This window comes from Coregonus clupeaformis, chromosome 27 (genome assembly GCF_020615455.1).
Source record: "Coregonus clupeaformis isolate EN_2021a chromosome 27, ASM2061545v1, whole genome shotgun sequence".
Classification (NCBI taxonomy): domain Eukaryota; kingdom Metazoa; phylum Chordata; class Actinopteri; order Salmoniformes; family Salmonidae; genus Coregonus; species Coregonus clupeaformis.
Window position 1 is genome coordinate 36,359,802 of NC_059218.1, and position 60,948 is coordinate 36,420,749.

Consider the following 60,948-nt stretch of genomic DNA (forward strand, 5'->3'; position numbering starts at 1 on the left):
TGTGTTATAATTTCGTTAGTTTCCCAAGACCTTTAATAAAATCCTTGTTTTGGTTGAACCTGGTCTCCTTGCACTACTTGAGCAATCCCGCTGAAAGCTGTGTAGCCTCTCGTGACATCACAGTATGCAGGTATGTGAATTGTGAATCATAAAAAAGCATGAGGGCCAAAAAACTCAAATATTTCAAGGCACTCTCAGCAGACCATTTAAAACCCCTTCATTCATAGGCTACTTGGCTAATGTATGGCCAGGATAAAAATATGTACCTATGCGAAGTGCTAAACCAGCCTTGATTAATTAAGGGGAAGGTAGGCTATGCTTGGTTTTTAATCAAATTAAATTAAATGGGGGGAAACCAATCGTTTTTTATGTTTCTTAATACCAGATCAACTGGCACAAATGGCACATCTCTCCTTCCATGGGCACTGTGCTTCATTCCTGGATAGGCTGCGCTTCTGCTCTCATAATCCATGCCATTATCAACTGCTTTACATGAAGACCTGCTTTTTGGTGGGACTTAACATTTCTTAAAGGTGGACTGCTAATTTGTAATCTCATATTCATTATCTCCAGCACCACACCAGTGTCTTCATATACATTGAGTACAAAATCTTGTAGAGTCCATGCCCGTTGAATTTAGGCTGTTTTGAGGGCAAAAGGGGGGGTGCAACTCAATATTAGGAAGGTGAAAACAGCAATAAAGGATGCGGTTAAAAAACTGTGAGGCGTACCTTTATAATTTCTTCTCAGAACAGGCCGTGGGTGTAAGATTATCTGAAAATCTTGAGAGTTTGAAAATAATTCGAGTTTTTCACCCATTTGGGTCGCAACCACATACTACCCCACATCCGTATTGATAGGATTTATGTTTCCATGACAATATATTTAAGTGACATCACAGCATTGAGCAGTTATTGAGGTCTTCTGAGAGTCTCAGCTCTCCAATCTTATAGAAGACTTCAGCAACGAACTTCAGAGTGAACGAATCTGCTGAGCGAGACACAGTTAGGGATACAGCATTTTGATGGGCATGGATATTGTGGATATCGTGGAAATGGTGGAGGTTGTGGGCATTGCCCTGGGAGTCATAGGATTAATACTTACCATCGTGATCTGTGCACTCCCCACCTGGATAGAGACAACCTTCATAGCAGCTAACTTTACCACCACAGAGGTGCACTTGCTTGGCCTGTGGATGAGTTGTGTGACCCAAAGCCCGGGACAGACACAGTGTAAAGTGCACAACTTCATCAGGAATTGGCCCCCCATTATGGAGTATGCTGGAGCCATGATCCTCACTGCCATCATCCTGGGGGTTCTGGGGGTCACGGTCTCCATGGTTGGAGCCAAGTGCACCAAATGCATCAAAGAAGAAATGTCTCAAGCCAAGTTGATAATTATCTCTGGAATACTTTTCATCCTGGCCGGAACTCTCATCCTCATCCCTGTTTCCATGGTAGCCAGATCAATCATCAGTGACTCCTCCAAGTGGATCGGAGGGAAGACTGAGCTGGGGGCCTCGCTGTAGTTAGGCTGGGGGGCGGCCGCCTTGCTCCTGATTGGAGGGGTCATACTGTGCATCACTGGGGGAGTCTTTGGATGGATGATGGGAGTCATTGGATGGACAGTCTCCCTAGTGCCCTGTGCTATCTCTATATTGTGCCTATCCCATTAGTCTCATGTATACCCCTATAGGGACATATGGATGGATCTGAAGAAGATCACCTCCATCTACACCATCCTGGGAGCTCTAGGAGTGATGGGGTCCATCTACAGGTCCCGTGTAGCTCAGTTGGTAGAGCATGGCACTTGCAACGCCAGGGTTGTGGGTTCGTTAAAAAACATTATTTCAATGTGGAAGGAGATGGTGGGCATTGCTTTGAGAGTCATAGTATTGGTCATCTCCAAAGTGGTGTGTGTTTTCTAGTTTGCATAGTGACTGCTTCCATCGGAGCCAACATCGTTACCTCGCATATAACCTGGGAAGTGTTATAGAGAGGCTCTGTGGTCCATAGCATGGGCCAGATGCAATGTAAGGTCTTCGACTCCATGCTGGCCTTACCCCAGGACCAGCAGGCCGTCAGAGCCATGACCATCATCGCCATCACCTTCTGGGTTCTGGGAGTCTCCATCGTCGGGGCCAAGTGAACCAACTGCATCAAGAACAAAAAGTCCAAAGCAAAAGTGATGATCATCTCCAGAATGTTCTTCCTCCTGGCTGTAATCCTGGTCCTTGTTCCTGTCTCCTGGACAGCCAGCACCATTTGGGGGAGTGTGGGGCCTCGCTCTACATCGGCTGGGAGGCAGGGGCCCTGCTCCTGGTTGTGGGGGTTATTCTGTGCAGCTCCTGTCCCCCTAGTGAGATTGAAGTCATGTATCTAGGAGCCGTTGGATGGACAGTCTCCCTAGTGCACTGTGTTTTCTATAGAGTCGTTTCTTATGGACCCCCCAGTGGGGTCATGTGGGCTCTGATGACGATCACCTTCATCTCCACCATCCTGGGATCTCTGGGAGTGATGGGGTCCCTCTTTGGGACCAAGTGCTGTAACTGCATCTACAGTAACAGGACCAGGGTCAAGGCCAGGGTTATCCTTGGAACATTCTTTATCCTGTCTGGAATCCTCCAGCTATCCACTGTCTTCTTGGTTGCCCATTACATGATACAGAATATCCCATACCTGCTGGATCACGTGGGTGTTTTGGGTTACTTGGCTCAATTCAATAGGTGGTCCGCCTCCATGCTCCTGATAGGAGGGACCATACGTTGCTGCTGCATCTTCAAGAGGAACCAGACAGACTCAACAACGACTCAATCAACCTCTCGCTAACAGCTCTGTCTGCAAAAGGTCATAGAGGAGTTTATGTCATATTGTGGTTGGGACCATAGTCTGGTGCAGCTGCTGCTGCTACTGCTTTAAGAGAGACATTCCCAACTTCACAACTCACTTAAATTCCATCACTGGTATCTTATATGATCTTACGTTACCATATCACAGTGTTTCTCAATAGAAGTGCACAGAATTTGTCTTCAAAATGTCTTAGGGGAGCTTGTGCAATATTGCCATATTGCTTACTTCTGACAGGACAACGGCAAAACAGTTGGCGTAGAAACATGCTCACTAGTTTCTCACACAGGGTAACGACCACACACTTCACCAAATCTGTACAGGTTCTGTTCCCACGGCAGCAGATGACGTCAAGCGCCCTTGGGCTTCTGACTGGCCGGGCTCTCTAGTATCACAGAAGAACTCTGCAACAAACGTCTGTGAGAAAATAACGTTGAAGAATCTGCTGTTTTAGAACTTTGCTTGCAAAGAATGAAGCTGTAGAACTGTAGAATCCAGGATCTTCTCTAGAAGTATAACATCTCCACTGTTCTGGAATCTCTTTGTTGAGTCACATCCTTGTTCTTCCAGGAAGTGCATGTTGATGGGCATGGAGATCGTGGGCATCACAATGGGAGTCATAGGATGGATTGTCTCCATAGTGGCCTGTGCTTTATTTACATCGGGATTGATGGACTTTCCACAGTACAGAGAGGTCAGACTAACTCAGATCATCACCTACTTCTCCATTATTCTAGGGTTGCTAGGGATGATACTCTCCATCTCAGCTACAGTGCACCAACTGTACCCAGATAAATATGAATATGTCTAAAGTTGAAGTGATAATCTTTGGCGGAATATTCTTCATCCTGGCTGGTCTCATCCACCTGATCTTGATCTTCTTGGTTGCCCTTGACTTGACACTAAACTCGGACCATGAGAACTTCCTGCGGAGTAATAACCTGATGTTCTCAGCTGAATTTAATAGGTGGGCCGCTTCACTGCTTCTGATAGGAGGGACCATAGTCTGCTGCTGCTTCATGAGAAAAGCCTGAGTTGACAACTGACTCTGATTCCCTAAATCGTGTCTTACACAACCTTAATTTACCTGAGCCATTCTACCACTCTAAGCAATAGGTTGTAAGCAATACATACAGTATAGTTGTCAGCAATATGATTATTGATAATGGCTACACTTTTAAATGTTAGTCTTCAATGCAGACTTTGATCAGTTGAATCAGGTGTGTTATTGCCTGGCTGGAACAAAAGCCTGCACCCACACGGGTACTTTCAGGGACTGATATTGTTCTTTGAATCAGTAACACTTACTAAAAATGGCCACATAAAAAATATTGCCATGTGTTGAATCAGTGATACACAGGATAGACTCACAGCTACCACTGAGGGAAGAGTGTTTTATCCCTGAGGGAAGAGTGTTTTATCCCTGAGGGAATGGTCCTTTATCCCAGAGGGAAGAGTGTTTTATCCCTGAGGGAAGGGTCCTTTATCCCTGAGGGAAGGATCCTTTCACTATGCCTGAGGGAAGGGTCCTTTATTTATCCCTGAGGGAAGTATCCTTTATCCCCAAGGAAAGTGTCCTTTATCCCTGAGGGAAGAGTGCTTTATCCCTGAGAAAAGGGTCCTTTATCCCATTGGGGGAACGGTCCTTTATCCCTGAGGGAAGGGTCCTTTATCCCATTGGGGGAACGGTCCTTTATCCCAGTGGGAAGAGTGTTTTATCCCTGAGGGGAGGGTCCTTCATCCCTGAGGGAAGGGTCCTTGCAAAAGTCCCGCCTTTTTATTTTATTTTTATTTTAATTTTTTTAGGGGGTAGATCAGCTTTAATATTGTAGATAGATTGTAACTTCCATCAATGTCATTGTCTGCAATCCCCATATGTTTTTTTCTTGCAATATATATATATATATATATATATATATATATATATATATATATATATATATATATATATATATATATATATATATATACAGTGGGGGAAAAAAGTATTTAGTCAGCCACCAATTGTGCAAGTTCTCCCACTTAAAAAGATGAGAGGCCTGTAATTTTCATCATCGGTACACGTCAACTATGACAGACAAATTGAGAAAAAATCCAGAAAATCACATTGTAGGATTTTTTATGAATTTATTTGCAAAGTATGGTGGAAAATAAGTATTTGGTCACCTACAAACAAGCAAGATTTCTGGCACTCACAGACCTGTAACTTCTTCTTTAAGAGGCTCCTCTGTCCTCCACTCGTTACCTGTATTAATGGCACCTGTTTGAACTTGTTATCAGTATAAAAGACACCTGTCCACAACCTCAAACAGTCACACTCCAAACTCCACTATGGCCAAGACCAAAGAGCTGTCAAAGGACACCAGAAACAAAATTGTAGACCTGCACCAGGCTGGGAAGACTGAATCTGCAATAGGTAAGCAGCTTGGTTTGAAGAAATCAACTGTGGGAGCAATTATTAGGAAATGGAAGACATACAAGACCACTGATAATCTCCCTCGATTTGGGGCTCCACGCAAGATCTCACCCCGTGGGGTCAAAATGATCACAAGAACGGTGAGCAAAAATCCCAGAACCACACGGGGGGACCTAGTGAATGACCTGCAGAGAGCTGGGACCAAAGTAACAAAGCCTACCATCAGTAACACACTACGCCGCCAGGGACTCAAATCCTGCAGTGCCAGATGTGTCCCCCTGCTTAAGCCAGTACATGTCCAGGCCCGTCTGTAGTTTGCTAGAGTGCATTTGGATGATCCAGAAGAGGACTGGGAGAATGTCATATGGTCAGATGAAACCAAAATAGAACTTTTTGGTAAAAACTAAACTTGTCGTGTTTGGAGGACAAAGAATGCTGAGTTGCATCCAAAGAACACCATACCTACTGTGGAGCATGGGGGTGGAAACATCATGCTTTGGGGCTGTTTTTCTGCAAACGGACCAGGACGACTGATCCGTGTAAAGGAAAAAATGAATGGGGCCATGTATCGTGAGATTTTGAGTGAAAACCTCCTTCCATCAGCAATGGCATTGAAGATGAAACGTGGCTGGGTCTTTCAGCATGACAATGATCCCAAACACACCGCCCGGGCAACGAAGGAGTGGCTTCGTAAGAAGCATTTCAAGGTCCTGGAGTGGCCTAGCCAGTCTCCAGATCTCAACCCTATAGAAAATCTTTGGAGGGAGTTGAAAGTCTGTGTTGCCCAGCGACAGCCCCAAAACATCACTGCTCTAGAGGAGATCTGCATGGAGGAATGGGCCAAAATACCAGCAACAGTGTGTGAAAACCTTGTGAAGACTTACAGAAAACGTTTGACCTGTCTCATTGCCAACAAAGGGTATATAACAAAGTATTGAGAAACTTTTGTTATTGACCAAATCCTTATTTTCCACCATAATTTGCAAATAAAACCTACAATGTGATTTTTCTGGATTTTTTTTCTCATTTTGTCTGTCATAGTTGACGCGTACCTATGATGAAAATTACAGGCCTCTCTCATCTTTTTAAGTGGGAGAACATGCACAATTGGTGGCTGACTAAATACTTTTTTCCCCCACTGTATACATACACTTACATGCATACATACATACATACATACAGTGAGGGAAAAAAGTATTTGATCCCCGGCTGATTTTTTACGTTTGCCCACTGACAAAGAAATTATAAGTCTATAATTTTAATCGTAGGTTTATTTGAACAATGAGAGACAGAATAACAACAAAAAAATCCTGAAAAATGCATGTAAAAAATGTTAGAAATTGATTTGCATTTTAATGAGGGATATAAGTATTTGACCCCCTCTTAATCAGAAAGATTTCTGGCTCCCAGGTGTCTTTTATACAGGTAACGAGCTGAGATTAGGAGCACACTCTTAAAGGGAGTATAAAAGACACTTGTCCACAGAAGCAATCAATCAATCAGATTCCAAACTCTCCACCATGGCCAAGACCAAAGAGTTCTCCAAGGATGTCAGGGACAAGATTGTAGACATACACAAGGCTGGAATGGGCTACAAGACCATCGCCATGCAACTTGGTGAGAAGGTGACAACAGTTGGTGTGATTATTCGCAAATGGAAGAAACACAAAAGAACTGTCAATCTCCTTCGTTCTGGGGCTCCATGCAAGATCTCACCTCATTAAGTTGCAATGATCATGAGAATGGTGAGTAATCAGCCCAGAACTACACGGGAGGATCTTGTCAATGATCTCAAGGCAGCTGGGACCATAGTCACCAAGAAAACAATTGGTAACACACTACGCCGTGAAGGACTGAAATCCTGCAGCGCCCGCAAGGTCCCTCTGCTCAAGAAAGCACATATACAGGCCCGTCTGAAGTTTGCCAATGAACCACTGAATGATTCAGAGGAGATCTGGGTGAAAGTGTTGTGGTCAGATGAGACCAAAATCGAGCTCTTTGGCATCAACTCAACTCGCTGTGTTTGGAGGAGGAGGAATGCTGCCTATGACCCCAAGAACAACATCCCCACGTCAAACATGGAGGTGGAAACATTATGCTTTGGGGGTGTTTTTCTGCTAAGGGGACAGGACAACTTCACCGCATCAAAGGGACGATGGACGGGGCCATGTACTGTCAAATCTTGGGTGAGAACCTCCTTCCCTCAGCCAGGGCATTGAAAATGGGTAGTGGATGGTATTCCAGCATGACAATGACCCAAAACACACGGGCAAGGGAACAAAGGAGTGGCTCAAGAAGAAGCACATTAAGGTCCTGGAGGGAGCTGAAGGTTCGAGTTGCCAAACGTCAGCCTCGAAACCGTAATGACTTGGAGAAGATCTGCAAAGAGGAGTGGAACAAATCCCTCCTGAGATGTGTGCAAACCTGGTGGCCAACTACAAGAAACGTCTGACCTCTGTGATTGCCAACAAGGGTTTTGCCACCAAGTACTAAGTCATGTTTTGCAGAGGGGTCAAATACTTATTTCCCTCATTAAAATGCATATCAATTTCTAACATTTTTTACATGCGTTTTTCTGGATTTTTTTGTTGTTATTCTGTCTCTCACTGTTCAAATAAACCTACCATTAAAATTATAGACTTATCATGTCTTTGTCATTGGGCAAACGTACAAAATCAGCAGGGGATCAAATACTTTTTTCCGTCACTGTACTTACTATATACATTTTATGGACACAGTCAATTTTACAATAATTATATTTTGCTTGTTTTTTCTCCTGAACTTCTTATACTCTCAACCTTTCTGATCATTTTCATGATGTCCATCCGGTTTGCTTCTATATGCCATATCTTTCTAACTGTGCTCCTTCACAAAAGCTCCCAACCTACAACCTTTATACTTATTATGGACACAGTATGCTTACATTATTAGTTATCTTGTTATTAGTTGTTGTTAGTTGTTATTAGTCCTCTGTAGCTCAGCTGGTAGAGCACGGCGCTTGTAACGCCAAGGAAGTGGGTTCGATCCCCGGGATCACCCATACACAAAAATGTATGCACGCATGACTGTAATTTGCTTTGGAAAAAAGTGTCTGCTAAATGGCATATTATATTATATTATATCCTTCAACTCCAATCAACACCACCCATCTATCTCTTAAAACCATCCATATAGGATTTCTATTTGCCATATATTTTTCAACTGTACTGTTTTACAAAAGTTCTGAACCTTTCTATTCTCATTGTTTCTACAGATTGTAAATTGAAAATAAACATTTTTGTTAAAAGTATTATTATATTATTGATTGACTATGACTTTTCAGATCACCCAGTAATGCTATCTGCAAGGTTAGCTCCAGGTAAATATTGCAATCCTTTAGCCATTCCTGGACCTGTGTCCAAAAACAAGCTATAAATGGACAGTACCAAAACAAATGATCTAATGATTCTATCTCTTCGCAGCATAATCTACAGAGCTGGGAAGATTGTATCCCCCATATAAATAACATTGTATTGGTATGTCAAGTTCGTTCATAGACGGGTCAGACCAAGGCGCAGCGTGATATGCATACATGTTTATTTAAACTTAATAAACACTCGACAAAACAATAAACGAAACGAAAAGTCCAAGGTAGACACAAACAACATACCTCACACGGAGCAAGATCCCACAACTCAATAGTGCCAATAGGCTGCCTAAGTATGTTCCCCAATCAGAGACAACGAGCGACAGCTGCCTCTGATTGGGAACCACCACCGGCCAACATAGAAATCCCCATACGAGATAGAAAACATAGAACTACACAACATAGAATATACAGACCCTGATTCAACATATAAGCGTCCCCTGAGTCAGGGCGTGACATGGTATCAAGAATTTCATATAATAATTTAAATTGAAAGATTCTAAGTTTTGAATCCGGTGTCGTTTTGCGTATCAGTTCATAAACACTGTGCCATGGGATCGGTACGTCAAAAATCTCTTCCCAACTATTTTGCAATCTTTATGGGACAGCTGTCAATCCTTTCGTCCTTAAATGAAACTGGTATACTTTTTTATTTATCACAGTTTTCTTTAACCAATTATGTTCTTTAATGCAAGGCCGACAGACAAGTTCCTTACTTTCTCCCCCTTCCACTTTCCTCTTCCATTTTTGCGGTAAGGCTGCAATTATTTGGTTGTAATTTTGGGTAGCGCAGACATTTCCATATGTTTTTGTTAGCTTCAAATGTGACATAACTCCACCAGTCCTAGCGATGATATAATTTACGAAGATTATAGCTTTTTTAAACATTTTGTCCAAAAAAAGTTTTTTTGTCAATTAGTGTATTTGAGTTGAACCATAATATTTGTTGCATTATTTGTTCTGTCGTTTCTGGAGGATTCAATTGAAATTGCAACCAACTTTCTATGGCTTGTTTTAGAAATAGTAATATTTGGGAGATGATTTCCTTTTCAAATAACTGAAAGTGAGAGGTTGTAATCTGAATTATGGAAAAAATACCATTCTTGAACAATGGGTGAGACAATCTTACTAATTTGCTAGAGAACCAGTTCGGATTTAAGTATAACTTTTGTATGACTGAAGCTTTTAGTGATAGGTCTAATGCTTTAATATTTAATCATATCTGTCCTCCCAATTCATATTCATTATATAAATAGGCCCGTTTAATTTTGTCTGGCTTGCCGTTCCAAATAAAGTTGAATATTTTTTCCTCATAGAATTTAAAAAAAACTGTTCGCTAGGCGTAGGCAAGACCAAAAGCAAATAGGTAAACTGGGATAATACTAAAGAGTTAATCAGGGTGATTTTTCCACAAATTGACAGGTATTTACCTTTCCATGGTATCAAGATCTTATCTATTTTTGCTAACTTTGCTAAAATGTATTGGAGTGAGATCATTTATTTCCTTTGGGATATGTATTCCGAGTATATCCACATCACCATCAGAACATTTTATTGGTAAACTACATGATAATGTAAATTTTTTATTTTTTTAGTGATCCAATACGTAATATAGTACATTTGTCATAATGTATCTAGATCCTCTATGAGGCTGTGGAGGGATCTAGTTGTGGATTTAAAAGAAAACATGAATCATCAGTGTACAATGACACCTTTGTTTTTTGGATTTCTAATCCCTTGATATTATTGTTGGATCTGATTTGAAGAGCTAACATCTCGATGGCGATAATAAATAGATATGCCGATAGTGGACAACCTTGTTTCAACCTTGTTTTACTATACATGATTTTGACCCATTTTATAATAGATTCTCCAAAATTGAAATGCTCAGGCATTTATATATAAACCCCAGTTGTACTTTATCAAATGCCTTTTCGAAGTCTGCTATGAATAGCAGGCCTGGTTTCCCTGATTTTCCATAGTGTTCTATTGTTTCCAGTACTTGCCTTATATTATCTCCAATGTATCTTCCATGTAAAAAACCTGTCTGATTAGAATGAATAATGTCCGACAATACCTTTTTAATTCTATGCGCTACACATTTTGATATAATTTTTGCATCACAACACTGAACTGTAAGGGGCCTCCAATTTTTTACCTGTCTCTTTCTTACCTGTGTTCAATACTCACCTATCTTTCTCTATCTTACCTGTGTTCAATACTCACCTACCTGTCTCTATCTTACCTGTGTTCAATACTGACCTACCTGTCTCTATCTTACCTGTGTTCAATACTCACCTACCTGTCTCTATCTTACCTGTGTTCAATACTCACCTACCTGTCTCTCTCTTACCTTTGTTCAATACTCACCTTCCTGTTTCTTTCTTACCTGTGTGCAACAATAATGGCATTCATAAACTCCTGTGAGATTAATAGAGACATTAACACAGAGGAGAAAAAGCCCCTCCAACGCTAAGTGATGTCACTCTTCTAGAACCACCCAGAGCTGTAGTATGAATACCAAGTAGATATCTGGTAGTTCAGAGGGTCCTCTTCTAAGGTTCCTTTTATTTCACAGACTGAGAGAACGAGTGGGTTATTTTTCCCACAGGCAGTCACACACACACACACACACACACACACACACACACACACACACACACACACACACACACACACACACACACATTTGTTTTACTATCCATGTTGGGACCAATCAATTGATTCCCATTGAAAATCCTACTTTTCCCCTAAACCCTAACCCTAACCCTTAACCTAACCCTAACCTTAGGACGTTGAAGAGTGGTTATTCTCAAAGTATGCTCTCTCTTCTCTCCTTCTCTCTCTCTCTCTCTCTCTCTCTCTCTCTCTTCTCTCTCTCTCTCTCTCTTTCTCTCTCTCTCTCTCTCTCTCTCTCTCTCTCTCTCTCTCTCTCTCTCTCTCTCTCTCTCTCTCTCTCTCTTCTCTCTCTCTCTCTCTCTCTCTCTCTCTCTCTCCTCCTCTCTCTCTCTCTCTCTCTCTCTCTCTCCCCCCCCTCCCCTCCTCTCTCTCTCTCTCTCTCTCTCTCCCCTCTCTCTCCCCTCTCTCTCTCTCTCTCTCTCTCTCTCTCTCTCTCTCCTCCTCTCTCTCTCTCTCTCTCTCTCTCTCTCTCTCTCTCTCTCTCTCTCTCTCTCTCTCTCTCTCTCTCTCTCTCTCTCTCTCTCTCTCTCTCTCTCTCTCTCTCTCTATATTTCAATTCGATTTCAATTTAAGGGCTTTATTGGCATGGGAAACATATGTTAACATTGCCAAAGCAAGTGAAGTAGATAATAAACAAAAGTGAAATAAACAATAAAAATTAACAGTAAACATTACACTCACAAAAGTTCAAAAGGAATAAAGACATTTCAAAAATCATATTATGTGCAAATTGTTAAAGTACAAAAGGGAAAATAAATAAACACACTACCAGTCAAAAGTTTTAGAACACCTACTCATTCAAGGGTTTTTCTTTATTTGTACTATTTTCTACATTGTAGAATAATAGTGAAGACATCAAAACTATGAAATATCACATATGGAATCATGTAGTAAACAAAAAAGTGTTAAACAAATCAAAATATATTTTATATTTGAGATTGTTTAAATAGCCACCCTTTGCCTTGATGACAGCTTTGCACACTCTTGGGATTCTCACAACCAGCTTCATGGGGTAGTCACCTGGAATGCATTTAAATTAACAGGTGTGCCTTGTTAAAAGTTAATTTGTGGAATTTCTTTCCTTCTTAATGCATTTGAGCCAATCAGTTGTGTTGTGACAAGTTAGGGGGGGTATACAGAAGATAGCCTTATTTGGTAAAACACCAAGTCCATATTATGGCAAGAACAGCTCAAATAAGCAAAGAGAAACGACAGTCCATCATTACTTTAAGACATGAAGGTCAGTCAATACAGAACATTTCAAGAACTTTGAAAGTTTCTTCAAGTGCAGTCGCAAAAACCATCAAGTGCTATGATGAAACTGGCTCTCATGAGGACCGCCACAGGAATGGAAGACCCAGAGTTACCTCTACTGCAGAGGACAGCCTCAGAAATTCCAGCAAAAATAAATGCTTCACAGAGTTTAAGTAACAGACACATCTCAACATCAACTGTTCAGAGGAGACTGTGTGAATCAGGCCTTCATGGTCGAATTCCTTTGTCCAAAAATTTGAGATTTTTGGTTCCAACCGCCTTGTCTTTGTGAGAGTGTTGGTGAACGGATGATCTCCGCATGTGTATTTCCCACCGTAAAGCATCGAGGCGGAGGTGCTTTGTTGGTGACACTGTCTGTGATTTATTTAGAATTCAAGGCACACTTAACCAGCATTCTGCAGCAATACGCTATCACATCTGGTTTGGGCTTAGTAGGATTATCATTTGTTTTTCAACAGGACAATGACCCAACACACCTCCAGGCTGTGTAAGGCCTATTTTACCAAGAAGGAGAGTGATGGAGTGCTGCGTCAGATGACCTGGCCTCCACAATCACCCGACCTCAACCAAATTGAGATGGTTTGGGATGATTCGAACCGCAGAGTGAAGGAAAAGCTGTTGGAAAAGCATTCCAGGTGAAGCTGATTGAGAGAATGCCATGAGTGTGCAAAGCTGTCATCAAGGCAAAGTGTGGCTATTTGAAGAATCTCAAATATATATTTAACACTTTTTTGGTTACTACGTGATTCCATATGTGTTATTTCATAGTTGTGATGTCTTCACTATTATTCTACTATGTAGAAAATAGCAAAAATAAAGACAAACTCTTGAATGAGTAGGTGTTCTAAAACTTTTGACCGGTAGTGTAAATATGGGTTGAATTTACAATGGTGTTTGTTCTTTACTAGTTGCCCTTTTCTTGTGGCAACAGGTCACAAATATTGCTGCTGTGATGGCACACTGTGGTATTTCACCCAATAGATATGGGAGTTTATCAAAATTGGGTTTGTTTTCAAATTCTTTGTGGATCTGTGTAATCTGAGGGAAATATGTGTCTCTAATATGGTCATACATTTGGCAGGTTAGGAAGTGCAGCTCAGTTTCCATCTCATTTTGTGGGCAGTGTGCACATAGCCTGTCTTCTCTTGAGAGCCAGGTCTGCCTACGGCTGCCTTTCTCAATAGCAAGGCTATGCTCACTGAGTCTGTACGTAGTCAAAGACGCTGTGTACACTGTTTACGGCCAAATAGCATTCTAGTTTGCTCTGTTTTTTTGTTGATTCTTTCCAATATGTCAAGTAATTCTATTTTTGTTTTCTCATGATTTGATTGGGTCTAATTGTGTTCCTTTCCTGGGGCTTTGTGGGGTCTGTTTTTGTTTGTGAACAGAGCCCAAGGACCAGCTTGCTTAGGGGACTCTCCTCCAGGTTAATCTCTCTGTAGGTGATGGCTTTGTTATGGAAGGTTTGGGAATCGCTTCCTTTTAGGTGGTTGTAGAATTTAACGGCTCTTTTCTGGATTTTGATAATTAGCGGGTATCTGCCTAATTCTGCTCTGCATGCATTATTTGGTGATCTACGTTGTACACTGAGGATATTTTTTGCAGAATTCTGCATGCAGAGTCTCAATTTGGTGTTTGTCCAATTTTGTGAATTCTGGGTTGGTGAGTGGACCGCAGACCTTACAACCGTAAAGGGCAATAGGGTTCTGTAACTGATTGAAGTATTTTTAGCCAGATCCTAATTGGTATGTCAAATTTTATGTTCCGTTTGATGGCATAGAAGGCCCTTATTGCCTTGTCTCTCAGATCATTCACAGCTTTGTGGAAGTTAACTGTGGCATTGATGTTTAGGCCGGCGAGGTTTGTATAGTTTTTTGTGTGCTGTAGGGCAACGGTGTCTAGATGGAATTTGTATTTGTGGTCCTGGCCACTGGACCTTTTTTGGAACACCGTTATTTTAGTCTTACTGAGATTTACTTTCATGGCCCAAGTCTGACAGAATCTGTGCAGAAGATCTAGGTATTGCTGTAGGCCCTCCTTGGTTGAGGACAGAAGCACCAGATCAGCAAACAGTAGACATTTGACTTCAGATTCTAGTAGGGTGAGGCCGGGTGCTGCAGACTGTTCTAGTGCTCTCGCCAATTCGTTGATATATATGTTGAAGAAGGTGGGGCTTTGTTTTTTGCCAATTTTTACCTCACACTTGTTTGTGTACATGGATTTTATAATGTCATATGTTTTTCCCCCAACACCACATTCCATCAATCTGTATAGCAGACCCTCATGCCAAATTGAGTCAAAAGCTTTTTTGAAATCAACAAAGCATGAGAAGACTTTGCCTTTGTTTTGGTTTGTTTGTTTGTCAATTAGGGTGTGCAGGGTGAATACGTAGTCTGTCGTACGTTAATTTGGTAGAAAGCCAATTTTACATTTGCTCAGTACATTATTTTAAGTCTGCTGTTAATGATAATGCAGAGGATTTTCCCAAGCTTGCTGTTGGCGCATATTCCACGGTAGTTATTTGGGTCAAATGTGTCTCCACTTTTGTGGATTGGGGTGATCAGTCCTTGGTTCCAAATATTGGAGAAGATGTCAGAGCTAAGGATGATGTTAAAGTGTTTAAGTATAGCCAATTGGAATTTGTGGTCTGTATATTTTATCATTTCATTGAGGATACCATCAACACATCAGGCCTTTTTGGTTTGGAGGGTTTGTATTTTGTCCTGTAGTTCATTCAATGTAATTGGAGAATCCAGTGGGGTCTTCTAGTCTTTAATAGTTTATTCTAAGATTTGTACTTGTTCAAGTATATGTTTTTGCTGTTTGTTCTTTGTTATAGGGCCAAAAATATTGGAAAAGTGGTTTACCCATTCATCTCCGTTTTGGATAGATAACTCTTCGTGTTGTTGTTTGTTTAGTGTTTTCCAATTTTCCCAGAAGTGGTTAGAGTCTATGGATTCTTCACTTACATTGAACTGATTTCTGACGCACTGTCCCTTCTTTTCCGTAGTGTATTTCTGTATTGTTTTAGTGATTCACCATAGTGAAGGCGTACGCTCAGGTTTTCTGGGTCTCTATGTTTTTGGTTGGATAGTTTTCTCAATTTCTTTCTCAGGTTTTTGCATTCTTCATCGAACCATTTGTCATCGTTGTTAATTTTCTTCGGTTTTCTGTTTGACATTTTTTAGATTTGATAGGGAAGCTGAGAGGTCAAATATACTGTTTAGGTTTTCTACTGCCAAGTTTACACCTTCTCTATTACAGTGAAACGTTTTGTTTAGGAAGTTGTCTATAAGGGCTTGAATTTGTTGTTGCCTAATTGTTTTTTGATAGGTTTCTACACTACTTTCCTTCTATATATAGCATTTCTTAATATTATTAAGTTATGTTGCTTTGATGCCTCATGATTAAATATTGCTCTGTTCAGGTAGACTGTGATTTTGCTGTGATCTGATAGGGGTGTCAGTGGGCTGACTGTAAACGCTCTAAGAGACTCTGGATTACGGTCAGTGATAAAGTAGTCTACAGGACTACTGCCTAGAGATGAGCTATAGGTGTACGTAACGTAGGAGTCCCCTTGACGCCTACCATTGACTGTGTACATACCCAGCGTGCGACAGAGCTGCAGGAGTTGTGACCCGTTTTTGTTGGTTATGTTTTCGTAGTTGTGCCTAGGGGGCATATGGGGGAGGGAATGCTGTCACCTCCAGGTATGTGTTTGTCCCCCTGTGTGCTGAGGGTGTCAGGTTCTTGTCCAATTCTGGCATTTAGATCACAACAGACTAGTACATGTCCCTGGGCCTGGAAATTATTGATTTCCCCCTCCAGGATGTAGAAGCTGTCTTCATTAAAGTATGGGGATTCTAGTGGGGGGATATAGTTAGCACACAGGAGGGCATTTTTCTCTGTTGAGATCATATCCTTTTTAATTTCTAGCCAAATGTAAAATGTTCATGTTTTGATTAATTGACTGGAGTGAGTTAGGTCTGCTCTATACCAAATTAACATACCCCCTGAGTCCATTCCCTGTATCACACCTGGTGGTTTGGTGGATGGGACTACCAGCTCTCTGAAACCTAGAGGGCAACCAGTGGGTCCATCTCCTCTATACTATGTTTCTTGTAGGATGACAATGTCTGTATTTCTGATTTATTTAATGAAGTCCAGGTTCCTTCTCTTTAGGCCAAAGGCAGATGACGTCAGGCCTTGGATATTCCAGGATGAGATAGTGAAGGCTTTGTCTTCCATAAAGTGTCCAGTGTTGTTAGTCGTGTGGTTTGGCCTCAGACCAGTAAGTGTGAGCAGAGCCTGCTGAACATCTGGTGCATGCCATGCTTGGACTAGTGTAAGAGTGGGCCTGTGTGCCTGATCACAGCCTGGGCGTATGTGTGACTTTCATGTTGCGGCCCTCTTTGCGGGAGTGGGGGGCATGGGGTGGGCAGACGGGGCATAGGTCTGATCTGAGGGGGGCTAAATGGGTTGTGGGCATGGTTGATAGGGGGGGGGGTTGATTGGTTGGGGTGGGGGTATGGATGTGGCTGGTGGTGCTGTGGTCTGGATGTAGGTAATCTCGGCGTGGGTCCTCTATGTGTAGGTCTCTCTCTCTCTCTCTCTCTCTCTCTCTCTCTCTCTCTCTCTCTCTCTCTCTCTCTCTCTCTCTCTCTCTCTCTCTCTGTCTCTCTCTCTCTCTCTCTCTCTCTCTCTGTCTCTCTCTGCTCTCTCTCTCTCTCTCTCTCTCTCTCTCTCTCTCTCTCTCTCTCTCTCTCTCTCTCTCTCTCTCTCTCTCTCTCTCTCTCTCTCTCTCTCTCTCTCTCTCTCTCTCTCTCTCTCTCTCTCTCTCTCTCTCTCTCTCTCTCTCTCTCTCTCTCTCTCTCTCTCTCTCTCTCTCTCTCTCTCTGTCTCTCTCTCTCTCTCTCTCTGTCTCTCTCTGTCTCTGTCTCTGTCTCTCTCTGTCTCTGTCTCTGTCTCTGTCTCTGTCTCTCTCTGTCTCTCTCTCTCTCTCTGTCTCTCTCTCTCTCTCTGTGGTTGTGTTCATGAAAATAGTACATTTAGTGGGTAGGCTAATTACTAGTGGAATATTTGAAGGGATGCGTTGTTGCCGATTTCTCTTCTATTCGACTCCTTTGACAAGATTGGTAGTTGCGAATCTGCCTCCGTTTATTACGGATGATCAAATCCGGAAAGAGCTTAGTCGTTTTGGTAAGTTTGCTAGCGGGTTTCGTGTACTGTCGGCAGGTTTTCAGGCAGATGCCGTTAAGCATGTTGTTTCGTTCCGGAGGCAAGTGTTCATGTTTCTGAACAACATTGAGCAACAGTTAAATGTGCATTTTAAAGTGAGGCATGGGGAGGGGCTCTACGCAGGGTTTGCAAGCACAGATAGTCTGTGGTGCTTTGATTGTGGGGATTTGGGGCATAAAAGCTTTGCGTGCCCACATAAAGGCCATAGACAAGGTGAGGGTACAAGTGCCAATGGGGGAAATCGAGGTCAACGTGCAGGGGGCCATGAGACGCAGGCAGCATAGGCTGGGCCTAGTCATGCTATTGATGGTGGTGTAGATGAGGCTGGGTCTAGTCATGCTATTGATGGTGGTGTAGATGAGGCTGGGCCTAGTCATGTTAGAGATGGTGGTGTAGATGAGGCTGGGTCTAGTCAGGCTAGAGATGGTGGTGTAGATGAGGCTGGGCCTAGTCCGATTATGCTAGTGGATAAGGAGAGTATAGTGGGGAAGGGTGACTAAGGGGGGTGGAGGAGGGTGTAAAGCAGAAGAGGAATAAGGGGGAGAATAAAGGAGGTGGGAGGGGAGAGGCTGGTGTGGTGAAAGGCACCAAGGAACCTTTGCCTGGTGCTGGCGGGGAGGCCCCGACTAGAGAGAAAGGGCAGGTGGTTAGGATGGAGATGAGGAGGAGGATGGTGAGTCTGAGGAAGAGGACGATGAGGAGGCTTTCTTTTCAGACTCCTCCTCTATGGGTCCAGAGCTGACAGCCAGTCAGGCAGAGGGGTCAAAGTACACGGTGAGGGAACTGTGAAGGTTTCTGAATGAGACTAAAGGGAAAAAGATTAATCTTGAAGCTTTTTTTTTGCGATCCGGGAAAGTTTGTAAGATCAGTACAACACGCTATGAAAACTTATTTTATGTGTTGCGTGAGTGCGTCGGGGTAGGAGAGTTTCCAATGAGCTGTCGTCGGTCGGCTCTGACTCTGCTGCCCAAAAAAGGGGACTTGTGTGAACTTAAGAACTGAAGGCCTGTGGCATTGCTCTGTGCGGACTACAATATATTTTGTTACGGTCCTCGATAACAGACTGAAGTCCCATCTGGACTCTATAGTACACAAGGACCAGACATATTGTGTACCGGGTCGCTCAGTCACGGACAACTAGGACTTGTCAAGAGTTTCTAATGTGAATTTTGGACTGGTCTATTTAGACCAAGAGAAGGCTTTTGATAGAGTGGACCATGAATATCTGTTTAATCTGATGTCTGTATTTGGGTTTGGGGAAAGGTTTTTGGCCAGTGTGAAGATGTTGTATGCTGGGGCGTCATGTATGGTCAAGGTGGGAGGGGGGCTCAGTAGGCCAGTCGGTGTGAGGCGGGGCAATAGACAAGGATGCCCTCTGTCGGGGCAGTTATATACACTAGCCATTGTGCCTTTTTTGGGCCTGCTACGCAGGAGTGTGCTGAACAGGTATGGGTGTGTTGACAGGCATAGCAGTGTCGGTGTATGCAGATGCCATCACTGATTCCTGGTGGAACTGGAGAGCAGGGTGGCTGCATTCCGACTAAAGGCAGCGCAGAGACTGCTGTACCATACTGATGTCGGATGGAGGGAACCAGCATGTGCACTGCTGAGGATAGCTGGCGGATTAGGGTTGAACCGGCAGCTGTTCCTCATTAGGCTGGAGAGGCTGTGTACAGCAGATCTCTCTGATTTTTACTCTGCGGTGCTAAGGGCCTGGCAGCTGCTAAGGCCCACACGAAAAGGGGGTGTGGAGCCTGGGTTGTGGGTGCGGGAGGAGCCTATTTTCCACAACCCAGCCATCCTTTTGAGAACACTCCGAGCCTGGGGACGTTTGAGGGGGTGGGAGGTAAAGCCCTCTACAACCTCTGCATTAAGTTAAATAACATTAGGAGCCTAATGTGAAGGCATATTAGTGGCAGGGGGTATGTGGGGCGTAATGTATGGTGGATTTTAGATGGAGGGGGCTCTACAAACTCCCAGTACCAAAGAGGTCAGGGGACCTCCAGTAGAGGGTTCTACATGGAGCCCTGGCCACTAACAACTGGTTGGCACGGGTCGACCCGGGAGTCGGACAGGGGTGTCCATTCTGTGTCATGAGTGAAACTGTGATTCACGTGTTTTCTGTGTACGTCAGGTCAATTCCATTAATGTCTCTGTTGGAATGTCTGTGTGAGAGGTTGGGGGTGGAGTTTACTGTCGGGATTTGTATAATGGGGTACAGGTGTTCGAATAAGGAAACGGCCAAATGTGTGTTGTTGAATTTTCTGTTTGCTCAGGCAAAGTTGGCTATTTGGGTAACAATTAGGAACAGGGTCAAAGGTGGGGGGATAACAGACCCTTTACTATTATTTAATGGGATGGTCTCTGCGCGCCTTAGGGTGGAATTTGAGTTCTATAAAATGATAAAAAGTGTGGAGATGTTTCAGGAGATATGATGTGTCTGTGGGGGCCATCTGTACATCTGGGGAATATGGGTTGGATATACGGTTGTAAAAGTGGTGAGGTTTTCATTATTGTGATGTGTGGCGTTGTTTTGTATCGTGGGGTAGAGGGCAAGGTGAGTATGCAGTACAGGGGTGAGGCTTTAATGAAATGAGGATGTATCATTAAAGAAAGACATGAAGTCAAAGTCCCTCAGTCTCTACCTCTCTCTCTCTCTCTCTCTCTCTCTCTCTCTACCTCTCCCTCAGTCTCCCCCCTCTCTCTCTCTCTCTCTACCTCTCTCTTTCTCTACCTCTCCCTCAGTCTCCCCCCCCTCTCGCTCTCTACTTCTCCCTCAGTCTCTCTCTCTCTCCCTCAGTCTCTCTCTACCTCTCTCTCTCTCTCTACATCTCACTCAGTATCTCTACCCTCTCTCTCTCTCTCTCTCTCTCTCTCTCTCTCTCTCTCTCTCTCTCTCTCTCTCTCTCTCTCTCTCTCTCTCTCTCTCTCTCTCTCTCTCTCTCTCCCTCAGTATCTTTCTTCTTTCATCTCCTCTTTCTTTACCACTTACTCTTTCCTTCTCTCCCCCCTTTCTCCCCCCTCTGCTTGGTGTATACTATGAGGCCCAGTCTTCCATGCCTGGAATTACAACAGACTGGAAAAGTGTGGATCTGAGATACAGTTTCTGGACATTCTTAATTTAATAGATTGTATTTTATTCATACTCTCAAAGTGTCTTAAGTGTCAATTTCCTCTGTGCGTTTTTCCAGATCGCCAATAGGCTCCTTCTGTAATTCGGCCTTATAAGTAAAAACAACATGAAAACTGATTGGGTTATGGTGGTTGGCTTGAAAAAAATACAGACACCAAATTGGTTGATGATTGGCAGTGAGTTCTTTGAATAAGATCAAGGCTGGAAAATAGGACCCCACTTCTGCTTAAGTTACCTCCCGTTCACAGATTTGATAGGAATGGATAGGTGAAAGCAATATGGCAGAATCGAGGTGGGGTTGTCCATCAATCACACTCTAGGCACATCACTGAGATGAGCATAAAGTAGCTTCACCTTGCCATCTCATATAGGTATGGAAGTACACGCACACACCTCTCTCTCTCTCTCTCTCTCTCTCTCTCTCTCTCTCTCTCTCTCTCTCTCTCTCTCTCTCTCTCTACCTTGCCCCCTCTCTCGCTCACTCTCCCTCTCTTCCTCCTTTCATTCTCTCTCCTTTCTATTAACCCTTTCATGACAACAGTGAACAGGTCTTTCTTTCTTTACATATCCTAGTGCTCTATTAAAAACACCAATAGTAAATCTTAGTGAATGCATTGGGCAGGTTATGCTTAGCCTTCATTGAGGAGGTTATGCTTGGTTTTTAATCAAATTAATTGAAAAACAAGCAATCTAATTTTTAAAACAACAACAATATTTCTAAATAGGATGGAGTCAGAAGCAAGATTTCAATAATCTAATTTCTCTCGTTCCATGGCATTTTGTGCACTCGTAAGCCTAAATGTCTTTATGCAAAACATTTACACTAATATACAAAATTCTAGGCTCCTGTCAATTATATTGTTGCATATGTCCGAGACACATTGTCAAAACAATCTGCCATTAATATGGCATTATAGGAGGACTGAATAGTTTGGAGGAGCGGGTCTTTGGTAATCGGACGAGGGGCGCTCTTTGAAAATGGGGATGGATAGCCTACTTGAACAATCAAAATTAAGTATGCAGGTATGTGAATTGTGAATCATAAAAAAGCATGATTGCAAAAAAACTCAAATATTTCAAGGCACTCTCAGCAGACCATTTAAAACCGCTTAATTCATAGGCTACTTGGCTAATGTATGGCCAGGATAAAAAAATATGTACCTATGCGAAGCTGCTAAACCAGCCTTGATTAATTAAGGGGACGGTACGCTATGCTTGGTTTTTAATCAAATTAAATGAAATGGGGGGAAACCAATAGTTTTTTATGTTTCTTAATACGAGATCAACTGGCACAAATGGCAAATCTCTCCTTCCATGGGCACTGTGCTTCATTGCTGGATAGGCTGCGCTTCTGCTCTCATAATCCATGCCATTATCAACTGCTTTACATGTAGACCTGCTTTTTGGTGGGACTGCTTATTTGTAAAATCATATTCATTATCTCCAGCACCACAACAGTGTCTTCATATACATTGAGTACAAAATCTTGTATACTCCATGCCCGTTGAATTTAGGCTGTTTTGAGGGCAAAAGGGGGGGTGCAACTCAATATTAGGAAGGTGAAAACAGCAATAAAGGATGCGGTTAAAAAACTGTGAGGCGTACCTTTATAATTTCTTCTCAGAACAGGCCGTGGGTGTAAGATTATCTGAAAATCTTGAGAGTTTGAAAGTAAGTAGAGTTTTTCACACATTTGGGTCGCAACCACATACTACCCCACACCCGTATTGATAGGATTTATGTTTCCATGACAAAATATTTAAGTGACATCACAGCATTGAGCAGTTATAGAGGTTTTCTGAGTGGCTCAGCTCTCCAATCTTATAGAAGACCTCAGCAACGAACATCAGAGTGAACGAATCTGCTGAGCGAGACGCAGTCAGGGATAAAGCATTTTGATGGGCATGGATATCGTGGATATTGTGGAAATGGTGGAGGTCATGGGCATTGCCCTGGGAGTCATAGGATTAATACTTACCATCGTGATCTGTGCACTCCCCACCTGGATAGAGACAACCTTCATAGCAGCTAACGTTACCACCACAGAGGTGTACTTGCGCGGCCTGTGGATGAGTTGTGTGACCCAAAGCACGGGATTGACACAGTGTAATGTGCACAACTTAAGGGGGAACAGGCCCCCCAGTATGGAGTATGCCGGAGCCATGATCATCACTTCCATCATCCTGGGGGTTCTGGGGGTCACGGTCTCCATGGTTGGAGCCAAGTGCACCAACTGCATCAAAGAACAAACGTCTCAGGCCAAGTTGATAATTATCTCTGGAATACTTTTCTTGCTGGCCGGAATTCTCATCCTCATCCCTGTTTCCATGGTAGCCAGATTAATCAACAGTGACTACTTCAAGTGGATCGGAGGGAAGAATGAGCTGGGGGGCCTCGCTGTACTTCGGCTGGGGCGCCGCCATGCTCCTGATTGGAGGTTTCATACTGTGCATCACTGTGGGAGTCTTTGGATGGATGATGGGAATCTGTGGATGGGTAGTCTCCCTAGTGCCCTGTTATATGACTATATTGGGCCCATATTGGGACATACGGATGGATATGCTGAAGATCACCTCCATCTCCACCATCCTGGGAGCTCTAGGAGTGATGGGGTCCATCTTTGGGACCAAGTGCTGTAACTGCATCAAGAGTAACAGGACCAGGGTCAAGGCCAGGTTCATCGTTGGAATATTCTTCATCCTGGCTGGTACACTGCAACTCACCACTGTCTTCTTGGTCTATTTCTTGACACAGAATATTTCAAAATACCGGTGGGAGGTTTTGTTCTTTTTTGCTGAATTCTGTAGATGGTCCCCCTCCATGCTCCTGATAGGAGGGACCATACTCTGCTGCAGCACCTTGAAGAGGAAGAACCCAGACTCAACAACGACTACATCAGCCTCCCACTAATGTCTCTGTCAAGAAGCTGTACTTTCTTGTTATAAAAACCATAGGGGATCCAAGAATTGTGATTCTATATGTAATTATATGATGAAAAATGGCCTCTATTCTATCTGTTCAATGTTAGAATATCAGAAGGGACTAGATAGGTGTGAAAGCAACATAGTTATTATTCCACCTTCTCTTAAACAGGTCAAAAGGGAGTTTATGACATATTGTGTTCAAACATTCAGTTAATTTAGACTGTGAGAAGTTGTTCCTTAGGAGACTACAATGAAGGGAAGTATTCTCACTGTTACCTCTCTGATTTCCGATGCCCATATAGATACTTCTCTTGATGTTTCTTTAAAATGGGATGAATGTAAGTGGAGAAAGAGTTGAATCAGAAGTTGATTGTTTAACTCTGTTAAAGATGTTCAAATAAAAAACTTATCTGACTGCAAAGCGTTTCCTGGTTGTTGCCGTGCATTTCCTGTTTATGTTCACCACGTTAACCACAAGCTACAGTCAGTGACTGGGACCTTCTGACTGAAACATATATCCTAGTGTAGAATTATATCAAGCCATGTCCATGAAACTGTTATCATTAATCTATTTAGTCTATTGTATAGTTCATTTCAGTCCATCAATCCAACCTTACGATTATGTATTTCACACTCAAGGGTTTTTCAGCATGTAGTTTCAATCTAACTCTGAATATCACCAGTATCTCCCTCAAGCAGGTCTGAACCACATACTGCCCAACATCTGAATGAATAGGTTGTTTTCATGACAATATATTTAAGTGACATCCTAGCATCACGTAGATGTAGTGGCCTTGTGACTAACCCAGATCTCCAGTTACAGTAGAATCAGAAGGTGAGAACATGTGGAAGATAATGTTATGTTGTTAAAGAACTTTGTTGGTAAATCCTGGGGGTTTTGGGGGTCAAGGTCTACGTGATCGGAACCAAGTGCACCAACTGCATCAAAGAATAAACTTCTCAGGCCAAGTTGATAATCATCTCTGGAAAACTTTTCATCCTGGCCGGAATTTTCATTCTCATCCCTGTTTCCATGGTAGCCATTTCAATCATCAGTGATTCCTCCACTAGGATTGGAGGAAAGACTGAGCTGGAGGCCTTGCTGTACTTCGGCTGGGGGCGGCCGCCCTGCTCTCTTCTCTCTCTCTCTCTGTCTCTTTGTTGAGTCACATCCTTGTTCTTGAAAGCAATATGATGATTGATACTGGCTACACTTAAAATGTTAGTCTTCAATGCAGACTTTGATCAGTTGAATCAGGTGTGTTACTGCCTGGCTGGAACAACTGGCACTTTCAGGGACTGATATTGTTCTTTGAATCAGTAACCCTTACTATAAATGGCCACATAAAATATATTGCCATGTGTTGAATCAGTGATGCACAGAATCGATTCACAGTTACCACTTCCTTTTAAAACCACTTGAGAGGGAGATGTAAGCATGCTGTCTAAGGGCTGGGGTTGAAGAGGAATGTTTCTATAGGTGGTGGAAATACCACCAAATTAAACAACTTTTCCATTATTATTTACAATAAAATGCAACTCTTATTAAATTGCAACTCTTGTGCTGTCTCTTGACTTCATTTGGTGGAACCTCGTTCTTCTTCCTACCCCGTGGTCTGAGTTGATAACCAGAAGTTAGTGTGTCAAAAGTACGATTCCATCATCGCCAATGTAAGCTAGGGTGGACTTAGCGATTTGGGAGCCCATATCAAAATGCCTTTGAGGGGACCCCCTACCCACCAAAATGGACATTTCCCCTATAAATGAACCGCTAAAATTATTAAAGTGCGTTAATTTCTTATTTATTTCAGGCAATTATGAAATGTAAACACCCTATAAAGCTGTGGCTAACACATTTGGGTAAAAACAACTGTCAGAATCAGTCGGTAAGGGACCCATGACAGCTGTGTGCAAGTTACTTGCTGTTTTCACACCCATCACTTCCTCTCTGTTTCTGTCCTGCCAACCCTAGGCCAAGTTTTCACCTGACATCTCTTATCGAACGCAGACATCAGCCTGACCTATTTACCATAAACGCTGTCACGGTCGTCTAAGGAGGAGCACCAAAGCGCAGCGTTGAGGGTGAACACATTTATTAATAATAATAATGATCAACCGATCAAAACAACAGACGACAACGTGATGTCTAAGGTTTACACAAACCAAATAAGAACAAAAACCCACAACCACAAAGGGAAAGACACAGTTTAAATATGGCTCCCAATCAGAGACACCCAGCACCAGCTGACACTCGTTGCCTCTGATTGGGAGTCACTCAGGCCAATATAGAAATACAAACATAGAATGAACACACCCTGGCTCAACATCATGAGTCCCGGAGCCAGGGTGTGACAAACGCTCAACTTCACGTCTGCTTCATTAATTTCTCACTATGGTTTCCTGTAAAAGGGCAAAAGAAATTGGTCTATCTTTTCATATCAACTGATTTAGATTTAAACCTAACTGTGTTTTCCCCATTTGGTCACAGCTGCAGACGTAATTATGACTTCTTCCTAATATTTGATAGTAATTCTGAAGTTGAGTTGATATCACCAGGCTCCCCATTTCTACCTAGTTCCTTATTGTTGTCTGTGTCTGAGTAGTGAGGAACTACAAGGACATAGTTTTGATCTGGTTCTGTTCGTAAAGTCATTTTCAGTAGAAATGAAAAAGTCAGGGATGAACGGCATACAGTGTTGTATTTTTGTTTACAGCTCCTTTATTGCTGTAGGGTCACCCAGGGATCTTATGAAATATATTGTGTTGGTGTGTGTTGGGTCTCATATTCCTCAGCACGATCCAAGGGGTTTAAGGAAATGTATTTGGCTATACACTGACTCTTTGTTTTGATCTGCCCTTTACAGATCTCCCCATAGAGTGTCAACAACTGTTCTATTTCTACTGACCTTCTGTGTATAGTGGGGAAAAAAGTATTTAGTCAGCCACCAATTGTGCAAGTTCTCCCACTTAAAAAGATAAGAGAGGCCTGTAATTTTCATCATAGGTACACGTAAACTATGACAGACAAATTGAGAGAAAACAAATCCAGAAAATCACATTGCAGGATTTTTAATGAATTTATTTGCAAATTATGGTGGAAAATAAGTATTTGGTCACCTACAAACAAGCAAGATTTCTGGCTCTCACAGACCTGTAACTTGTTCTTTAAGAGGCTCCTCTGTCCTCCACTCATTACCTGTATTAATGGCACCTGTTTGAACTTGTTATCAGTATAAAAGTCACCTTACCTCAAACAGTCACACTCCAAACTCCACTATGGCCAAGACCAAAGAGCTGTCAAAGGACACCAGAAACAAAATTGTAGACCTGCACCAGGCTGGGAAGACTGAATCTGCAATAGGTAAGCAGCTTGATTTGAAGAAATCAACTGTGGGAGCAATTGTTAGGAAATGGAAGACATACAAGACCACTGATAATCTCCCTCGATCTGGGGCTCTACGCAAGATCTCACCCAGTGGGGTCAAAACGATCACAAGAACGGTGAGCAAAAATCCCAGCACCACACGGGGGGACCTAGTGAATGACCTGCAGAGAGCTGGGACCAAAGTAACAAAGCCTACCATCAGTAACACACTACGCCGCCAGGGACTCAAATCCGGCAGTGCCAGACGTGTCCCCCTGCTTAAGCCAGTACATGTCCAGGCCCGTCTGAAGTTTGCTAGAGTGCATTTGGATGATCCAGAAGAGGATTGGGAGAATGTCATATGGTCAGATGAAAGTCTGTGTTGCCCAGCGACAGCCCCAAAACATCACTGCTCTAGAGGAGATCTGTATGGAGGAATGGGCCAAAATTCCAGCAAGAGTGTGTGAAAACCTTGTGAAGACTTACAGAAAACGTTTGACCTGTGTCATTGCCAACAAAGGGTATATAACAAAGTATTGAGAAACTTTTGTTATTGACCAAATACTTATTTTCCACCATAACTTGCAAATAAATTCATAAAAAATCCTACAATGTGACTTTCTGGAATTTCTTTTCTCATTTTGTCTGTCATAGTTGACGTGTACCTATGATGAAAATTACAGGCCTCTCTCATCTTTTTAAGTGGGAGAACTTGCACAATTGGTGGCTGACTAAATACTTTTTTCCCCCACTGTATGTAGACAGACAGGCAGGCAGACAGACAGACAGACAAAGAAAGGCAGTGTATAGCCAATATACATGTATGTCCCTGAACTCAGCCAATCCTTTATGAAGAATATGAACTCGTCTACTTGATGCTGCTTTGATTTGAGTCATTACTTTGTGTTCCTGTGAACACCTGTCCTTGAGTGCGCCACAAATGGAACCCTATTCCCTACATAGTAAACTACTTTTGACTAGAGCCCTATGTTTGGGTCCTTCACCTTGTCCTTTATCCCTGAGTGAAGGGTCATTCATCCTTAAGGGAAGGGTCCTATATCCCAGAGGGAAAAGTGTTTTATCCCTGAGGAAAGGTCCTATATCCCAGAGGGAAGAGTGTTTTATCCCTGAGGAAAGGGTCCTTTATTTATCCCTGGGGGAAGGGTCATTTATCTCTGAGGGAAGAGTACTTTATCCCTGAGGGAAGAGTCCTTTATCCCAGAGGGAAGGGTCCTTTATCCCAGAGGGAAGAGTGTTTTATCAATGAGGGAAGGGTCCTTTATCTCTCCTTGAGTGAAGGGTCCTTTATTTATTCCTGGGGGAAGGGTCCTTTATCTCTGAGGGAAGGGTACATTATCCCTGAGGGAAGGGTGTTTCATCTCTGAGGGTAGAGTTCTTCATCCTTGACGGAAGTGTCCTTTATCCCTGAGGGAAGAGTGTTTTATCCCTGAGAGAAGTGACCTTTATCTCTGAGGGAACGGTCTTTTAATTATCCCTGAGGGAAGGGTTCTTTCTCCCTGAGTGAAGGGTATTGTCACGCCCTGGCTCTGGGGACTCTTAAATGTTGAGCCAGGGTGTGGATTTTCATTGTTTAGTTTTCTATGTTTTTCGTTCTAGATCGTGTATATCTATGTTGGCCAGGTTGGTTCCCAATCAGAGACAGCTGTAGCTCGTTGTCTCTGATTGGGGCCAATCCTTAGGCAGCCTTTTTGCATTTTAGTTTTGTGGGATCTTGTTCTGTTTGGTTTGTTGTATGACCTAGGACTTCACGTATCGTTTTGTTGTTTTGGTTCGTGTTGTGTACACTAAATAAAGTATGTACGCCTATCACGCTGCGCCTTGGTCCGCTTCTCATAACGATCGTGACAGGTATTTTAATTATCCCTGAGGGAAGGGTTGTTTATCCCAGAGGAAAGAGTCCTTTATCTCTGAGGGAAGGGTACTTTATCCTTATTTATACTATAAGAGGATATGAAACCCAGACTTTGTCTGTCTTGTTAGACCAATATACACTGCATTCGGAAGGTATTCAGACACCTTGAACTTTTAAACATTTTGTTACGTTACAGCCTTATTTTATAATGTATTAAATCGTTTTTTCCCCTCATCAATATACACACAATACATCATAATGACAAAGCAAAAACACTACACTACAACTATGAAACTACAAGCTTGGCACACCTGTATTTGGGGAGTTTTTCCCATTTTCCTCTGCAGATCCTCTCAAGCTCTGTAAGGTTGGATGGGGAGCGTCGCTACACAACTATTCTCAGGTCTCTCCAGAGATGTTAGACCGGGTTCACATTTACATTTACATTTTAGTCATTTAGCAGACGCTCTTGTCCAGAGCGACTTACAGGAGCAATTAGGGTTAAGTGCCTTGCTCAAGGGCACATTTACATCATTTAGCAGACGCTCTTATCCAGAGCGACTTACAAATTGGTGCATTCACCCTATAGCCAGTGGGATAACCACTTTCCAATTATTATTATTATTATTTAATTTTTTTATTTTTTTGGGGGGGGTAGAAGGATTACTTTATCCTATCCCAGGTATTCCTTAAAGAGGTGGGGTTTCAAATGTCTCCGGAAGGTGGTGAGTGACTCCGCTGTCCTGGCGTCGTGAGGGAGCCTGTTCCACCATTGGGGTGCCAGAGCAGCGAACAGTTTTGACTGGGCTGAGCGGGAACTATGCTTCCGCAGAGGAAGGGGAGCCAGCAGGCCAGAGGTGGATGAACGCAATGCCCTCGTTTGGGTGTAGGGACTGATCAGAGCCTGAAGGTACGGAGGTGCCGTTCCCCTCACTGCTCCATAGGCAAGCACCATGGTCTTGTAACGGATGCGATTTTCAACTGGAAGCCAGTGGAGTGTGCGGAGGAGCTGGGTGACGTGAGAGAACTTGGGAAGGTTGAACACCAGACGGGCTGCGGCATTCTGGATGAGGTGTAGGGGTTTAATGGCACAGGCAGGGAGCCCAGCCAACAGCGAGTTGCAGTAATCCAGACGGGAGAACCCAGAGCCTGGGTTCAAGTCCAGGCTCTGGCTGTGCCACTCAGGAACATTCATAGACTTGTCCTGAAGCCACTCCTGCGTTGTCTTGGCTGTGTGCTTAGGGTCGTTGTTCTGTTGGAAGGTGAACCTTCGCCCCAGTCTGGGGTCCTGAGCGCTCTGGAGCAGGTTTTAATCAAGGATCTCTCTGTACTTTGCTCCATTCATTTTTCCCTCGATCCCGACTAGTCTCCCAGTCCCTGCCGCTGAAAAACATGTTGCCACCACCATGCTTCATTCAGGCCCAAGAGTTAAATCTTGGATTAATCAGACCAGAGAATCTTGTTTCTCCTGGTCTGAGAGTCTTTAGGTGCCTTTTTTGGAAAACTCCAAGCGGGCTGTCATATGCCTTTTGCTGAGGAGTGGCTTCCGTCTGGCCACTCTACCTTAAAGGCCTGATTGGTGGAGTGGTGCAGAGATGGTTGCCCTTCTGGAAGGTTCTCCCATCTCCACAGAGGAACTGTGGAGCTCTGTCAAAGTGACAATCGAGATCTTGGTCACCTCCCTGACCAAGGCCCTTCTCCCCTATTTGCTCAGTTTGGCAGGGCAGCCAGCTCTAGGAAGAGTCTTGGTGGTTCCAAACTTCTTCCATTTAACAATGATGGAGGCCACTGTGTTCTTGGGGACCTTCAATGCTGCAGACATTTTTTGGTACCCTTCCCAAGATCTGTGCCTCGACACAATCCTATCTCTGAGTTCTAAGGACAATTCCTTCGACCTCATGGCTTGTGTTTTGCTCTGACATGCACTGTCAGCTGTGGGACCTTATATAGACAGGTGTGTGCCTTTCCAAATCATGTTGAATCAATAGAATTTACCACAGGTGGACTCCAATCAAGTTGTAGAAACATCTCAAGGATGATCAATGGAAACAAGATGCACCCGAGCTCAATTTGGAGTCTTGTAGCAAAGGGTCTGAATACTTATGTAAACAAGGTATGTTTTTTTTTTATTTATTTTTTTACAAATTTGGTAAAATCTCAAAATAATTGTTTTTTCTTAGTCATTATGGGGTATTGTGTGTAGATTGATGAGGGAAAAAAACAATTTAATCAATTTTAGAACAAGTAGGTAATGTAACAAAATGTGGAAAAAGTCAAGGGGTCTGAATACTTTCTGAATGCACTGTAAATGGCCAAGTGGGTAACAGCAAGGCCATGGTCTTTAGTGATGTCTCAGCACTGACTGACTGACCGACTGACCATTAGCTGTCTGTCAACGACACTGGGATTTACACAGAACAACATGAACTGCTTTAGTGCCACTGCACCAGTTGTATAACGCTCATAAACACTTAGCCCACCTACCTGTCTCGTTCTGACCTGTGTTCAATACTCACCTACCTGTCTCTTTCTTACCTGTGTTCAATACTCACCTACCTGTCTCTATCTTACCTGTGTTCAATACTCACCTACCTGTCTCTTTCTGACCTGTGTTCAATACTCACCTACCTGTCTCTTTCTGACATGTGTTCAATACTCACCTACCTGTCTCTATCTGACCTGTGTTCAACACTCACTTACCTTTCTCTATCTTACCTGTGTTCAATACTCACCTGTCTTTCTCTATTTTACCTCTGTTCAATACTCACCTACCTGTCTCTATCTTACCTGTGTTCAACACTCACCTACCTGCCTCTTTCTTACCTGTGTTCAGTACTCACCTACCTGTCTCTCTCTTCCCTGTGTTCAATACTCACCTACCTGTCTATATCTTACCTGTGTTCAACACTCACCTACCTGCCTCTTTCTGACCTGTGTTCAATACTCACCTACCTGTCTCTATCTTACCTGTGTTCAATACTCACCTACCTGTCTCTATCTTACCTGTGTTCAATACTCACCTACCTGTCTCTATCTTACCTGTGTTCAATACTCACCTACCTGTCTCTATCTTACCTGTGTTCAATACTCACCTACCTGTCTCTTTCTGACCTGTGTGCAACAATAATGGTGTTCATAAACTCCTGTGAGATTTATAGAGACATAAACACCGAGGAGAAAAAGCCCATCCAACGCTAAGTGATGTCACTGTTCTAGAACCACCCAGAGCTGTAGTATGCATACCAAGTAGATATCTGGTAGTTCAGAGGGTCACTCTTCTAGAACCACCCAGAGCTGTAGTATATTTGTTTTACTCTCCTTGTTGGGATCAAACAATTGATTTCCTGTTCAAAATCCTTTTTTCCCTAAACCCTAACACTTAACCTAACCCTAACCTTAACTCCCCCACCAACTTCCCACTTGCTGACTGCTAGCTCTAAGTGCACTCCACTGGACAACACTCTGTCTGTCTTCCATGCCTGGTATTACAACAGACTGGACATGTGTGGTCTATAGAGTGGATCTGAGATACAGTTTCTGGCCATTCATAATTTAATAGTTTGTATTTCATTCATCCTCTCAAAGTCCCCCGTGCGTTTTTCCAGATTGCCAATAGGCTCCTGCTGAAAATTCTGCCTTCATAAGGAAAAACATGAAGACTGATTGGGTTATGGTGGTTGGCTTGAAAAAAATACAGACACCCGATTGGTTGATGCTTGGCAGTGAGTTCTTTGTATAAGATCAAGGCTGGAAAATAGGACCCCCCCTTCTGCTTAAGTTACCTCCCGTTCACAGATCTGATAGGAATGGATAGGTGAATGCAATATGGCAGAATCGAGGGGGGGTTGTCCATCAATCACACTCTAGGCACATCATGTGAGTCTCTCTCTCTCTCTCCCCCTCTCTCTCTCTCTCTCTCTCTCTCTCTGTCTCTCTCTCTCTCTCTCTCCCCCCCTCTCTCTCTCTCTCTCTCTCTCTCTCTCTCTCTCTCTCTCTCTCTCTCTCTCTCTCTGTCTCTCTCTCTGTCTCTCTCTCTTTCTCTCTCTCTCGCTCTCTTGCTCTCTCGCTCTCTCTCTCTCTCTGACCTAATATCTTTAAACCAACCCCTGCAGTGGTTTCATTCACCAGTCAGGTGTCTAGAGTCCTGGCACGCCAGGCTGTGAAGCAACCCCTAACATCAGACATGCATGTGGTAGTATATGACTAAGTAAGTACTGGTGCTGTTTGAATCATTTCATCTGGGCAGTTTATAAATGTGAATAAATGTATAAACCCAAACACCTGTAGGCCAAGGACCAGGTCAGACTGGTTCAGCTGTACACAGGTGTTGTATCTCCCATTGAAGTACGAAGGCAGCATGCAGCGCTCCATACTCCATTACTTTAAAATCACTATCTAATTGCTGTTATGTTTTATATCTGTTGCCTTCGTACTTCAATGAAACTAGTTTATAAAATTGAACCTGCAACATGATTCAGTGTTTTTTAAAACATTCCTATTTGTAGTTTAAGAACATATAACAAAGCTACTTGTCCATGGCTGCAGACATGTCAGGCATTTCTATTAACCCTTTCATGTCAACAGTGAACCGTTCTTTCTTTCTTTACATATCCTAGGGCTGGTATTCTGGTATTCTGTTGTGTTGATTTCTATGTTTTGCCTGAGTGACTCCCAATCAGAGGCAACGAGTGTCAGCTGTTGGCTGGTTGTCTCTGATTGGGAGCCATATTTAAACTCTACGTTTTTCCCTTTGGGTTTGTGGGTTTTTGTTCCGTGTTCGGTCATTGATACTGTGGACGTCACGAGTCGTTTCTTGTTTTGTATTCATGTTTAAACTTTAACTAATTAAAGTATGTTTGTTCATCACGCTGCGCCTTGGTCTACTCCTTACCTCGATCGTGACAAATATTTCTAAATAGGATGGGGTCAGAAGCAAGATTTCAATAATCTAATTTCTCTCGTTCCCTGGCATTGTGTGCACTCGTAAGCCTAAATGTCTTTATGCAAAACATTTACACTAATATACAAAACACTAGGCTCCTGTCAATTATATTGTTGTCTATGTGCAAGACACATTGTCAAAACAATCTGCCATTAATATGACATTATAGGAGGACTGAATAGTTTGGAGGAGCGGGTCTTTGGTAATCGGACGAGGGGCGCTCTTTGAAAATGGGGATGGATAGCCTACTTGAACAATCAAAATTAAGTATGCGGGTATGTGAATTGTGAATCATAAAAAAGCATGAGGGCAAAAAAACTCAAATATTTCAAGGCACTCTCAGCAGACCATTTAAAACCCCTTCATTCATAGGCTACTTGGATAATGTATGGCCAGGATAAAAATATGTACCTATGCGAAGTGCTAAACCAGCCTTGATTAATTAAGGGGAAGGTAGGCTATGCTTGGTTTTTAATCAAATTAAATTAAATGGGGGGAAACCAATCGTTTTTTATGTTTCTTAATACGAGATCAACTGGCACAAATGGCAAATCTCTCCTTCCATGGGCGCTGTGCTTCATTGCTGGATAGGCTGCGCTTCCGCTCTCATAATCCATGCCATTATCAACTGCTTTACAGTAGCCATTGCTAGCTAGCCAACACGACCAGCTAACTGTACTGTAGCAGCTAATTACAATATATTTGTGCTAGCTAGCCAACGTTTAATTTTTGCTGCGTTATGAAAGGAACTAGACACAGACACGAATTACCTGTTTAGTGTGTTAACACACTATTGGTAGTTTGTTGTAACCAAGTATTGGTGCTAAACTGTGTGTTATTGGATGCTAGCATGCTAGTTAGCTATGGTGTCATATTTAGCTAGCTGAATAAAGTAAGTTGAGTCTATTCCTTGAAACATTGAACCGCTGTAGTTCACAACAATTCTAATTTCTAAAGTGGAAGTTGGGAGAGTTTTTTATTCGGGTGGTTCAGTGAAACAATTATAGTTTCTGAGTTGGAAGTTTTGGTGAGGGAGGCCCTACTCTCTCCTTTCCCTGATGTTTAGTTCATTTCATTCCGATCTCCTCTGCATTATTGTAGCCATTTGCTACAGCCTGTCAACTATGCCTCTGCCTATCCCTGTTCTCTCCTCTCCGCACAGGCTACACAAACGCCTCACACCGCGTGGCTGCTGCCTCTCTAACCTGGTGGTCCCTGCATGCACCCCACACCTGGAGTTCCAGGTCTCAGGCAGCCTCTGGAACTGCCGTTCTGCTGCCAACAAAGCTGACTTCATCCCAGCCTATGCTAACCTCCATTCCCTTGACTTCCTGGCGCTGACGGAAACATGGATTACCACAGAAAACACTGCTACTCCTACTGCTCTCTCTTCGTCTGACCATGTGTTCTCGCATACCCCGAGAGCATCTGGTCAGAGGGGTGGTGGCACAGGAATCCTCATCTCTCCCAAGTGGACATTCTGAATTTTTCCCCTAGACCATCTGTTTATCTCCTCATTTGAATTCCATGCTGTCACAGTCACTAGCCCATTTAAGCTTAATATCCTTGTCATCTATCGCCCTCCAGGTTCCCTTGGAGAGTTCATCAATGAGCTTGACGCCTTGATAAGCTCCTTTCCTGAGGATGGCTCACCCCTCACAGTTTTGGGGGATTTCAACCTCCCTACGTCTACATTTGACTCATTTCTCTCTGCCTCCTTCTTTCCACTCCTCTCCTCTTTTGACCTCACCCTCTCACCGTCCCCCCCAACTCACAAGGCAGGCAATACGTTTGACCTCATCTTTACTAGATGCTGCTCTTCTACTAATCTCACTGCAACTCCCCTCCATGTCTCCGACCACTACTTTGTTTCCTTTTCTCTCTCGCTCTCCTCCAACACTACTCACTCTGCCCCTACACAGATGGTAATGCACCGCCGCAACCTTCGCTCTCTCTCTCCCACTACTCTCTCCTCTTCCATCCTATCATCTCTTCCCTCTGCTCAATCGTTCTCCCTCCAATCTCCTGATTCTGCCTCCTCAACCCTCCTCTCCTCCCTTTCTGCATCCTTTGACTCTCTGTGTCCCCTATCCTCCCGGCCGGTTCGGTCCTCCCCTCCAGCTCCGTGGCTTGATGACTCATTGCGAGCTCACAGAACAGAGCTCCGGGCAGCGGAGCGGAAATGGAAGAAAACTAAACTCCCTGCCGACCTGGCATCTTTTCACTCCCTCCTCTCTACATTTTCTTCATCTGTTTCTGCTGCTAAGGCCACCTTCTACCACTCTAAATTCCAAGCATCTGCCTCTAACCCTAGGAAGCTCTTTGCCACATTCTCCTCCCTGCTGAATCCCCCCCCCCCCCTCCTCTCTCTCTGTGGATGACTTCGTCAACCACTTTGAGAAGAAGGTTGACGACATCCGATCCTCATTTGTTAAGTCTAATGACACTGCTGGTCCTACTCACATTGCCCTACCCTATGCTTTGACTTCTTTCTCCCCTCTCTCTCCAGATAAAATCCTGCGACTTGTGACTGCAGGCTGCCCAACAACCTGCCCGTTTGACCCCATCCCCTCCTCTCTTCTCCAGACCATCTCCGGTGACCTTCTCCCCTACCTCACCTTGCTGATCAACTCATCCTTGACCGCTGGCTATGTCCCTTCCGTCTTCAAGAGAGCGAGAGTTGCACCCCTTCTCAAAAAACCAACACTCGATCCCACTGATGTCAACAACTACAGACCAGTATCCCTTCTTTCTTTTCTGTCCAAAACTATTGAGCGTGCCGTCTTTAGCCAACTCTCTTGCTATCTCTCCCAGAATGACCTTCTTGATCCAAACCAGTCAGGTTTCAGGACTGGTCATTCAACTGAGACTGCTCTTCTCTGTGTCACGGAGGCTCTCCGCACTGCTAAAGCTAACTCTCTCTCCTCTGCTCTTGTCCTTCTAGACCTGTCTGCTGCCTTTGACACTGTGAACCATCAGATCCTCCTCTCCACCCTCTCCGAGCTGGGCATCTCCGTCGCGGCTCACTCCTGGATTGCGTCCTACCTGACCGGTCGCTCCTACCAAGTGGCGTGGCGAGAAGCTGTCTCCGCAACACGTGCTCTCACCACTGGTGTCCCCCAGGGCTCAGTTCTAGGCCCTCTCCTATTCTCCTTATACACCAAGTCACTTGGCTCTGTCATATCCTCACATGGCCTCTCCTATCATTGCTACGCTGACGATACACAACTAATCTTCTCCTTTCCCCCTTCTGATAACCAGGCGGTGAATCGCATCTCTCCATGTCTGGCAGACATATCAGTATGGATGACGGATCACCACCTCAAGCTGAACCCTGGCAAGACGGAGCTGCTCTTCCTCCCGGGGAAGGACTGCCCGTTCCATGATCTCGCCATCACGGTTGACAACTCCGTTGTGTCCTCCTCCCAGAGTGCGAAGAGCCTTGGCGTGACCCTGGACAACACCCTGTCGTTCTCCGCTAACATCAAAGGCGGTGACCCGATCCTGCAGGTTCATGCTCTACAACATTCGGAGAGTACGACCCTGCCTTACACAGGAAGCGGCACAGGTCCTAATCCAGGGACTTGTCATCTCCCGTCTGGATTACTGCAACTCGCTGTTGGCTGGGCTCCCTGCCTGTGCCATTAAACCCCTACAACTCATCCAGAATACCGCAGCCCGTCTGGTGTTCAACCTTCCCAAGTTCTCTCACGTCACCCCCCTCCTCCGCACACTCCACTGGCTTCAAGTTGAAGCTCGCATCCGTTACAAGACCATGGTGCTTGCCTATGGAGCAGTGAGGGGAACGGCACCTCCGTACCTTCAGGCTCTGATCAGTCCTTACACCAAAACGAGGGCATTGCGTTCATCCACCTCTGGCCTGCTGGCTCCCCTTCCTCTGCGGAAGCATAGCTCCCGCTCAGCCCAGTCAAAACTGTTCGCTGCTCTGGCACCCCAATGGTGGAACAAGCTCCCTCACGACGCCAGGACAGCGGAGTCACTCACCACCTTCCGGAGACATTTGAAACCCCACCTCTTTAAGGAATACCTGGGATAGGATAAAGTACTCCTTCTACCCCCCAAAAAAAAATTAATTTATAAATTAATTTAAAAAAAAACAATTGTAAAGTGGTTATCCCACTGGCTATAGGGTGAATGCACCAATTTGTAAGTCGCTCTGGATAAGAGCGTCTGCTAAATGACGTAAATGTGCCCTTGAGCAAGGCACTTAACCCTAATTGCTCCTGTAAGTCGCTCTGGATAAGAGCGTCTGCTAAATGACTAAAATGTAATACCTGCTTTTTGGTGGGACTTTACATTTCTTAAAAATTGACTGCTTATTTGTAAAATAATATTCATTATCTCCAGCACCACACCAGTGTCTTCATATACATTGAGTACAAAATCTTGTATACTCCATGCCCGTTGAATTTAGGCTGTTTTGAGGGCAAAAGGGGGGGTGCAACTCAATATTAGGAAGGTGAAAACAGCAATAAGGGATGCGGTTAAAAAACTGTGAGGCGTACCTTTATAATTTCTTCTCAGAACAGGCCGTGGGTGTAAGATTATCTGAAAATCTTGAGAGTTTGAAAATAAGTCGAGTTTTTCACACATTTGGGTCGCAACCACATACTACCCCACACCCGTATTGATAGGATTTATGTTTCCATGACAATATATTTAAGTGACATCACAGCATTGAGCAGTTATAGAGGTTTTCTGAGTGGCTCAGCTCTCCAATCTTATAGAATACCTCAGCAACGAACATCAGAGTGAACGAATCTGCTGAGCGAGACACAGTCAGTGATAAAGCATTTTGATGGGCATGGATATCGTGGATATTGTGGAAATGGTGGAGGTCATGGGCATTGCCCTGGGAGTCATAGGATTAATACTTACCATCGTGATCTGTGCACTCCCCACCTGGATAGAGACAACCTTCATAGCAGATAACTTTATCACCACAGAGGTGTACTTGCGCGGGCTGTGGATGAGTTGTGTGACCCAAAGCACGGGACAGACACAGTGTAATGTGCACAACTTAAGGGGGAACAGGCCCCCCAGTATGGAGTATGCCGGAGCCATGATCCTCACTGCCATCATCCTGGGAGTTCTGGGGGTCACGGTCTCCATGGTTGGAGCCAAGTGCACCAACTGCATCAAAGAACAAACGTCTCAGGCCAAGTTGATAATTATCTCTGGAATACTTTTCTTGCTGGCCGGAATTCTCATCCTCTTCCCTGTTTCCATGGTAGCCAGATCATTTAACAGTGACTACTCCATGTTGATCGGAGGGAAGGCTGAGCTGGGGGCCTCGCTGTACTTCGGCTGGGGGGCGGCCGCCCTTTTCCTGATTGGAGGTTTCATACTGTGCATCACTGTGGGAGTCTTTGGATGGATGATGGGAATCTGTGGATGGGTAGTCTCCCTAGTGCCCTGTTATATGACTATTTTCGGCCCATATTGGGAAATACCGATGGATATGCTGAAGATCACCTGCATCTCCACCATCCTGGGAGCTCTAGGAGTGATGGGGTCCATCTTTGGGACCAAGTGATGTAACTGCATCAAGAGTAACAGGACCAGGGTCAAGGCCAGGTTCATCGTTGGAATATTCTTCATCCTGTCTGGTACCCTGCAACTCACCACTGTCTTCTTGGTCTATTACTTGACACAGAATATTCCAAAATACCGGTGGGAGGTTTTGTTCTTTTTTGCTGAATTCTGTAGATGGTCCGCCTCCATGCTCCTGATAGGAGGGACCATACTCTGCTGCAGCACCTTGAAGAGGAAGAACCCAGACTCAACAACGACTACATCAGCCTCCCACTAATGTCTCTGTCCAGAAGCTGTACTTTCTTGTTATAAAAACCATAGGGATCCAAGAATTGTGATTCTATATGTAATTCTATGATGAAAAATGGCCTCTATCCTATCTGTTCAATGTTAGAATATCAGAAGGGACTAGATAGGTGTGAAAGAAACATCGTTATTGTTCCACCTTCTCTTTAACAGGTCAAAGGGGAGTTTATGACATATTGTGTTCAAACATTCAGTTAATTTAGACTGTGAGAAGTTGTTCCTGAGGAGACTACAATGAAGGGAAGTATTCTCACTGTTACCTCTCTGATTTCCAAATCCCGTATAGATACTTCTCTTTATGTTTCTTTAAAATGGGATGAATTTAAGTAGAGAAATAATTGAATCAGAAGTTGATTGTTTAACTTTGTTAAAGATGTTCAAATAAAAAAACGTATCTGACTGCAAAGCGTTTCCTGGTTGTTGCCGTGCATTTCCTGTTTATGTTCACCACGTTAACCACAAGCTACAGTCAGTGACTGGGACATTCTGACTGAAACATATATCATAGTGTAGAATTATATCAAGCCATGTCCATGAAGCTGTTATCATTAATCTATTTAGTCTATTGTATAGTTCATTTCAGTCCATCAATCCAACCTTACAATTATTTATTACACACTCAAGGGTTTTTCAGCATGTAGTTTCAATCTAACTCTGAATGTCACCAGTATCTCCCTCAAGCGGGTCTCAACCACATACTGCCCAACATCTGAATGAATAGGTTGTTTTCATGACAACATATTTAAGTGACATCCCAGCATCACGTAGATGTAGTGGCCTTGTGACTAACCCAGATCTCCAGTTACAGTGGAATCAGAAGGTGAGAACATGTAGAAGATAATGTTATGTTGTTCTAGAACTTTGTTGGTAAATCCTGGGGGTTTTGGGGGTCAAGGTCTACGTGGTCGGAACCAAGTGCACATACTGCATTAAATAATAAACTTCTTACGCCAAGTTGATAATCATCTCTGGAAAACTTTTCATCCTGGCCGGAATTTTCATCCTCATCCCTGTTTCCATGGTAGCCATTTCAATCATCAGTGATTCCTCCACTAGGATTGGAGGAAAGACTGAGCTGGGGGCCTTGCTGTACTTCGGCTGGGGGGCGGCCGCCCTTCTCCTGGGCATGGGCACAGGCAAGTGTTTTGGGTTACTTGGCTCAATTCAATAGGTGGTCTGCCTCCATGCTCCTGATAGGATGGAACACACTCTGCTGCTGCATCTTCAAGAGGAACCAGACAGACTCAACAACGACTCAATCAACCTCTTACTAACAGTTCTGTCTGCAAAAGGCCATAGAGGAGTTTATGTCATATTGTGGTTGGGACCATAGTCTAGTTGCTACTGCTTTAAGAGAGACATTCCCAACTTAACAACTCACTTAAATTCCATCACTGGTATCTCATCTGATCTTATGTAACCATATCACAGTGTTTCTCAATATTAGTGCACAGAATTAGTCCTCAAAAAGTCTTAGGGGAGCTTGTGCAATATTGCCATATTGCTTACTTTTGCCAGGACAACAACAAAACAGTTGGGGTAGAAACAGGCTCACCAGTTCCTCACACACGGTAACGACCACACACTTCACCACATCTGTACAGGTTGTGTTTCCATGGCAGCAGATGACGTCAAGCGCCCTTGGGCTTCTGACTGGCCGGGCTCTCTAGTATCACAGAAGAACTCTGCAACAAACATCTGTGAGAAAAGAACGTTGAACAATCTGCTGTTTTAGAACTTTGCTTGCAAAGAATGAAGCTGTAGGCCTGTAGCATCCAGGATCTTCTCTGGAAATATAACATCTCCACTGTTCTGGAGTCTCTTTGTTGAGTCACATCCTTGTTCTTCCAGGAAGTGCATGTTGATGGGCATGGAGATCGTGGGCATCACTATGGGAGTAATGGGATGGATTGTCTCCATAGTGGCCTGTGCTTTGTTTACATCGGGATTGATGGACTTTCCACAGTACAGAGAGGTCAGACTAACTCAGATCATCACCTACTTCTCCATTATTCTAGGGTTGCTAGGGATGATACTCTCCATCTCATCTACAGTGCACCAACTGTACCCAGAGAAATATGAATATGTCTAAAGTTGAAGTGATTATCTTTGGCAGAATACTCTTCATCCTGGCTGGTCTCATCCACCTGAACTTGATCTTCTTGGTTGCCCTTGACTTGACACTAAACTCGGACCATGAGAACTTCCTGCGGAGTAATAACCTGATGTTCTCAGCTGAATTTAATAGGTGGGCCTCTTCACTGCTTCTGATAGGAGGGACCATAGTCTGCTGCTGCTTCATGAGTAAAGCCTGAGTTGACAACTGTCTCTGATTCCCTAAATCGTGTCTTACACAACCTTAATTTATCTGAGCCATTCTACCACTCTAAGCAATAGGTTGTAAGCAATACATACAGTATAGTTTTCAGCAATATGATTATTGATAATGGCTACACTTAAAATGTTAGTCTTCAATGCAGACTTTGATCAGTTGAATCAGGTGTGTTACTGCTTGGCTGGAACAAAAGCCTGCACCCACACTGGCACTTTCAGGGACTGATAATGTTATTTGAATCAGTAACCCTTACTAAAAATGGCCACATAAAAAATATTGCCATGTGTTGAATCAGTGATGCACAGAATTGATTCACAGTTACCACTTCCTTTTAAAACCACTTGAGAGGGAGATGTAAGCATGCTGTCTAAGGGCTGGGGTTGAAGTGGGATGTTTCTATAGGTGGTGGAAATACCACCAAATTAAACAACTTTTCCATTATTATTTAGAATAAAATGCAACTCTTATTAAATTGCAACTCTTGTGCTGACTCCTGACTTCATTTGGTGGAACCTCGTGCTTCTTCCTACCTCGTGGTCTGAGTTGATAACCAGATGTTAGTGGGTCAAAAATACGATTCCATCATCGCCAATGTAAGCTAGGGTGGACTTAGCAATTTGGGAGCCCATTTCAAAATGCCTTTGAGGGGACCCCCTACCCCCCAAAATGGACATTTCCCCTATAAATGAACGGCAAAAATTATTAATGTGCGTTAATATCTTATTTATTTCAGGCAATTATGAAATGTAAACACCCTATAAAGCTGTGGCTAACACATTTTGGTAAAAACAACTGTCAGAATCAGTCGGTAAGGGCTCCATGACAGCTGTGTGCAAGTTACTTGCTGTTTTCACACCCATCACTTCCTGTCTGTTTCTGTCCTGCCAACCCTAGGCCAAGTTTACACCTGATATCTCTTATCGAACGCAGACACCAGCCTGACCTATTTACCATAAACGCTCAACTTCACGTCTGCTTCATTAATTTCTAACTATGGTTTCCTGTAAAAGGGCAAAAGAAATTGGTCTCTCTGTTCATATCAACTGATTTAGATTTAAACCTAACTGTGTTTTCCCCATTTGGTCACTGCTGCAGACGTAATTATGAATTCTTCCTAATATTTGATGGTAATTCTGAAGTTGAGTTGATATCACCAGACTCCCCATTTCTACCTAGTTCCTTATAGGTGTCTGTGTCTGAGTAGTGAGGAACTACAAGGACATAGTTTTGATCTGGTTCTGTTCGTAAAGTCATTTTCAGTAGAAATGAAAAAGTCAGGGATGAACGGCATACAGTGTTGTGTTTTTGTTTACAGCTCCTTTATTGCAGTAGGGTCACCCAGGGATATTATGAAATATATTGTGTTGGTGTGTGTTGGGTCTCATATTCCTCAGCAGGATCCAAGAGGTTTAAGGAAATGTATTTGGATATACAATGTATTTGACTCTCTGTGTGTTGATCTGCCCTTTAAAGACATCCCCATAGAGTGTAAACAACTGTTCTATTTCTACTGACCTTCTATGTACAGTGGGGAAAAAAGTATTTAGTCAGCCACCAATTGTGCAAGTTCTCCCACTTAAAAAGATGAGAGAGGCCTGTAATTTTCATCATAGGTACACGTCAACTATGACAGACAAATTGAGAGAAAACTATTCCAGAAAATCACATTGTAGGATTTTTAATGAATTTATTTGCAAATTATGGTGGAAAATAAGTATTTGGTCACCTGCAAACAAGCAAGATTTCTGGCTCTCACAGACCTGTAACTTCTTCTTTAAGAGGCTCCTCTGTCCTCCACTCGTTACCTGTATTAATGGCACCTGTTTGAACTTGTTATCAGTATAAAAGTCACCTGTCTACAACCTCAAACAGTCACACTCCAAACTCCACTATGGCCAAGACCAAAGAGCTGTCAAAGGACACCAGAAACAAAATTGTAGACCTGCACCAGGCTGGGAAGACTGAATCTGTAATAGGTAAGCAGCTTGGTTTGAAGAAATTGACTTTGGGAGCAATTATTAGGAAATGGAAGACATACAAGACCACTGATAATCTCCCTCGATCTGGGGCTCCACGCAAGATCTCACCCCGTGGGGTCAAAATGATCATAAGAACGGTGAGCAAAAATCCCAGAACCACACGGGGGGACCTAGTGAATGACTTGCAGAGAGCTGGGACCAAAGTAACAAAGCCTACCATCAGTAACACACTACGCCGCCAGGGACTCAAATCCTGCAGTGCCAGACGTGTCCCCCTGCTTAAGCCAGTACATGTCCAGGCCCGTCTGAAGTTTGCTAGAGTGCATTTGGATGATCCATAAGAGGATTGGGAGAATGTCATATGGTCAGATGAAACCAAAATTTTAAAAAATGGTAAAAACTCAACTCGTCGTGTTTGGAGGACAAAGAATGCTGAGTTGCATCCAAAGAACACCATACCTACTGTGAAGCATGGGTGTGGAAACATCATCCTTTGGGGCTGTTTTTCTGCAAAGGGACCAAGACGACTGATCCGTGTAAAGGAAAGAATGAATGGGGCCATGTATCGTGAGATTTTGAGTGAAAACCTCCTTCCATCAGCAAGGGCATTGAAGATGAAACGTGGCTGGGTCTTTCAGCATGACAATGATCCCAAACACACCGCCCGGGCAACGAAGGAGTGGCTTCGTAAGAAGCATTTCAAGGTCCTGGAGTGGCCTAGCCAGTCTGCAGATCTCAACCCCATAGAAAATCTTTGGAGGGAGTTGAAAGTCCGTGTTGCCCAGCGACAGCCCCAAAACATCACTGCTCTAGAGGAGATCTGCATGGAGGAATGGGTCAAAATTCCAGCAACAGTGTGTGAAAACCTTGTGAAGACTTACAGAAAACGTTTGACCTGTGTCATTGCCAACAAAGGGTATATAACAAAGTATTGAGAAACTTTTGTTATTAACCAAATACTTATTTTCCACCATAATTTGCAAATAAATTCATAAAACATCCTACAATGTGATTTTCTGAATTTATTTTTTCTAATTTTGTCTGTCATAGTTGACGTGTACCTATGATGAAAATTACAGGCCTCTCTCATCTTTTTTTTGTGGGAGAACTTGCACAATTGGTGGCTGACTAAATACTTTTTCCCCCCACTGTATGTAGACAGACAGGCAGGCAGGCAGACAGACAGACAAAGAAAGGCAGTGTATAGCCAATATACATGTCCCTGAACTCAGGCAATCCTTTATGAAGAATATAAACTCGTCTACTTGATGCTGCTTTGATTTGAGTCATTACTTTGTGTTCCTGTTAACACCTGTCCTTGTGTGTAACACAAATGGAACCCTATTCCCTACATAGTAAACTACTTTTGACTAGAGCCCTATGTTTGGGTCCTTCACCTTGTCCTTTATCCCTGAGTGAAGGGTCCTTCATCCTTGAGTGAAGGGTCCTATATCCCAGAGGGAATAGTGTTTTATCCCTGAGTAAGGGTCCTTTATCCCTGAGGGAAGTTTGTTTTATCCCAGAGGGAAGGGTATTTTATCCCTAAAGGGAAGTGTCCTTTAACTCTCCTTGAGTGAAGTGTCCTTTATTTATCCCTGGGGGAAGGGTCCTTTATCTCTGAGGGAAGGGTACATTATCCCTGAGGGAAAGGTGTTTCATCTCTGAGGGTAGAGTTCTTTATCCCTGACGGAAGTGTCCTTTATCCCTGAGAGAAGAGTGTTTTATCCCTGAGGGAAGGGTCCTTTATCCTTGAGGGAAGAGTGTTTTATCCCTGAGAGAATATACCTTCATCCCTGAGGGAAGGATCTTTTAATTATCCCTGAGGGAAGGGTTCTTTCTCCCTGAGTGAAGGGTATTGTCACGCCCTGGCTCTGGGGACTCTTAAATGTTGAGCCAGGGTGTGGATTTTCTTTGTATAGTTTTCTATATTTTTCGTTCTAGATCGTGTATATCTATGTTGGCCAGGGTTGTTCCCAATCAGAGACAGCTGTAGCTCGTTGTCTCTGATTGGGGACCATACTTAGGCAGCCTTTTGGCATTTTAGTTTTGTGGAATCTTGTTCCGTTTGGTTTGTTGTATGACCTAGGACTTCACGTATCGTTTTGTTGTTTTGGTTCGTGTTGTGTACACTAAATAAAGTATGTACGCCTATCATGCTGCGCCTTGGTCCGCTTCTCATAACAATCGTGACAGAAGATCCCACCACCAGAGGACCAAGCAGCGTGCCAAACAGGGGAAGTTGGCGATGTCCCAGGTGGGCGAATGGTGGTCTTGGGAGGACATATTCGCGGGCAGAGGGCCATGGGCAAAAGTAAATACCCAGGCAGGAGAGGAGAAACGGCGCCAACCGTGCCGACGACGGACACGCAAGAGGCTACCCCAATAAAAAAAATTTTTGGGGGGGGGCACACGGCGTGGACGACGGGGCTGATGGAGGCAGCTACAGGACGAATCGGCGGACTAGGAGAGGAGGCCACCAGGTTTGGGGGCCTGGAAGGGTGGTTGGTGGAGCCTAGAGGTAGAGCAGAGCCAACTCCCCGTACTCAGGCTAGGCAGCGTGAGATTGGGCAGGTTCCGGGTTATGCGGAGCCACGTACTGTGCCGCGAGTGTTCCGGCACAGTCCTCCACGTGTCGTGCTAAGGTGGGCATGCAGCCAGGACGGAGTGTGCCGGCTCAACGCTCGTGGCCTCCAGTACCGCTCCTCGGTCCCGGATATCCTGCGCCAGTGCCACGTGCTGTAGTGCCAGAACGAGTGCACAGCCCTGTACTTCCTGTGCTGATGCATCACACAGATTGTGTGGAAATAGGCATTCAACCAGGACGGGTTGTGTCAGCTCTCCGCTCCAGACCTCCAGTCCGTCTCCACAGTCCAGCCCGGCCTGTTACTGTCCCTCGCACCAAGGCAGTGGTGCGCATCGTCAGCCCGGTCCGGCATGTTCCTGTCCCTCGCACCAAGCCTGTGGTGCGGGTCGCCAGCCCGGTCCGGCCCGTTCCTGCTCCCCGCACCAAGCCTGTGGTGCGCGTCGCCAGCCCGGTCCGGCCTGTTCCTGCTTCCCGCACCAAGCCTGTGGTGCGCGTCGCCAGCCCGGTCCGGCATGTTCCTGTCCCTCGCACCAAGCCTGTGGTGCGCGTCGCCAGCCCGGTCCGGCCTGTTCCTGTCCCTCGCACCAAGCCTGTGGTGCGCGTCGCCAGCCCGGTCCGGCCTGTTCCTGCTTCCCGCACCAAGCCTGTGGTGCGTTGTCGCCAGCCCGGTCCGGCCCGTTCCTGCTCCCCGCACCAAGCCAGTGGTGCGCGTCGCCAGCCCGGTCCGGCTTGTTCCTGTCCCTCGCACCAAGCCTGTGGTGCGCGTCGCCAGCCCGGTCCGGCCTGTTCCTGCTTCCCGCACCAAGCCTGTGGTGCGGCGTCGCCAGCCCGGTCCGGCCTGTTCCTGCTCCCGCACCAAGCCTGTGGTGCGGCGTCGTCAGCCCGGTCCGGCCTGTTCCTGCTCCCGCGCAAGCCAGTGGTGCACGTCGCCAGCCCGGTCCGGCCCGTTCCTGCTCCCGCACCAAGCCAGTGGTGCGCGTTGTCAGTCCGGCACGGCCCGTGCCTGTTCCACCGGTGCCTGGTCCGGCACCAGGCAGCTGCTCCACTCCGGAGCCAGAGCAATCCGCTCCACCGGTGTCCAGACCAGATCAGGGGTGCTACGGGGGGTTGGAGAGAGAGTGGTGGTCACGCCCGGAGCAGGATCCTCCTCCGAGGCGGAATGCCCACCCGGCCCCTACCCTCTTGTGTTTGGTTGGCGCGGTTGCAGTCCGCGCCTTTGGGGGGGGGGGATACTGTCACGCCCTGGCTCTGGGGACTCTTAAATGTTGAGCCAGGGTGTTACGAACCCCGTGGCTTTAAACGTCTAGGGTGGATGGAGAAGAGGCCCGTAACATAACTCATGCAAATTAGAATGATGACATGGAACAGTGAGAACAAAAACTACACGACAACCATAAACTACCGTCAAACATAAAGTGTTTATTTGTGAACACACGGTAAAGGTTTGGGAAAAAGGGCTGAGCAGGACCCAAGAAATGAAACAATAGTGTAAAACACCCCTAAACTGATCTTGCCTGCCTCAAGAACCGCTAAACTACTGCTAATCATACAAAAATACAGTGGGTGTTCCGCTCAGGTCTAACTAGTGTTTATAGACAGATTTCTTCCTACGGGTATTGTACGCCCAAGGGCAGCTTGCTTAACTTCCCCTTTTCCCAGAAACACACAAAGTTACCAAACAGAGTAACTAAACTTAGTGAGTACACAATACACAGGATACCACAGTATCCATACTCACATACGGAAACAGTCTTTCTCTCTGTCAACAAACATAACTGACTGGTTTTTATATAATGGGATGTGTGATTGAAAAAGCAGCAACAGGTGGTGCAATGCAGAGGAATGTTCACTGATTGGTCCACCTTAGCAATCAGCAGACATCTCAACGACCACCAATCAGGAACATACAGGACACCTGTGATTAGGGCAGAAGGAGAGGAAAACACAGGACACAGGATACCTGTATCCGTAACACAGGGTGTGGATTTTCATTGTTTAGTTTTCTGTTTTTCGTTCTAGATCGTGTATATCTATGTTGGCCAGGGTGGTTCCCAATCAGAGACAGCTGTAGCTCGTTGTCTCTGATTGGGGACCATACTTAGGCAGCCTTTTGGCATTTTAGTTTTGTGGGATCTTGTTCCGTTTGGTTTGTTGTATGACCTAGGACTTCACGTATCGTTTTGTTGTTTTGGTTCGTGTTGTGTACACTAAATAAAGTATGTACGCCTATCACGCTGCGCCTTGGTCCGCTTCTCATAACGATCGTGACAGGTATTTTAATTATCCCTGAGTGAAGGGTTGTTTATCCCAGAGGAAAGAGTCCTTTATCTCTGAGGGAAGGGTACTTTATCCTTATTTATACTATAAGAGGATATGAAACCCAGACTTTGTCTGTCTTGTTAGACCATTCGGAAGGTATTCAGAAACCTTGAACTTTTAAACATTTTGTTACGTTACAGCCTTATTTTATAATGTATTAAATAGTTTTTTCCCCTCATCAATATACACACAATACATCATAATGACAAAGCAAAAACACTACACTACAACTATGAAACTACAAGCTTGGCACACCTGTATTTGGGGAGTTTTTCCCATTTTCCTCTGCAGATCCTCTCAAGCTCTGTAAGGTTGGATGGGGAGCGTCGCTACACAACTTTTCTCAGGTCTCTCCAGAGATGTTCGACCGGGTTCAAGTCCAGGCTTTGGCTGTGCCACTCAGGTACATTCAGAGACTTGTCCTGAAGCCACTCCTGCGTTGTCTTGGCTGTGTGCTTAGGGTCGTTGTTCTGTTGGAAGGTGAAAATTCGCCCCAGTCTAGGGTCCTGAGCACTCTGGAGCAGGTTTTAATCAAGTATCTCTGTGTACTTTGCTCCATTCATTTTTCCCTCAATCCCGACTAGTCTCCCAGTTCCTGCCGCTGAAAAAAATGTTGCCACCACCATGCTTCATTCAGGCCAAAGAGTTAAATATTGGATTAATCAGACCAGAGAATCTTGTTTCTCCTGGTCTGAGAGTCTTTAGGTGCCTTTTTTGGAAAACTCCAAGCGGGCTGTCATGTGCCTTTTACTGAGGAGTGGCTTCCGTCTGGCCACTCTACCTTAAAGGTCTGATTGGTGGAGTGGTGCAGAGATGGTTGCCCTTCTGGAAGGTTCTCCCATCTCCACAGAGGAACTGTGGAGCTCTGTCAAAGTGACCATGGAGTTCTTGGTCACCTCCCTGACCAAGGCCCTTCTCCCCTATTGCTCAGTTTGGCAGGGCAGCCAGCTCTAGGAAGAGTCTTGGTGGTTCCAAACTTCTTCCATTTAACAATGATGGAGGCCACTGTGTTCTTGGGGACCTTCAATGCTGCAGACATTTTTTGGTACCCTTCCCCAGATCTGTGCCTCGACACAATCCTATCTCTGAGTTATAAGGACAATTCCTTCGACCTCATGGCTTGTGTTTTGCTCTGACATGCACTGTCAGCTGTGGGACCTTATATAGACAGGTGTGTGCCTTTCCAAATCATGTTGAATCAATTGAATTTACCACAGGTGGACTCCAATCAAGTTGTAGAAACATCTCAAGGATGATCAATGGAAACAAGATGCACCCGAGCTCAATTTGGAGTCTTGTAGCAAAGGGTCTGAATACTTATGTAAACAAGGTATGTTTTTTAAATTTTATTTTTTTACAAATTTGGTAAAATCTCAAAATAATTGTTTTTGCTTATTCATTATGGGGTATTGTGTGTAGATTGATGAGGGAAAAAAACTATTTAATCAATTTTAGAACAAGTAGGTAATGTAACAAAATGTGGAAAAAGTCAAGGGGTCTGAATACTTTCTGAATGCACTGTAAATGGCCAAGTGGGTAACAGCAAGGCCATGGTCTTTAGTGATGTCTCAGCACTGACTGACCGACTGACCATTAGCTGTCTGTCAACGACACTGGGATTTACACAGAACAACATGAACTGCTTTAGTGCCACTGCACCAGTTGTATAAAGCACATAGACACTTAGCCTACCTACCTGTCTCTTTCTGACCTGTGTTCAATACTCACCTACCTCTCTCTTTCTTACCTGTGTTCAATACACACCTACCTGTCTCGTTCTTACCTGTGTTCAATACTCACCTACCTGTCTCTATCTTACCTGTGTTCAATACTCACCTACCTGTCTCTATCTTACCTGTGTTCAATACTCACCTACCTGTCTCTATATTACCTGTTTTCAATACTCACCTACCTGTCTCTATCTTACCTGTGTTCAACACTCACCTACCTGTCTCTTTCTTACCTGTGTTCAATACTCACCTACCTGTCTCTTTCTTACCTGTGTTCAATAATCACCTACCTGTCTCTTTCTGACCTGTGTGCAACAATAATGGTGTTCATAAACTCCTGTGAGATTAATAGAGACATCAACACAGAGGAGAAAAAGCCCATCCAATGCTAAGTGATGTCACTGTTCTAGAACCACCCAGAGCTGTAGTATGCATACCAAGTAGATATCTGGTAGTTCAGAGGGTCACTCTTCTAGAACCACCCAGAGCTGTAGTATGCATACCAAGTAGATATCTGGTGGTTCAGAGGGTCACTCTTCTAGAACCACCCAGAGCTGTAGTATGCATACCAAGTAGATATCTGGTAGTTCAGAGGGTCACTCTTCTAGAACCACCCAGAGCTGTAGTATGCATACCAAGTAGATATCTGGTAGTTCAGAGGGTCACTCTTCTAAATTTACTTTTATTTCAGAGACTGAAAGAAAGAGTGGGTTATTTTTCCCTTGGGGGAATAGTTGAAGACGCATGCAGTTTACAATGCAGGTAGACACACACACACAAACACAGGCACACACACACACACACACACACACATTTGTTTTACTCTCCTTGTTGGGATTAAACAATAGGATCCCCCCTTCTGCTTAAGTTACCTCCAGTTCACAGATCTGATAGGAATGGATAGGTGAAAGCAATATGGCAGAATCGAGGTGGGGTTGTCCATCAATAACACTCTAGGCACATCATGTAGATCTGAGATGCATAAAGTAGCTTCACCTTGCCATCTCATACAGGTATGGAATTAAACGCACACCTCTCTCTCTCTCTCTCTCTCTCTCTCTCTCTCTCTCTCTCTCTCTCTCTCTCTCTCTCTCTCTCTCTCTCTCTCTCTCTCCCTTGCCCTCTCTCTCTCTCTCTCTCTCTCTCTCTCTCTCTCCCTTGTCCTTGTCCTCTCTCTCTCTCTCTCTCTCTCTCTCTCTCTCTCTCTCTCTCTCTCTCTCTCTCTCTCTCTCTCTCTCTCTCTCTCTCTCTCTCTCTCTCTTCTTGCCCTCTCTCTCTCTCTCTCTCTCTCTCTCTCTCTCTCCCTTGTCCTTGTCCTCTCTCTCTCTCTCTCTCTCTCTCTCTCTCTCTCTCTCTCTCTCTCTCTCTCTCTCTCTCTCTCTCTCTCTCTCTCTCTCTCTCTCTCTCTCCTTCTCGCCCTTGTCCTTGTCCTTGTCCTCTCTCTCTCTCTCTCTCTCTCTCTCTCTCTCTCTCTCTCTCTCTCTCTCTCTCTCTCGCCCCCTCTCTTTCTCTCTCTCTCTCCTATTCGCCCTTAACCTCTCTCTCTCTCTCTCTCTCTCTCTCTCTCTCTCTCTCTCTCTCTCTCTCTCTCTCTCTCTCTCTCTCTCTCTCTCTCTCTCTCTCTCTCTCTCTCTCTCTCTCTCTCTCTCTCTCTGACCTAATATCTTTAAACCAACCCCTGCAGTGGTTTCATTCACCAGTCAGGTGTCTAGAGTCCTGTCACGGCAGGCTGTGAAGCAAACCCTAACCTCAGACATGCATGTGGTAGTATACGACTAAGTAAGTATTGGTGCTGTTTGAATCATTTCATTCGGGCAGTTTAGAAATGTGAATAAACGTATAAACCATACACCTGTAGGCCAATGACCAGGTCAGACTGGTTCAGATGTACAAAGGTGTTGTATCTCCCATTGAAGTACGTAAACATATCCTAAGGCTCTATTTTAAAAAACCCAATAGTAAATCTTAGCGAATGCATTGGGCAGGACAAAAAAATGTCTTAACTGAGGAGGCTATGCTTGGTTTTTAATCAAATTCAATGAAAAACAAGCAATATTGTTGTCTATGTGCAAGACACATTGTCAAAACAATCTGCCATTAATATGACATTATAGGAGGACTGAATAGTTTGGAGGAGCGGGTCTTTGGTAATCGGACGAGGGGCGCTCTTTGAAAATGGGGATGGATAGCCTACTTGATCAAGCGAAATTAAGTATGCAGGTATGTGAATTGTGAATCATTAAAAAGCATGAGGGCAAAAAACCTCCAAAATATTTCAAGGCACTCTCAGCAGACCATTTAAAACCCCTTCATTCATTGGCTACTTGGCTAATGTATGGCCAGGATAAAAATATGTACCTATAAGAAGCTGATAAACCAGCTTTGATTAATTAAGGGGAGGGGAGGCTATGCTTGGTTTTTAATCAAATTAAATGTAATAGGGGGAAACCAATCGTTTTTGATGTTTCTAAATACGAGATAACTGGCACAAATGGCACATCTCTCCTTCCATGGGCACTGTGCTTCATTGCTGGATAGGCTGCGCTTCTGCTCTCAAAATCCATGCCATTATCATTTACATTTACATTTTAGTCATTTAGCAGACGCTCTTATCCAGAGCGACGTACAGTTAGTGAATACATTTTTTTTTATACTGGCCCCCCGTGGGAATCGAACCCACAACCCTGGCATTGCAAATGCCATGCTCTATCAACTGAGCTACATCCCTGCCGGCCATTCCCTCCCCTACCCTGGACGACGCTGGGCCAATTGTGCGCCGCCCATGAGTCTCCCGGTCACGGCCGGCTGCGACAGAGCCTGGATTCGAACCAGGATCTCTAGTGGCACAGTTAGCACTGCGATGCAGTGCCTTAGACAACTGCGCCACTCAGGAGACAACTGCTTTACATGAAGACCTGCTTTTTGGTGGGTCTTAAAACTTCTTAAAGGTGGACTGGTAATTTGTAATCTCATATTCATTATCTCCAGCACCATACCAGTGTCTTCATATACATTGAGTATACAAAATCTTGTAGAGTCCAAGCCCATTGAATTGAGGCTGTTTTGAGGGCAAAAAGTGGGGGTGCAACTCAATATTAGGAAGGTGTTCCTAATGTCTGATATACTCAGACTCCATTTGGGTCGCAACAACACACTGCCCCACATCCGTATTGATAGGATTTATGTTTCCATGACAACATATTTAAGTGACATCAAAGCATTGAGCAGTTATAGAGGTCTTCTGATTGGCTCTGATCTCGAAAATCAGAGTGAACGAATCTGCTGAGCAAGACGCAGTTAGGGATACAGCATTTTGATGGGCATGGATATAGTGGATATCGTGGAAATGGTGGAGGTCGTGGGCATTGCCCTGGGAGTCATAGGATTAATACTTACCATCGTGATCTGTGCACTCCCCACCTGGATAGAGACAACCTTCATAGCAGCTAACTTTACCACCAAAGAGGTGCACTTGCTTGGCCTGTGGATGAGTTGTGTGACCCAAAGCACGGGACAGACACAGTGTAAAGTGCACAACTTCATCAGGAATTGCCCCCCCATTATGGAGTATGCTGGAGCCATGATCCTCACTGCCATCATCCTGGAGGTTCGGGGGGTCATGGTCTCCATGGTCAGAGCCAAGTGCACCAAATGCATCAAAGAAGAAATGTCTCAGGCCAAGTTGATAATTATCTCTGGAATACTTTTCATCCTGGCCGGAACTCTCATCCTCATCCCTGTTTCCATGGTAGCCAGATCAATCATCAGTGACTCCTCCAAGTGGATCGGAGGGAAGACTGAGCTGGGGCCTCGCTGTAGTTAGGCTGGGGGGCGGCCGCCTTGCTCCTGATTGGAGGGGTCATACTGTGCATCACTGTGGGAGTCTTTGGATGGATGATGGGAGTCATTGGATGGACAGTCTCCCTAGTGCCCTGTGCTATCTCTATATTGTGCCTATCCCATTAGTCTCATGTATACCCCTATAGGGACATATGGATGGATCTGAAGAAGATCACCTCCATCTACACCATCCTGGGAGCTCTAGGAGTGATGGGGTCCATCTTTGGGACCAAGTGCTGTAACTGCATCAAGAGTAACAGGACCAGGGTCAAGGCCAGGTTCATCGTTGGAATATTCTTCATCCTGGCTGGTATCCACCAGCTCACCGCTGTAGAGCAGCACCGTAGATGTTCAAAATGAAAGGTTATCTTTCTTATACAACAATAAGCAATTTAACACTGTTAATTGTCTTTCTAAAGGGTGAACTTGGTGAGATAATGTTCAGAAAATCAGTTTAGGCAATTTGGTGAAAGTATTCCTTTTCTAAATATTGAACATTGCAGCAAAATATTTGAATATATTTTTCTACTAAATGGGATTATATGTATATCAACTTTTAAAGCAGCATTACTTCCCCATGTTTCCTCCAACTACAATGTCTGATAAATGCCATTTTGAAGCTCTGAGGCTGTGCTTTTATCTAATGTAAAAAACACAATTTCAATGTGGAAGGAGATGGTGGACATTGCTTTGAGAGTCATAGTATTGGTCATCTCCATAGTGGTGTGTGTTTTCTAGTTTGCAGAGTGACTGCTTTCATCGGAGCCAACATCGTCACCTCGCATATAACCTTGGAAATGATATAGAGGAGCTGTGTGGTCCATAGCATGGGCCAGATGCAGTGTAAGGTCTTCGACTCCATGCTGGCCTTACCCCAGGACCAGCAGGCCGTCAGAGCCATGACCATCATCGCCATCACCTTCTGGGTTCTGGGAGTCTCCATCAACTGCATCAAGAACAAAAAGTCCAAAGCAAAAGTGATGATCATCTCCAGAATGTTCTTCATCCTGGCTGTAATCCTGGTCCTTGTTCCTGTCTCCTGGACAGCCAGCACCATTTGGGGGAGTGTGGGGCCTCGCTCTACATCGGCTGGGAGGCAGGGGCCCTGCTCCTGGTTGTGGGGGTTATTCTGTGCAGCTCCTGTCCCCCTAGTGAGATTGAAGTCATGTATCTAGGAGCCGTTGGATGGACAGTCTCCCTAGTGCACTGTGTTGTCTATAGAGTCATTTCTTATGGACCCCCCAGTGGGGTCATGTGGGCTCTGATGACGATCACCTTCATCTCCACCATCCTGGGATCTCTGGGAGTGATGGGGTCCATCTTTGGGACCAAGTGCTGTAACTGCATCAAGAGTAACAGGACTAGGGTCAAGGCCAGGGTTATCCTTGGAACATTCTTTATCCTGTCTGGAATCCTCCAGCTATCCACTGTCTTCTTGGTTGCCCATTACATGATACAGAATATCCCATACCTGCTGGATCATTTGGGTGTTTTGGGTTACTTGGCTCAATTCAATAGGTGGTCGCCTCCATGCTCCTGATAGGAGGGACCATACGTTGCTGCTGCATCTTCAAGAGGAACCAGCCAGACACTACAACGACTCAATCAACCTCTCGCTAACAGCTCTGTCTGCAAAAGGTCATAGAGGAGTTTATGTCATATTGTGGTTGGGACCATAGTCTGGTGCAGCTGCTGCTGCTACTGCTTTAAGAGAGACATTCCCAACTTAACAACTCACTTAAATTCCATTACTGGTATCTCATATGATCTTATGTTACCATATCGAAGTGTTTCTCAATATTAGTGCACAGAATTAGTCCTCAAAAGGTCTTAGGGGAGCTTGTGCAATATTGCCATATTGCTTACTTCTGCTAGGGAAACAACAAAACAGTTGGGCTAGAAACTCACTAGTTCCTCACCCACAGTAACGGCCACACACTTCACCGCATCTGTACAGGTTGTGTTTCCATGGCAGCAGATGACATCAAGCACCCTTGGGCTTCTGACTGGCCGGGCTCTCTAGTATCACAGAAGAACTCTGCAACAAACATCTGTGAGAAAAGAACGTTGAACAATCTGCTGTTTTAGAACTTTGCTTGCAAAGAATGAAGCTGTAGGCCTGTAGCATCCAGGATCTTCTCTTGAAGTATAACATCTCCACTTTTCCGGAATCTGTTTGTTGAGTCACATCCTCATTCTTCCAGGAAGTGCATGTTGATGGGCATGGAGATCGTGGGCATCACTATGGGAGTCATAGGATGGATTATCTCCATAGTGGCCTGTGCTTTGTTTACATTGGAATTTATGGACTTTCCACATTACGGAGAGGTCAGACTAACTCGGATCATCACCTACTTCTCCAAAATTCTAGGGTTGCTAGGGATGATACTCTCCATCTCAGCTGCAGTGCACAAACTGTACCCAGAGAAGTATGAATATGTCTAAGGTTGAAGATCTTTGGCGGAATATTCTTCATCCTGGCTGGTCTCATCCAGCTTATCTTGATCTTCTTGGTTGCCCTTGACTTGACACTAAACTCAGACCATGAGAACTTCCTACGGAGTAATAACCTGATGTTCTCAGCTGAATTTCCTCCCGAGTGGCGCAGTGGGCTAAGGCACTGCATCGCAGTGCTAGCTGTGCCACTAGAGATCCTGGTTCGATTCCAGGCTCTGTCGTAGCCGGCCGCGACCGGGAGACCCATGGGGCGGCGCACAATTGGCCCAGGGTAGGGAAGGGAATGGCTGGCAGGGTTGTGGGTTCGATTCCCACGGGGGGACAGAATGAAAAATAAAAAAGTATAATGTATGCACTCACTAACTGTAAGTCGCTCTGGATAAGAGTGTCTGCTAAATGACTAAAATGTAAATTTAATAGGTGGGCCTCTTCACTGCTTCTGATAGGAGGGACCATAGTCTGCTGCTGCTTCATGAGAAAAGCCTGAGTTGACAACTGACTCTGATTCCCTAAATCGTGTCTTACACGACCATAATTTATCTGAGCCATTCTACCACTCTAAGCAATAGGTTGTAAGCAATACATACAGTATAGTTGGAAGCAATATGATGATTGATAATGGCTACACTTTAAATGTTAGTCTTCAATGCAGACTTTGATCAGTTGAATCAGGTGTGTTACTGCCTGGCTGGAACAAAAGCCTGCACCCACACTGGCGCTTTAAGGGACTGATATTGTTCATGAATCAGTTACCACTTCCTTTTAAATACACTTGAGAGGGAAATGTAAGCATGCTGTCTAAGGGCTGGGGTTGAAGTGGGCTGTTTTTTTAGGTGGTGGAAATAGCACCAAATTAAACTGATTTTCCATTTTAATTTACAATAAAATACAACTATTATTAAATTGCAACTCTTGTGCTGTCTCCTGACTTCATTTGGTGGAACCTCGTTCTTCTTCGTACCCCGAGGTTGATTCTGAACAGGGCCAAGATTTTATCATGGTCTAGGTAGTATGTACGTGGTCTGAGTAGATAACCAGAAGTTAGTGGGTCAAAAATACGATTCCATCATCGCCCATGTAAGCTAGGGTGGACTTAGCGATTTGGGAGCCCATTTCAAAATGCCTTCGAGGGGACCCTCTACCCCCCAAAATGGACATTTCCCCTGTAAATGAAGTTCTATAATTAAAAATACCTATTTCATGTGTGTTTATTTTTTATTTAATTTCAGGCAATTATGAAATGTAAACGCGCTATAAAGCTATGGCTAACACATTTGTGTAAAAACAACTGTCAGAATCAGTCGGTAAGGGCCCCATGACAGCTGCGTACAAGTTACTTGTTGTTTTCACACCCATCACTTCCTGTCTGTTTCTTTCCTGCCAACCCTAGGCCAAGTTTACACCTGACATCTCTTATCGAACGCAGACACCAGCCTGACCTATTTACCATAAACGCTCAACTTCACGTCTGCTTCATTAATTTCTAACTATGGTTTCCTGTAAAAGGGCTAAATAAATTGGTCTATCTGTTTATACCAACTGATTTAGATTTAAACCTAACTATGTTTTCCCCATTTGGTCACAGCTGCAGACATAACTATGACTTCTTCCTAATATTTTATGGTAATTCTGAAGTTGAGTTGATATCACCAGGCTCCCCATTTCTACCTAGTTCCTTATTGGTGTCTGTGTCTGAGTAGTGAGGAACTACAAGGACATAGTTTTGATCTGGTTCTGTTCGTAAACACATTTTCAGTAGAAATGAAAAAGTCAGGGATGAACGGCATACAGTGTTGTATTTTTGTTTACAGCTCCTTTATTGCAGCAGGTCACCCTGGGATCTTATTAAAAATATTGTGTTGGTGTGTGTTGGGTCTCATATTCCTCAGTAGGATCCAAGGGGTTTAAGGAAATGTATTTGGATATACACTGACTCTCTGTGTGTTGGTCTGCCCTTTACAGACCTTCTATGTATGTAGACAGGCAGACAGACAGACAGACAGACAGACAGACAGACAGACAGGCAGACAGACAGACAGAGAAAGGCAGTGTATAGCCAACATACATGTCCCTGAACTCAGCCATTCCTTTATGAAGAATAAGAACTATTCTACATGATGCTGCTTTGATTTGAGTCATTACTTTGTGTTCCTGTGAACACCTGTCCTTGAGTCCGCCACAAATGGAACCCTATTCCCTACATAGTAAACTACTTTTGACTAGAGCCCTATGTTTGGGTGCTCCACCTTGTCCTTTATCCCTGAGTGAAGGGTCATTCATCCTTGAGGGAAGGGTCCTATATCCCAGAGGGAAGAGTGTTTTATCCCTGAGTGAAGGGTCTTTTATCCCAGAGGGAAGAGTGTTTTATCCCTGAGGAAAGGGTCCTTTATTTATCCCTGGGGGAAGGGTCCTTTATCTCTGAGGGAAGAGTACTTTATCCCTGAGGGAAGAGTCCTTTATCCCAGAGGGAAGGGTCCTTTATCCCAGAGGGAAGAGTGTTTTATCAATGAGGGAAGGGTCCTTTATCCCTATTGGGAAGTGTCCTTTAACTCTCCTTGAGTGAAGGGTCCTTTATTTATCCCTGGGGGAAGGGTCCTTTATCTCTGAGGGAAGGGTACATTATCCCTGAGGGAAGGGTGTTTCATCTCTGAGGGTAGAGTTCTTTATCCCTGACGGAAGTGTCCTTTATCCCTGAGGGAAGAGTGTTTTATCCCTGAGAGAAGTGACCTTTATCCCTGAGGGAAGGGTCTTTTAATTATCCCTGAGGGAAGGGTTCTTTCTCCCTGAGTGAAGGGTATTGTCACGCCCTGGCTCTGGGGACTCTTAAATGTTGAGCCAGGGTGTGGATTTTCATTGTTTAGTTTTCTATTTTTTTCGTTCTAGATTGTGTATATCTATGTTGGCCAGGGTGGTTCCCAATCAGAGACAGCTGTAGCTCGTTGTCTCTGATTGGGGACAATACTTAGGCAGCCTTTTGGCATTTTAGTTTTGTGGGACCTTGTTCCGTTTGGTTTGTTGTATGACCTAGGACTTCATGTATCGTTTTGTTGTTTTGGATCGTGTTGTGTACACTAAATAAAGTATGTATGCCTATCACGCTGCGCCTTGGTCCACTTCTCATAACGATCGTGACAGGTATTTTAATTATCCCTGAGGGAAGGGTTGTTTATCCCAGAGGAAAGAGTCCTTTATCTCTGAGGGAAGGGTACTTTATCCTTATTTATACTATAAGAGGATATGAAACCCAGACTTTGTCTGTCTTGTTAGACCATTCGGAAGGTATTCAGACACCTTGAACTTTTAAACATTTTGTTACGTTACAGCCTTATTTTATAATGTATTAAATAGTTTTTTCCCCTCATCAATATACACACAATACATCATAATGACAAAGCAAAAACACTACACTACAACTATGAAACTACAAGCTTGGCACACCTGTATTTGGGGAGTTTTTCCCATTTTTCTCTGCAGATCCTCTCAAGCTCTGTAAGGTTGGATGGGGAGCGTCGCTACACAACTATTCTCAGGTCTCTCCAGAGATGTTCGACCGGGTTCAAGTCCAGGCTCTGGCTGTGCCACTCAGGAACATTCAGAGACTTGTCCTGAAGCCACTCCTGCGTTGTCTTGGCTGTGTGCTTAGGATCGTTGTTCTGTTGGAAGGTGACCCTTCGCCCCAGTCTGGGGTCCTGAGCGCTCTGGAGCAGGTTTTAATCAAGGATCTCTCTGTACTTTGCTCCATTCAT

At 44.2% G+C, this 60,948-nt stretch overlaps 1 protein-coding gene and 5 pseudogenes across 1 annotated transcript; all 6 read left to right on the plus strand.

The window, feature by feature from the left end:
* The first annotated feature begins 1,030 nt into the window (after positions 1 to 1,030).
* On the plus strand, positions 1,031 to 1,675 carry LOC121541338 (annotated as a pseudogene).
* Positions 1,676 to 1,849: 174 nt separating this feature from the next.
* LOC121541339 lies at positions 1,850 to 2,828 on the plus strand (annotated as a pseudogene).
* A 20,069-nt stretch (positions 2,829 to 22,897) lies between these two features.
* On the plus strand, positions 22,898 to 23,903 carry LOC123481991 (annotated as a pseudogene).
* A 15,018-nt stretch (positions 23,904 to 38,921) lies between these two features.
* LOC121541340 (claudin-4-like) lies at positions 38,922 to 39,653 on the plus strand. Its single transcript, XM_041850318.1, has one exon. The coding sequence runs from the start codon at positions 38,922 to 38,924 to the stop codon at positions 39,651 to 39,653; it is 732 nt and encodes a 243-aa protein (XP_041706252.1).
* Positions 39,654 to 54,227: 14,574 nt separating this feature from the next.
* On the plus strand, positions 54,228 to 54,871 carry LOC121541341 (annotated as a pseudogene).
* A 30-nt stretch (positions 54,872 to 54,901) lies between these two features.
* Positions 54,902 to 57,190, plus strand: LOC123481992 (annotated as a pseudogene).
* The last annotated feature ends 3,758 nt before the right edge of the window (positions 57,191 to 60,948 follow it).

Excerpts from the sequence above, each read along its gene's own strand:
- LOC121541340 (XM_041850318.1), top strand. The coding sequence starts at position 38,922 with ATGGATATCGTGGATATTGTGGAAATGGTGGAGGTCATGGGCATTGCC.